The sequence below is a fragment of the Procambarus clarkii genome, chromosome 59, assembly GCF_040958095.1.
Source record: "Procambarus clarkii isolate CNS0578487 chromosome 59, FALCON_Pclarkii_2.0, whole genome shotgun sequence".
NCBI lineage: Eukaryota > Metazoa > Arthropoda > Malacostraca > Decapoda > Cambaridae > Procambarus > Procambarus clarkii.
Genome location: NC_091208.1, coordinates 22,386,514 through 22,447,461, shown reverse-complemented (window position 1 = coordinate 22,447,461; position 60,948 = coordinate 22,386,514). Strand labels below are relative to the sequence as shown.

The 60,948-nt window shown below is 38.4% G+C and overlaps 5 protein-coding genes and 1 long non-coding RNA gene across 18 annotated transcripts in view; 3 read left to right on the top strand and 3 right to left on the bottom strand.

The window, feature by feature from the left end:
- Positions 1–433: 433 nt before the first annotated feature.
- LOC123768167 (DNA excision repair protein ERCC-6) lies at positions 434–17,416 on the bottom strand. 3 transcript variants are annotated; one of them, XM_045758566.2, is made up of 14 exons: positions 17,331–17,416; positions 15,813–16,146; positions 15,020–15,149; positions 14,096–14,241; positions 13,352–13,695; positions 10,281–11,510; positions 9,389–9,564; positions 8,792–8,937; positions 8,175–8,291; positions 6,734–6,829; positions 6,247–6,348; positions 5,923–6,101; positions 5,011–5,232; positions 434–2,727 (listed from the first exon to the last, which is right to left on the bottom strand). In XM_045758566.2, the coding sequence occupies exons 2-14, from the start codon at positions 16,137–16,139 to the stop codon at positions 816–818; spliced, it is 5,127 nt and encodes a 1,708-aa protein (XP_045614522.2). In that variant the 5' UTR covers positions 16,140–16,146; positions 17,331–17,416; the 3' UTR covers positions 434–815. The 3 variants fall into 3 exon arrangements, with proteins under 3 accessions (XP_045614522.2, XP_045614523.2, XP_045614521.2); XM_045758567.2 differs by having other exon boundaries at positions 17,277–17,355; XM_045758565.2 differs by lacking the exon at positions 17,331–17,416 and adding an exon at positions 17,131–17,236.
- A 4,673-nt stretch (positions 17,417–22,089) lies between these two features.
- On the top strand, positions 22,090–27,554 carry LOC123768168 (meiosis-specific nuclear structural protein 1). The gene is made up of 10 exons (XM_045758568.2): positions 22,090–22,248; positions 22,627–22,750; positions 22,841–22,951; positions 23,289–23,407; positions 23,602–23,718; positions 24,369–24,495; positions 24,707–24,852; positions 25,790–25,847; positions 26,095–26,279; positions 26,573–27,554. The coding sequence occupies exons 1-10, from the start codon at positions 22,214–22,216 to the stop codon at positions 26,679–26,681; spliced, it is 1,131 nt and encodes a 376-aa protein (XP_045614524.2). The 5' UTR covers positions 22,090–22,213; the 3' UTR covers positions 26,682–27,554.
- On the bottom strand, positions 26,927–30,764 carry LOC123768169 (uncharacterized). Its single transcript, XM_045758569.2, has 4 exons — positions 30,523–30,764; positions 29,768–29,915; positions 29,323–29,381; positions 26,927–28,944 (listed from the first exon to the last, which is right to left on the bottom strand). Exons 1-4 carry the CDS (start codon positions 30,526–30,528, stop codon positions 28,726–28,728), a joined length of 432 nt encoding a protein of 143 aa, XP_045614525.1. The 5' UTR covers positions 30,529–30,764; the 3' UTR covers positions 26,927–28,725.
- A 6,515-nt stretch (positions 30,765–37,279) lies between these two features.
- LOC138353686 (uncharacterized) overlaps positions 37,280–60,948 on the bottom strand; it is a 26,903-nt gene continuing 3,234 nt past the window's right edge. For 4 of the 11 annotated variants that reach the window (XR_011223256.1, XR_011223255.1, XR_011223257.1 and 1 more), the window contains exons 3-8: positions 43,527–43,638; positions 43,285–43,355; positions 39,012–39,130; positions 38,353–38,461; positions 38,126–38,196; positions 37,280–37,660 (exon numbers count right to left, since the gene is read on the bottom strand). This is a non-coding gene — a long non-coding RNA (uncharacterized lncRNA). Of the gene's footprint in view, positions 37,661–38,125; positions 38,197–38,352; positions 38,462–39,011; positions 39,131–41,212; positions 41,362–43,284; positions 43,356–43,526; positions 43,639–53,495; positions 53,632–60,948 lie in introns of those variants that run through there. The other 7 variants (XR_011223261.1, XR_011223260.1, XR_011223254.1 and 4 more) reach the window with 7 other exon arrangements.
- Positions 46,950–48,454, top strand: LOC123768171 (uncharacterized). Its single transcript, XM_045758571.2, has 4 exons — positions 46,950–47,086; positions 47,515–47,650; positions 47,905–47,969; positions 48,221–48,454. Exons 1-4 carry the CDS (start codon positions 47,084–47,086, stop codon positions 48,314–48,316), a joined length of 300 nt encoding a protein of 99 aa, XP_045614527.1. The 5' UTR covers positions 46,950–47,083; the 3' UTR covers positions 48,317–48,454.
- Positions 53,541–56,989, top strand: LOC123768170 (uncharacterized). The gene is made up of 4 exons (XM_045758570.2): positions 53,541–53,670; positions 54,484–54,652; positions 56,065–56,123; positions 56,674–56,989. The coding sequence occupies exons 1-4, from the start codon at positions 53,668–53,670 to the stop codon at positions 56,773–56,775; spliced, it is 333 nt and encodes a 110-aa protein (XP_045614526.1). The 5' UTR covers positions 53,541–53,667; the 3' UTR covers positions 56,776–56,989.

Here is a 60,948-nt window from a genome sequence, read left to right as displayed (position 1 = left end):
AGCCTCCTGGTGCTTTGGAGCTCATTAAGTGTTTATTAATTGTAAATAAAGCCGCCAAAGATTAAGAAAAGATGTCCAGGTTCGTAAGTGCTTGCATAACTGCTTCGTGAATCTGGCCCCAGGCCAGCAAGAATACCACACCATGAGCTTCCAGTTAAACCTGCAACAGGGAAGCGAAGAGTTCTTGAGCAGCCAAATATCAGAAAACGTATACCAGTGGCATGTTGAAGAACTTTTCAGAAGTACTGGCAGCATGAAAAATGAGATAGATGATAATACTCTATACATATTACATTCAGTAAACAATGGGGTTATGATAATGCACTGGTCCTGTCATCAGGGGGGGGATGGGGGGGGGTGAGACTTGGGTTTATTTTTATTTAATTTAATAATACTGTATAAAAAAGGCATTGAGATTAAGAAAAATATACTGTTTATTAAAAAAATATACTTTATTTGTAATTGCATATTCACAACTTTTTAAAAGTGGTTTTTAATTACTTAAAAAATATATTAGGAAATAACTTTGATTTGTTTTTTCAGGATGCTCATCTGTATGAAGTTCCCATGAGAAAATGGTTGAAAGTTCATAATAGTAGAACTAAGCCAATTATTGTAAGTAGTATTGTACTGTATTTCATTTTACTGTACAATCTGCAAGACAAGAAAAACAAAAACAAGTTAATTAAAATTCTGATTTTGCACTTTTTTCATGGAATGGTCTCAATTTTCACTTTCTGGCCCAGGCATTAAGAATACTGGTAGTAACCAAAGTAAAATTTTCTTTATAAAATGGGGAAAAAATTATCAGTATGCTATCTAAATTCTCCTTTAAGAGACCAGATTCCTTTCCCAGATACTTCCCTATGAAAATCACATATTTGTGTCAAAAGAGCTTTGAAGAATGGCGTCTGTTGAGGAGGCAAGCGGTCTTTAAATCTGTTTATGATTTCTTGAGTCGAGGCTTTCCCATCAACTTCAGCCTGAAATGCCACAAAATTACGAATGTCTGTTAAAATGTCAATGTTATTTTGTATCTCCGGTTCTATGCTTTCAATACTGACTGTAGCCGTTGAAGGGTATTCAGGATCATAATCACTGTCATCATTATCACAGTCTGTGGAAATGCCCTTGTTTCTCTCACGCATGCGAGAGAGAAGCTGTGAAGACGACAACAAACCGCTTGATCCCTCGGCCTTACTTTTCAGCTTGCTAAATGAACCGAGTTCCTTGCCATCATTTGTGTTTGAAGTGTCATCATCGTCACTCTCGTCTATACATCCACTGAACATCGGCCTTTTCTTATCTTTCTTTCTTTCCTTCCCCTCACTTGTATCTTTATCCACATCCATAAACATTGTACTTTTCTTATTCCCAAATTTAGGTTTCCTTTTAAGTGACTGTGAAGAACCATCAGGAAGTTGAGGTCTGAAACACTGTGCCCGAGATGCTCTCACAGCTTTCACCGCTTCCTTGGCAACACGCTCTGCCTCCCCCTCCAGGAGCAAATAATCAGGGTCGTCGTTGCTCAAGATAGCGTCGTGACTCAGTGCTGTGTGAACACCTGATTTTCGGAATAATTTTTCCAACACGTATTGATCCTGTGACATTGCACTTTTCTTTTCTGCCTCTTCCTCCTCCTCCGTTTTACGGTAAGCTCTTTTCTTAACCAAGAATTCTATGCGTTCTCCTTCAAACTTTCGACCTTTCTTTTTAATATATTCTTTTTTTTCTCTTTCTCTGTGTTTGTCTTTTTTCTTATGCTTCTTTTTATGCTTCTCGGGTATTTCTGAGATTAACATACCCGAGTTGCTTGTACATTTAAGTCCACCTGGCTGACAGACATCCTTGCCTTTAATGTCACTGTTGATTACAGCTTTGTGCATTTTGTGACTATTATCTGAAAATGTACTTGCATTTTTGTTCATCTCTGTACTAAACTTTACAGAAGCATTGCTCAAATCCTCACTATCCTTGATGTCACAATTTAATGTAATACATGTATTCTCCAAATTACTTGTACTAACTTCACATGGATCTTTTGTAAATACTGGTGCTGCCTCCGTAGTTTTGGCCTGCATCATATTGTGCAATTCTGCCTTTTGCACATCTTCCCCTATGACTATTTGATTTTTTCCCTTAACACTATCCACATCGTTCACTGAACTGTCACTAGCGTTAGCTATTTCAGCTTTTGAATTTCCTTCTTGTTCCTCTGTTTTTTGTTTTTCCTGTTTTGGCAAAACTTTAACTCCAATTTTCTGGCTTAGGCGCTTTGCAAGTTCTCTCATTTGTTCCATCTTGGTATTTTGTGCAACACTACCCTGTTCTTTGTTCTTATCACTTGACCTTTCTTCGAATTTGATTTTCTTGTTTTCATATTCTATTTGATTATTATTAAGTTGTCTTGAAGGTGCTTTCTCGGTTCTGGCTTCCATTCTCTGATGACTTCCAGATTTATTATTAGACAGAGCTCCAGATGGTCGAGTCTGTACATTGCTTGTTTTTTCTTTGAGTTCCACTTTTATTTCCGAGCCAGTGCCAGCAAATATGGCGGAAGATTCTGTTTTCTCTTTATCGCCTTCATTTAAAGAGAACAGTTCATACAAGTCATTTGTCTTGAAGAACCGCTGCTGTTTGGGGTCCTTGAGAACACGGTTTGTTAGAAACTGCTTAAAAATTTGCCTGTGATAGATTTTCTCCTCAATTGTACCAGCTGTCACTAATCTGCAAATAGGATATGTGCATGAATAAACAGATTAAATCTATCTTTCAGGATCAAGAGACTACACTAGATGAGGTTTAGGGTTGTCAACTCTGGGTTGGTTGAAAATACACTTACCTGGGGTAGGGAAGCATTGTACAATACTCTTCAATCATATCTTGCAATGCCATCTTGAGGCAACATCCATTCTTTCATGATACATTCCACACTAAGGAAGGAGTCCTTTTTGGAAGAACATGTTAGTGTTTACTCAACTGTGTAAGGGAAAGACATTAGGAATTCCCACCAGTGCAGTGGCTAGTTCTGCACATGCGCAGTACATTGTCACAGTGTGAGGACGTTTCCCCTCTAAAAAAAAATATAAACATCAATTCAATAAAGGAATATAAATACTGTGGTCTCAAGTACATTCAGTGATTGGAAAATATGTATAAAAATCAGTGTTATATTTTGGAAACTAGTTTGGAACTCAATAAGAAAGAAATGAATACATTGGGGATACGATTTGAAAAGAAACTATTGGAATGCTGGTGGTTGGACAGAGAAGCGCACCGATGATTAAGATATATTTAAGTTGTTTTCACTTTGCTGGTAGTGGTAGAGAGGACTACTCGACATTAGGAGATGCTTGGTGGTTTTCAACAAAACTATAAGTGCAAAGATGTTGAAGTACCTGTGGTGCTCTTTATTTAAGAGTTATGTGTAGGATACTCATAACTAAGTTGTGGTTGGCTGGTTTTAAGTGTTTTGATTCTGCCCATCCCAAAGCAAGTACTGCTGAGTGCGTGTTTAAACTCCAGAAATCAACCTCATAAAGTAACTTTTAAGAACTAGAAATAAAATCCCTTGCAGAGATAAAAAGACCATCATTTCCCCTGTTTGTCCTATGGGTGAAAAGTGTCTGCCCAGGTACATTGATTATTAGATTACTGTTAGAATTAGCATAACACAGACCCTAGTGACCTTTTAATCTCTAAGCAGTAAGGATGGGTTTCAATAGCTTGTACTCTAGGATACAGCTTGGAAGCTCGTGCCCTTACAACACTTGTATTATTACAGAAAACTACTACAACCATACTAACATTACCTACAGTAATATATTTACCATTTTACTCGTCAAGTCCTCCATGTTATAATGTCACTCCTTCATGCCTCCTAATACGCTCCTTTCATTGTCACATTCGTTGTTTGCTGCTTGTGAATCTTTACATGCATACCTCGATCTTTCTCCACACACAATCTGGTTCTGCCTATTTTATTACCAGTTTCTTCAACTTTTTACATTCAAATACAAGCATGTTATCTATAGATGACATGAGTATTTGCTATAGAACAATAGAACACCAATTGAAATTGTCACTAAATGACCTCATTATGGCAAAACTGGTCTGAATAAACTGTACTGTACTCTGTATAGTACTGTTTGCCAATTTTACAAGTCTATACCATTGCAGTGTGCATACAGTACCTCAATTTGGCGAGTTGCTTTCACAGATAACTGGACATAGTACAGTACTGTATTTTGAAATTGTGAAAGGTATCCCTGGTCTTCTATGCTAGCATATCTCATGGTACTGTACAAACAATATTATTATTATATTATTTAAAATCAGTATTGTGATATACAATATTCTTATAAATATAGGTCAGATCCAGCTAATACTATATTGCAAACATGTAGGCCAACACTGTTGATAAACTCTTGGATAAATACTGTACCCCAAACATTATAATCTTTAGCACTTTCTTCCAACTAAACTAACATACTCCAGTACTGATAAAAATGTCTTTCAGAGGTTATACTGCCCAATATTAATAGGCAGCTCAAATTTTAATTTTAACCCCCCCCTTTCAAAAAAAAAGTGATGTGGCATTCTCAAAATATTACATAGAAACCTTGCATGGGGAAAAATAATAATTACAACCAATAACTATCCCTACTGGAAATACAGTACCTAAAAGAAATATATTTATAGAGTATATGCAACTGTAGGGATCCAATACAATATTAATGAAGCATTTTGTAATAATTACTGTTGCTTGTATTAGTTACTGCTATTTATAACTTTCAGGGGTATCTACAGAATTTTTAGAGTTTACACCTATAATTTTGCAGAGTAACTATATTAAAACAAATTAATAGCTGCCTCATGTAATGGATTATTACATGAGGCATATGGATTATCATCCATATACTTCTTATTTCAAAAGTAACTTTTAAGCTTCATAAAGTGATTATTAGTTAAAACAGAATCGAGTTATGGTACATAACTGCAGAGCCTTACCGATAGATGGTAACATGACGTAACTGTCCAATCCTCCAAGCACGTTCCCTAGCTTGAGAGTCTGTTGATGGATTCCAGTCTGGGTCAAATATTACAACTCTATCGGCTCCTGTCAGATTAATCCCAAGCCCACCCACACGAGTTGTCAAGAGAAATACGAAGTATGAAGGGTCATTGTTGAACTTCTCAATCAAAGGCTGGCGAGAGGACACAGATGTTGTTCTGAAAATAGTGATACTGTAACTATTGTGTTATAATCTGTAAATAATAAGACTATAATATATTTATATGTATATAATGTACAGAATTTGTAAAAGTTAAATGCACTATATAAACTGAAACAGTAATAATGTTGATTATGTATAAATTTGACGCTGAAATTGGGGCCGACACATGTAACGTCAACTATACAACACAGTAAGTGATGAACGAAATAGTGTTCGACATTATATGGCTGACAACTAAATCTCTCCCCTTAACAATGACTAAGATATATTTGGAACAAATTTACTATCCTAATAAAGCTAAGAAATAAATAATTCCCAGATGAAAAAAAAAAGAGAGAACATTTCTAGGCTAAATTCTGCAAATGTCTTTGGGACTTTCCACTGCGGAATCTTTGGAAATGTAAGTTGGGAACATATTAGAGATTTATTAAAAATTCAGTGAAATATTACTCTGCAATTAAAAGGTTGTACAGTAGAACTTCTGAAGTTTGTAGAATTTACACTGGTTAAAAATTCTATGTATAGCTACAGTACACTAATCACAAATAGTGAAGTTTTTGAAGTTTTGAAGACATTTTCAAGATCTATGGTTTGACATCATCAAAGTCACTTGTGAAACATCGTCCTGGGAATAGTGAAATTTACATTAGTACAATATTCACAAATTAGAATAATAGAATCTTACCCATCCATCTTCAAGTAGCAATAATGTTCATCCATAAGGAATTTCTCAAGAATGCACATCATCTGCCGTGACTGTGTGAAGAGCAGCACCCGATGACCTTGACGTAGCCATAAGTGCAGAACGGAGTGCAACACGTGCATCTTTCCAGACCGTGCCCACCAACCATATTTTAGCTCTGGCTGTTGGAGTAACGGGAGTATGGATAATTTTAACATTACGTAATAGTCCATTTATTAAATTGTACATTTGGTAAAAATTTACTTGTAATTTTTATCGACAAAAGAATTACTAGGTGAAGACTGAAGACAGCAAAGTTGTATTTACCTGAAGATTAAAATCATAATTGTCATCAAAGGTGTGTGGACCTCCTGTGTAAAGGTCTGGGTGGTTGCAAATTTTGCGAAGATTAATCAACCCAACAAAAACCTGAAATAATATACAACTTTCACTTCATATACACTATACCAAGATATCTGCCTAAATCTTCAACTGTATTAGAGTAATACAAAGTTTGAAGTAGTCAAGACGATGAGTCACAATAACGTGGCTTGAAGATAAGACAACTAAACCACAGACCAGAAGATATGAGATGACGGCATTTTCGGTCCGTCTAGGTCCATTATCACAATTGACTTGATATTAGTCCAGGACAGACAGAAACATTGTTGTCTTATCTTCTGATGTGTGGTTTAGCTCTCAAGACAAAACCTCAAATACCATTACCTAACAAATTCCCATATACAATAGCTCAGATGAACTGACACCCCACCATAACACTTGAACACATTTCAGAGGATTTTTACACTCTTACCTTCATTCTGCCACCCAGTATGCGTTTCACTTGATCCCCCTCAATGTACTCTCTGTATATTTTCCTCTGCTCCTCACTCAGTCCACAAAAGAGCACCTGTTAAGAACCAGATACAACATGGCATGTCTCAGTGCTTGCTGTACAACTCTATTTACCAATAAATATAATAGAATCTCCCTTCAAGAAAGCCCATCTAATGGATCTTTAAACAACACAGTTCAAAATACTCTGATTAGTTGACCAACAAACAAATCAATGGCATATACTGTTCAAGGAAGATAAGGTAATTATATGAGAACTGAAGAGAACCAAAAAATATTTTCAATAAAAAAATATTATATGTGGTAATTAAATTTTAAAGTAGGGAATATTGTATCTTTAAACAAATCTTAAAAAACTATCTTTCTGACATGAGAGTAGTGAAGAAACACCTGCAGCACAGCTGAGGTAAATTAATACTGTAATGTCTTATGACCTATTACACACAAATCACAATAGTGTTATGCATCAAATGAACAAATCCTTGTCATGGCCCTTGTGAATTTGTTCTTGTGACCTATCCTTCCACCCCCCCCCCCCAAGCTCCTCAGTTATTCCCTTAGACAAAATCCTACTATTTACTTATTTAGTTTATTTACAAGGTACAATGTGAGATTACATAATATTGGTATTATTACATTCTTGCAAAGTCACTAACACCGAGAGTGTTTTGGGCAGAAACGTGTACTTCAGGTTAGAATTTTGTGCAGTCAGTGCAAGTGAACATTCCACACTAGTACATCGGGGAACTTTTCAAACTGTATATGACAACTCACGAGGAGTACTGTACATCTAGTCTCAAAGTGGTGAGGCCCTGCTGCAAATAATTTTCTGGAGTATGATGGTGCATGGTTAGCCATGATGCTATGTATTGTAGAGGGTAGAACAATGATGAATGGACAAGAATAATTTTGTAGCATCCTTCACTTTCTGTATCATATACTGCTCCATAAACCAGGCTCATGCCTCTCTACCCTTATAGATGGGGAACGGGATACAGTAATAATACAGTGGTACCTCTAATAACGAATTTAATCCGTTCCGGCGCTGTCATCGTCATGTGAAATGGACGTCATACAAAATGAATGTCCCCATTGACATTAATGGTAATCAAATAGATCCGTTCTACCACCGAAAAACATAAATATGATTTTCAATGTTTTAAATAATGGAGCAGCCTACCTTACATACACTGAACAAACCTTTATTATAAAACCTTTGCTTCTTGTTTGTTATTATACCTATATAACAGTTCTCAACTTTAAAAAAGACCTCAAACACTCGGGTTTTCCTGTCTGCCAACAGCACAACTAAAGACAGTATAGCTGTCAGTAAACTTGGGTAAACTACTTGTCGTACTTAGTACAACCCCTTTAATTTTAATACAGAAGAAAATTTTTACCTGTTCATTTTTGTCTGGCAAGTTGAGATGGTTTCTAACGTCATTTTTCATCCTGCGAAGCAAATACGGGTTGATGGTGTCACGCAGCACAGAGGCACATTTAAATGCTGTCTGTACCTACAATGAACAATAATTACATTAAATACATTAAAATGAAACAAATTTGCCACTAGAATAGTTTTTATGCCTTATACAGTACTTCCGTGATCACTGAAAAATGTCAAATATATAACCTTCCCTGAACATTTATGTCTGTTCTAAACATCCCCAAAATGAAAAGTTGTGCACACTGGTCTAGCTCTTACTCAGACACAAAAGTTGTCTTCCTCCAAGAAATGTGAATTAATATGTAGGAAAACAAATATGTCCCTAACATTTAAGATAACCTAAAGGAAGGATTGGAAACGAGTACCCTGATATATAACGAATTACCAAGCATGAATGTAAACAATAGTTATTAAGTTCCTTGTTTATACTATGGAGGAGTTCTTCATAGGATACAAAAGATTTACTGTATTTATAGATTAATATGCTGTACATTGCAAACTTGTTATTATACAATACTAACATCAATATATTCATGGCAAAAATATACCAGATTATGAGGTAAAGTATACCTCTAGCTTGGAAGCATTAGCATAGCCTCCTTGGGTGATGGGTACTGCAAACTGCTGCAGGAATACTGGCAATGTTCCCAGCTTACCCGGAAATACGAAGTCAAATAGTGACCACAACTCCTTCAAGCTGTTTTGAATTGGTGAACCTGTGAAGTCATAACTCTAAATTAGGTAATACTCACAAATATAGCTTCTAATCAGATGTGCAGCACAGAGGCCTACCCCATCAAATATATATACAATACTGTAGTTTTCAGTGGCGGCTCGCCCATAGGAGCTGCTGAGCTGCAGTCCCCCCTGACACTCACTGCCAGGTTTATGACTCCCTCAAGCTCACACTAGAATAATAACAACTAACTAATGTGTCATAACAAAAAGTCTTTATATGATAGTGATGCATTCCCTCCATTCTATGTTGCTACGAGCCGCCACCGGTAGTTTCTATACTATTTGTGAGTAGTACACTGCTCATAATATTCGGTGCTAATCAAGTTTTCATATCTACAATTAATAGTCAATTAACTCGGGCCACCTAACAATTTTTGGTATTGTATCTGCCACGAAAATTACATCCTCAAAATGTCGTCCAATACATACCAGAGAGAATTAGCCTGTGAGGACATTGGAATCTTTTTAGAGCAACAGTAATCTGTGCTTCTGGGTTGCGAATCTTGTGTCCTTCATCAAGAATAATGTAATGCCAACTGTACTGTAGCATTGTCTCCAGCTGGTCCCGTGCCCCGGTGTAAGATGTCACTAGGATGCCTTCATACCTACAATCAATGGGAAATGAATACATTGCTACTACTAACTACTATTCTACTTTTGCAACCTTTTCTTAGGATTATAATATGTATTACAGATAGATATGAAAGCTTCTTATGTTAATACTTTGGGATTAGTATTACATTCAATGTAATGTGGCCCAGGACCTGGCTACCAATTTGGGTTTTTCATGTAAGTAACTATATTTGTCAAAATTTGTGTGGCTAGTGTGTTATATTTATAATTGAAGTCTGCTATAAGTTGTAATAAAGAGGAAAGTGCATTACATCAACATATTTTTGTCTATTCATTTTCCTTATCTATTCTGAAACAATTTAATTAATACAGTATATTTGATTCTTAATAATTCAGACTACCATATATGAGCAGGTTGTCAAAATTTGGTGAGTTTGGAGTTAACTTCATTGTTCCATTGAAATTATTCCTTTTTATGACTTAATTACATTCATGAACATTGGAGGATCAGTTTGTGATCCTATATACCTGTAATATCCTAAAAAAATTAATTTAGAATTTGTAATTATTAGCAGAAATACAAAATTATTTTAAATAGAAAATACAGTACAGGTACAGTATATATTCATATATATATATATATATACATATATACATACATACATATATATATATATATTGTACTCAACTGTTAATATGTATATATACATATACTATACTGTATATACATATACACCAAGCTACTAACCTATTAATATTATGTATAAGAGCAGACCTGGTTCCAATGAAAGTTCCCGACTCATGCAAAACCGCAACTCTGAATGGTGGCCACCACTTATGGAACTCCTTCACCCACTGGTGAAGCACTGTAGCTGGGCACACTATCAACACAGGACCCAGGCCCTTCCATGGTGCTTGACGGCTAGTCAAGCGGGAATAAGATAATCCAACCAAAAAGGCTATTATCTGGATAGTTTTGCCAAGTCCCATTTCATCCCCAAGGATCCCTCCGCAACTCTGCATGTGAAGTTCCCAAAGCCATTTCACACAAGTCCGCTGGTATTTGTAAAGTTTATTCCAAATTAGTAATGGAATTTTGAAACCCCCATCAAATTCCTCGTAACCTTCCTCCTCCTCCTCCTCTGAATCCAAATCCTCTCCTCGCAAAATCTTATCTTGTTTCCTTTTAAGTCTTTCTTCCTTCCAATTTTCTATTCTTCTAACATATTCATCTAAATTGCCATCATCTCTTGATTTGCAAACCTTTTGCCCTTTGCTTTTTGGAATGTCATCCTCTGACCATTCATCTTCATCTTTGTCAATTTTCTTTTTAAGTTTTTTAATTCTTTTACTCAATTTCTTTTTATGATGATTTTCTCTCTTGTCAATGTCAGCATTTTCAACATTAGACTTCTCATCCCATAAGTCACCATCTTCCTCAAGAATGTCCTGGTCTGATGGAACATATTCAGAGCCACTTCCACTTTCAACATCAAAGTCTTCCGACTCACTTCCTCCTAAACTGACCCTCTCGGATAGAATTTTACGAGGAGTTCTCTTGAGCTGATCAGATTCCAAATAACTGGTTATGCTCCCCGAGACTTTTTCAATCTTCTTCTTCTTTGGATGTAATATATGCATTTTAAGTGGATTTTTTTTCGCACTCTTTTTTGTTTTTTCTTCCAAATCTCGGATTTTATTGAGCTTTGATTCATAGCCTTCCTTAGCGCATTTCTTTATTGATGAGAGTGAAGTGCCATCATCCTCCTCCTCATCATCAACCTCCTCATTGTCAAAGTTTCCAATATATTCCTTAATTTTTCGTTTTCTCTTCTTTGGAACACCATATTTTGCGTCTCCTGAAGACTTTTTGGGTCTACTACCTTTGTTAGCTTGACTGTGTTGCTTTTGTCTATCAATCTGGTCTTTTAGGTATTTCTCAAAGTCACTAAAACCTCCTTGTAGTTTCTCTGGCGATCTGTATGGAAAGAAAAGGTGTTTTAATCTCTCAAATGTATTAGGACAGTGCAATGTTCACTCTTAATTCCTGCTTCCACACCATGTCTCAATCTTGTTCTAGACTTTCCACTCCTCCTTCCCTCAATTTCCCTCAATAGGGGGCCCAACGGCTGAGTGGATAGCGCTCGGGGTTCGTAATTCTAAGGGTCCAGGTTCAATCCCCAGTGGAGGCAGAAACAAATGGGCAGAGTTTCTTTCACCCTGATGCCCTGTTCACCTAGCAGTCAATAGGTACCTGGGAGTTAGACAGCTGCTACGGGTTGCTTCTTGGGGATGTGTGTGTGCGTGTGTGTGTGAAAATTAGGATTAAGGACTTGCCTAAAATGCTATGCATGCTAGTGGCTGTGCAAGAATGTAAGAACTCTTGTATATATAAATAAATAAATAAAAAAATTTGTTAACGACACACTTCACCATTCATCATCCATTCATTCAGTACTACCAAACTTGATATACTCTGCTTTCCATATGGCACTTCGCAAGTCTAGATGACATTTGTATTTCTTGCTCTGATTATCCTCCTAACACCACAAATGCACCTCTGAGTGTCCATTTCTACCACACAACATATCACTGCCATACATAAGGGCAAGGCACTACCACTCCATAGTTATTAATTACTTAAGTGTAGTTACAGGAAGAGAGTTACACTCGTAGTGTCCTTTCTTCCCAGTACTCTGTCATATAACGCCTTGAAACTACTCATGGCTTTGGTCTCTGGGGTCCTCTAGTTGCATATGCCAGCCTGTCCTCCAAATAAAGACCCAAAGTCCATTTCATGCACCCGCCAAACCCCCTGTTTATGAATGAAAACCGGTTTACACACCACTCAACTGATGACTTTCGCACACTTCCAGAAGAAGTGCTTCACTGACGAATTTGGTTTGAATAACAACGCTGTAAATGCTTCACCCACATACTACCAATACAAATAATCGCCAACAGAACCTAAACACCTAACCTAACCAGTGCTTAAATATGTACAATATGGTAATATTAAATAATATTAATTTATATTTGAGAAAATTCCTGTTTAGAATGAATAGCATGTTAAAATTTATGAGTGCATCTTTGGGGTCAACTGCTGGAAGGGATGGACTTGGTCTGAGGATGGGTTGCGAATGCTGTATTCCTATCTCCTGCCTAACCAGTTTTCATCCAGACAGCCACTTTCCTTCACCAATTTACACTTCTCTCAACTTCTTTGGCACAAACTCAATTTTGCCTATTATACAACCTAGGTATTGAATACAAACCCATTATTAGATTTCTCTGTTTATCTTTATTATTTATACAGAGTTTCCTCCCGTCTGGCACCACCATCATACAGTTTTAATCAACATTCACTTTTTTTAAAAGTGAATGGTCTTTGACATGTGTAAGGTCTCTTACACATGTCAATGGATGGATGGATAGATAGATAGATTATATATATATATCAATTGAACAATCGTGGAGAGATACAGCACAGCCCTGACTTGCTCATGAATTAATATCAAACCAATCACTTAATTCACCATGAACTCTTAAACATGCTCTATTTTTTGTAATAGCGTTTCTGCCCGAAACGCTATGCGTGTAAGTGGCTTTGCAAGAATGTAAAAATACCAATCTTATGTAATCTCACAAACCCATTGTACCTTCTTGTAAATAAAATTATTATTATAGTATTATAACAAAAGCTCTTCAGAGCAATGAATAACATTTCACAAACTGTAGAATATAATATTGTAAGAATACAGAGTTTATAGCATTGCATAACAAAACAAACTTTCATAAAAGGAAAAAGTAACCACAAACCTTATTGGAGTTTTAGCACTGTTGTTATTGGACATTTTGATAACAGTCCCAAATGGAGTCATTTCTCCAGAACTAATCAGTTCTGCTTTGGTTGGACCTTTTTTTATTGATTTCTCTTGAGAGGTTAACACTGTTCTACCCTCCTTCATTACTGCTTGGCCTGGCCTGACTGACACTGTTCTGCTGGCCCCAGAGGTCATTGTTGTCCCAAAGGGTGTCATCTGGCCTTCCCGAATTAGTCTCGCCCTTTCATTTCCAGACAACCTTGGTGCAATTTGACCCTCCCCAATGTCATCACAGTCATCATCACATATTTCACCATCTTCTAAGTCATAATCATCAAGCTGAAAAATATCATGATGAAATTACAAGTGATGTCAGAGATACACAGCTGAAAACCTATCTGTATATCTATATCTCAGCTACTTCAGATGATGGATTCACAAACATTGTTCAATTGTGGGCACACTTCTTCCACAATTTCTTACATTAATTCCTTACAAATGTATGGCACCCTTGTGCCATACATAAATTTTAAAATTAAAATTAAATTTTAAGTAAATTTTATAATTAATGTGGCAGCAACTTCACATTTCCATATTCAAACAAATCTGATGGTAATTTATATGAGTGACACTTACAAACTTAGCAAAACACTGAATGGGAAAATAATCAGAAACGCTTCCCTTTTTTTTTTGGTAATGTCACAGAAACAAGAAAGATTGTGTACGCTATTCTCCTTACCTCTTCCTCATTCACTTCAGCAGATGAAAGTTTCCGGCGAAGGTATATTTCTCGTGCCCTGAGGACTCCAAGATCCCGAGCTTTATCTTTAACTTCTTTTTCAACACCAATAGTCATCCGAGGATCCACAACACGCTGCCGCATTCCTAAATATCAAATATCTGAACTGGTAAAATACTGTCATGGATATACAGTATTGTATATATATACCCAGCATTGCCTGAGTCTGTCTGCCTCCCAGCTGTTCATCTAACTATCCATCTATCTATCTATCCATCCATCCATCTATTGTCTGTCTCTGTCTCGTTACTCGCCTAAATATACGCACCTGAGTGCCCTAAGTGCTGCCTAAGTCCTCTAACTACTGCCTGAGTGCCCTAAGTGTTCCCTGAGTGCCCTTAGTGTTCCCAGAGTGCCTTTAGTATTCCCTGAGTGCCCTAAGTGTTGCTCGAGCGATCTAAGTCCTCCCTGAGTGCCCTAAGTGCTGCCTGAGTGCCCTAAGTATTCCCTGTATGCCCTAGGTGCTCCCTGTGTGCCCTAGGTGCTCCATGTGTGCCCTAAATGCTCCCTGAGTGCCCTAAGTGCTGCCTGAGTGACTACTATTTGAATGCCCTGGATGTTACCTGGGCACCTTAGGTGCTACCCGAGAAATTATAAAGTTCATTTGGGCTAGTAAATGGCCAGCATATTAATTTGTTCTTACAGTAGGTGGGAAAAAACAGAACTCCAATCAAAAAGTGCTAGTAACTAACAGGTCTCAAGTGTGACCATATTGGATACAATGTAACTGCCTAATATATTGCACAACATAACTTGAGCAAAATCTATTTCTACTGCTCCAAGAATTTCAACTGTCAACGTTCATGAATTTTGTGGATATTGCAAAATCTATGAAGAAACCTATCAATAAAACAAAAAAAATACCTGCAAGTCTATTTTTTAATTCAAGTAACTTGTTGTCTGCCTGTTTGACATTCATATGAATGTCTTTGATTTCTTTCTTCAGTATTTGTAACCTCTGCTTACGAGTGTGTTTGGTAACCGCTTTGTCAACCTGCAAATACCAAATAAATAATTATTGCAACAGTACACAAAATTGTACTTTTTTTTGTAATGAAATGCTGCTCTGCTTAGTAGTGTGGTGCTGTTGACTCTTAATATACTGTTGAGTGTGGAAACCGTGGGAAAGAAGTTGTTGACCAGACCACACACTAGAAAGTGAAGGGATGATGATGTTTTGGTCCGTCCGGGACCATTCTCAAGTCGATTGAGAATGGTCCAGGACGGACCGAAACGTCGTCGTCCTTTCCCTTTCTAGTGTGGGGTTTGGTCAACATATTTCAGCCATGTTATTGTGACTCCTCGTCTACACATGGGAAAGAAAATGGTATTTTGAATATCATTTACTTTCCATGTTCGTCTTTTATTTTCTCTGCATAAATGTCTCCCTTTACCCCATGATAATATATATTATACCTATGTACAAAATGAATTACATAAAATAGTATTATGATAATGTAGCTTCTAGGCCATCCTGAGTATGTATGTATGTAAAGCTTGACCCTTTCAAGGAAGTTGTAAAACAAGATTATGCTGTATGCATATTAACAGTATATAATGCAATTCTTGTAAAGCTTGGTATAAAGCAAGGCATAGAAATAACTCACAATGACAACATTAGATAGCAAAGTGACCTCAACAACAGGACTGAACTTACTGCTGCTTCCACGTCACGTTCCAGTGACAGCTGATCCACAACCGAGATCCCAAGGGCTCTCAGCTCATCGTCCTGATCCTGAAGTTCCTGAGCTACTGAACTTTTATTACCGATTGCAGCCATGTTGTTACTTTCCCCTCCTCCACTTAGCAAGTTGCGAAGGATGTTATTAGATGGCATCAAGCTCATCTTCATTTCTGAAGCAGAATCCTGCTCTTCATTTGACTGCACATCTGAAATTGCCTGCACGCTTACAGCCCCATTTGTATTTCTGGTTTCAGAGGGCAAGTGTTCCCACTGAGAACATTCTGTCTCTTGGCTTCCCATGATGAATCTAGAAAGAAGTAAGATTTAATTAATAGATGACATTGTTTCCAGCTATTACATGTCTGAGAGGTGTTCTGTGCTACCTAGCCTATTATTACTAGTATGCCTCACCACAATTTTGTTGGATCATAATTCTCCCCTCCACATTACAGGACTGCTTACATTAAATACTCCCCACAACTACAAAAACAAAAAATGTCTGTAAATGTTAAGACAGGCTTGACAATATATATATACAGCATCATAGCACATAATAAACAATAAGCCCACACACACTAACAGACATAAGGGTGAAAACATTATGGCTCCTCTTGGACCTTTTTTTTTTTTCTTATATATACAAGAGTTCTTACATTCTTGTACAGCCACTAGAATGTGAAGCGTTTCAGGCAAATTCTTAATCCTATGTTCCCTGGAATACGACCCCATGAAAAATCATTTAACAACCAAGTACCCATTTTACTGTTGAGTTAAACAGAGGCTACAGTTAAGGATTTGCGCCCAGTAAATCCTCCCCGGCCAGGATACGAACCTCGCGAAAGGATGTTTTGGAAAGGGTGGAAATCATCAACACTCGGCTTTATAACGACCCATGGTGGAATGTAACCTTTAGGCATCTTAACTATATGTGAATTTAGTATATTTGTTCTACTCATATTATTGACATTTGTTTGATATACGGCACTAGATGTGGTACCCGGCTGTACCCGGGTCTCTTCCCCCCCCCCCTATTTTCTTCTTCTCTCGCCCCCCCCCCCCCCCCAACACATTCTCACTCTTCTCCCTTCTTATCTTAACCTAACAATAATATACACTTAATATTTTTAATGTACAGTATATATTTTCTGCCAGGTGTGTGACATCACGATGACATAATTGGGTTACCACTGGTTAATTATTGATACTGTTGGACACCAACCTTTTATTGTATTTATTTACTTATATATACAAGAGTTCTTACATTCTTGTACACATTCGTGTACTTACAAACCTGTATAATGTGTCCATTGCATCATAATGACGGTCATGTCATTGCAATGATGCAACCCTACTGACCTGTCACCCCAGCAGGGTTCACCCCTCTACTGCCTCCCCACCACTCGCCCCGTCAACCCCAGGCGTGGTCAACCCCATTACCTGCTCCTATGAAGCCATTACTAATGACAAACAACAACAAAACAAGGCACTAACCCCGCGCCCTGGGTCCTCTGGGGTCCCCTCGGAGGGTCAGGCAGCGAACGCTTCTGGCGATCATTCTCGCCACTCACTTCAACCCAATCACCCAATACTTATTAATTACTAATTGCTAGTTACTACTACTACTATTACTACTATTACTACTGCTACTACTACTACTAATAATAATAATGTTTGGTACTCATTTTTTTATTTATGTATATACAGTACATTGTTACATTCTTGTAAAGCAACTAGCCTGCATAGCGTTTCGGGCAGGTTCTTAATCTTAATTGTCTTTGGAATACCACCCGCCAAATCGTGCTGAATGAACACGATTCTTACAAGAAAGTAAGAACTCTTGTATATATAAATAAATAAAAAACAAAAAACAGAGGCGTATAGTTTGGGATTGGCGCCCAGTCAATCCTCCCCGTTACCACTGCGCCACGGGGATTGCATATAGTTGTACCTGCGAAGGTTGAGCTTCAGCTCTTTGGTCCCGTATTTCAACCTTCAATCTAGTTAAAGGCCTCATAACATGGTTTAACTAAAGCCTGCTCGTGTTGAACAAGTTTAGTCTCATTCATCATTTCATGTGTTTAATGGTGTTATTTACTCTCATTCTTTCCAGCATATTTCTAGCAGCAAATAACGAAAAGTATTATGACATTATATATACCTTGACTTTAGTAAAGCCTTTGATACTGTGCTTCACATAGAACTCGTTATAGCATTAGAAAGGTAAAGGTTAATGTTATCGATAATTAAGGACACCCCTTTGCTTTCTTTGTATTAATATTAAAACCCCAAAGTAAGACTATTAACAGTTAAAATCTTGTAGTTAACAGGCACATAGTTATTAAATGAAGTTGAGTGATGTGAGCTTCATAAGAACGTCGCCCGACAGTGTTTACACTTCGCATCTGAAGGCCACAAACATGATCGAACGCACAAAACACTTGACTGTGGCCAGTTTTTGGGTAGACTCCTATTACATTTGCTGTGTGATAGTTATACTTATATATAATAATATGTATTAAGAGTAAACGCTTAATATGTAATATTAATTAATAAAAACAAAGTCAGAAGATACACGCCTGTCTCTACATGTCTTATGTGTTAATTTTTGGCGCTCTTGTACTTGTGCGCTAGCTGGCGTTCACAACTGATCTCGCCTGCAATTACTAGATTTAGTCAATCATAATGATAATAATGTGCATATATTTAGGGGAATAAAGTTTTGGGCCCACTCAGAAATAATCGAAACATTATAATAATTAATTTTTGTTGTATTAAAAATATAAATAAAACCCATGGTTACTCTAAATATGAACATTAGAAAACCTTCAATACCACAGGGAAACTTCGCATCTACTGCAGATACATCGATAATATATACGTATGCGTGAAAAAACTCATATAATTGTCGCTATTAAAGGATCTACTTATCCGAGTTAACTTTACCCATGAACTATAGGCATCGATGGCACACTTCCTTTCCTCCATGTCTACGTGAGAACCTAAGACAACTCTTTCACCACAGAAGGTTATACTAAACCCAGCAACACTGGAATGTGTATGAATGGTCAGAGATAAGAATAGTGTAATAAACGCAATTATACTCAGAGCCCTTACTCATTGTGCTGACTGGTATAAAATCTACCAGGAACTGGAGAAAAGCCTTAAAGTATTAGGGACACAAATTGAGAAGTCAGCACCACTGTTTAATAAATATTTACATAGACAACTATTTACTCCTAAAAATATATTATTTTTGCAATGTTAAATGGGATTCTTGTACAGTGATTTGTGTATTTGTACTCACTTAATTTGTGAGTTCCTTGACGGACTCGAAGTAGAGGGGGAAGAAATAGCCTAAGCTACTCTATCCCTTTGAGATGTATTTTTTCTTGTCTCAATAAACATACTTGAACTTAAACTTGAGAAGTCAACACCCATATCAGAAGATATTTAGAAAAATTGTATAACTCCCTTTCCATAAAACTCTATTACAAAATCCACTATGAGCTCTTTTTAATGGCAAAATTTAGCCATTTTGTGTAACAACTATTATACTCTCATACTTTTAATAATCATAGTAATCGAAATATTCATATTTTTTATATATAAGAGATAAAACAGAAAGTCATAAGCTAGATCTGTGTGTCGCTCCTGAAGACGTCAGTAAGGAGACGGTCTCTTAGCAAATACCTTCCTGTGATTGGCTGTTGCTGGGAATGGCAACACTCTTTCTATAAATTATATACAAACTAAGAAATACGTCTTTTTGCACAACAATATCTTTATTTCAAACACAACCTCTTCGCTTTGTACATGCCAGAAATTTCCATGTAACTGAATAATCGAGTCCAATAAGAGAACGGAGCATTGTATCAACGATATTATTTGCGTAAGGCAACCCTCACTGAAGACGTCACAAGCTAGGTAGCCAGTCCATGTTTCTGTAACACTCGTTACATCCTGCAATATTTAATTATCACTTTATTAATGCTTTTAAATACTTAACCTTTCAATTTTTAGGTAGATTAAAGTTGAAACAGAATGTCATAAGCAAGGATGGTGTGCTGAATAAAGATGATTTATTAAGTGGATGGAGCCTTTAGCTGATCCCTTCCTGTGATTGGCTGTTGTGTGAATGTCAACAAAGAATACCTACCAATAATATGCCATTTATTATGCACCCCATACCATCTGTGGGCGGAGCTAGGAACCTCCTACCCGAGCACAACAACCCACCTTATGGGTTGCTGTTTGGCTATTTATAGTGCGTTGGAAAAAACAGAGATGGCGTTAGTTGTATTTTGTGGGGTAATTTGTTATAAGTGTAATTTGATGTCAACAGATGGCGTAAGCTGTATTTTATGGCCACTGTTGACCAGCCAATTGATAGTGTTCTCTTCTGCCGACAGATGGCATCAGCTGTATCATTATTACTTCCAAATTCCCTTTAAACACTGATCTACAAATCCCGTAGCTTATGATAAGCTTTTATACTATTCTGGTATTAGGTAACAATTAATTTTCTTTTATCTACTGTTGAGAATATCATTATATAACGTCTGGTTAGGATGTATTGTTCTTTGTTGAGATGGCCGTAATATTATTAAAACAACAAATGATACATAAAATAACAGCATTTCTCACTCAACATACTTGAATATATTGAAATTTGGTAGTAAATTCCAATCTAGGAATCTCCTATGACGAAACTGTACTTTGTTCGCTTTAGCCGGGTATAGTGTATATAATAGTTAATAATAAATCATTGTATAGGGGGACAGGCAGCCAGTGTATATATACAAGTTAGGTTTATACCGGTCCCACAAAGGTGGAACTATGGAGTAAGACTGGGTGCTGCCGGGGCTGAACTTTATCACCCTTACAAACACAATTTGTTGTTAAATCTTCACAAGGAAGAACAACTGTAAATGTTGGAATAGTTTATTACAACATACAAGCTAAAGAAACCAGTTCAGAAACTGAGGAAATAAAGCTGCCAAAAAGAAACATTACAAAGTCCACTCATGCAGAGTGGAAGACATTCTGACCAGAACAGGAATTTTACACTGATCTTAATGCTGATATGTTGATGTGATTATCATAATATAAAGATGTTAAGGCAGGTTGGTTTAGTTCATTTATTATGCAACCCATACCCATCTTGTGGGTTGTAGTGGAAAGGGTTACAGAGGCACATAATGGGCTCAGGGACTGAGCCCAACAATTTATTTAGCTAATTAAGCAAGTTACAGTCTTGATGAGCTAGTTACAAAACTCAATAGACATTGTCACATTAGGAAAGCATCTTTATTCATTAAATTGTATAAGGACAAATTAAAAGAACCTAACTTAATTTGAGTTGATCATGTGGCCCCCAAAAATGAGGTGATTTGATAAAATATCTATGCCCAAGATTACCATCATAGTGTCGTCGGGATGATGGGGAAATAGCCTCGGCTACCATCATCTTTTGTACGGTCGTGATGGTTGAGTGGTTAAGGTCTCCTGTACACCAGTTGCATAGTGCTCCTGGCAATATGGGTTCGAGTTACTTAAGGGGTGAACAAATGGGGTGTGAGTTTTCAATTGCATATATGCCTGGGGACCATTCAGGCTTGTTCGCATATATATATACTGTATATATATATATATATATATATATATATATATATATATATATATATATATATATATATATATATATATATATATATATATATATATGTCAATACTTACTTAATCATTGCTTTATCGTACAACATTGTATATTGTATGTACTAGCCCTATTTATAAATCCATCATTCTTTGTAAAATTTCTTGTATGTACCTTACCTAAATAAACATTTCTTTATTTATTTATTTGTTTATTTATTTATCCTTGCTAGTATTGCGTAGGGATATATAAATGTATCAATCACAATAAATAATACCAGTTGCATACTTTTTTATATTTCTTTTAAACTACACTACTTAAAAGAAGTACAGCATTTGAGAATCTCTCCCACGAGTTAGGTCCCTTTAATTCTGTCGGTGATTTGTTTTCTAAGCGACGTAAACAAAACCTAATTTGCAAAATTTTAAGTCAATCGTTCAGTATTATATATTTGTAAAATGTATAAACAATTGCAGTTTGCGTTTGTTAAATTTACTAAAACTTTTAATTTATTAAGTATAATTTATCAAGTTTTTAATGTTAATTACTAAATTCAAATAAAATTATAATAGAAGTTATTTTAGTAACTTTATTATATAATCCATACTTAAGGACTCCGCGCGTCAACACAAAATTCCGATAAAAATAAGCTGTCTTTGTTAGAAGAGATAAAGAAGAGACTGAGAAAGAGTTTATATTACTTTTAAAGCAGTTTATAAGTATGGAAGTAAACCACTGGAATGCAGGTGTATTAAGGTAACATATTTATTCTATAATCCAGCCGTGTAAAGTCGCGGCTCTCCCATTGCTTTCAGTGCAGAGTAATGTGAAGTATTCTCATAGTACCTCCAACCAAATATAATGAACTAATATAAACTTAATTTTTCTATCCCAGTCTGATCTAAATACTGGATATATACAAGTAACCTATTTACTGCTAGGTGAACAGAGTTGCTAGGTGAAAGGAAACATGCCCAATCTTTTCTGTCCTGCCGCAGATCGAATAATTTGAATACCGTTGGAAACTTAAAATTGCGATATTTTATTGATGCTTAACCTTCATTTTGTAAGTTATTAAATATAATTGAATAAAACTCTTATAGTGATATGTAACTTACATAGTCATATTTCCAGGCGGCAGATCATGTCCTCAAGCCCAGAGTTACGGGCACTGGAATCCAAACTTCACGCTTGTGCTCTCTCACGTGACAACAATGCAGCTATCACTCAAAAGAAGGCAGAGCAGAAACTAATGAATGTAAGATCCGCTTTTCTTTTATAATGCACATTAATTTAACTTCATTTGCCAGATTTACCTTCCACTGATATAATTCCTATACTTTTCCAGGTTAAAGACAAGCAATACACAAAACTACTTGAGAAGCTGGACTCTGAAGAAAAGTTGTCTATTGCCATCACCTGTGCTGAAAAGCATGCAAAGAGACTAGAGACACAAAGAGCAAGTTATTCACTGTATACTTGATTTGTTTCATCATTTAATGGCAAAGATAGCCATTGCCAGATAGCCTAGCCAAAGATAGCCTATGCCAGTGTCTTAGCAATGGCATAGGGTGATCTTACTTTAGGAGCAGCTGACTGATTCTGCTTAAAGCTTAATTCTTGTTTTAAATGTTAAAAATAGTAATAATTTGTGTATGATCATACTATAATTTGAATTCTTGTGTTTGTTTTGAACATGTTATTCACCATTTATTTTTTATAGGGTATTAGTTAATAATGAAACTGCATTGTGAGTGGCATAGGTAGACAATGGTTCTAGCTTTTATGTTTCTTAGGTTCTGAAGGATCAAATAGCTGAGAAGGCTGCAAACAAAGCTAAAGCTGAAGCTGAGAAAACCCTGGAAATGTTGTCTGAGGTGGATGAGGACAAGTTGATGAGGAAAGACATGGAAGAGTATGTGTTATGTGTGGATATTTTTATGACCCACATTTATTATACATTTTTAGTATTGTGTGAATTGTAACAATGAATTATTGATAATTTTTAACAACTGTTGAATTGAGAATGACTTGTAATGATTTCATTTATTGACTTTTTCTAGTACAGTAATAGTTTACCAAATTTATGAATTATGTAATTATTTTAAGGCAATTAAAAAAGAAGCAAGAATCTCAGAAACTCAATCATCAGATGCTACTGAAGCAGAGTCAGCTTAAACAGCTTCATCAAGAGGAACAAAAACTGCAAGACAGACATTTAGCAAGGTATGGTATAGACAATATATATGATAACATTATCTCCTCCTCCACTCTACACAATATTCTATTGCCAAAATGTTTCTTGCAGTTTAGATATACAATGACATGCTAGTCTCAATTAAAGAATATAAAAATTAAATGAATTTTAGTTTCTGCTTGAGAAATAGATCCTACTCTTATCATTTTAATTGCCATTTTTTCATAAATCTGTCTTAGTTAAACCTTATCTTTCCTTGGATTTGAAAGATTTCTGTTTATCAAGAAAATCTATTTATGCATGATCAAGACAGTAACTAAAGATGAAACTGATATAGAAAATAAAACATGTGGAAGAGAATATATACCACAGGTTAACTACTTGTAATATATTGTACAGTATTCTCTTTTTATCTGGTCAGATTACTGACCCAACCCAGGATGCAACCCTACAACAAGCTGACTAACTCCTGAGTACCTCCTTACTGCTATGTGAATAGGTGCAATAGGTGAAAGGAAATGTGCTAAATCATTTCTGTCCCATCCGGGATTCGAACCCGAAATTCTGGATTGTGTGTTGTGAATGAACCCGACTGTACTAATGGGACTTAGTACAGCTTAGAGCTTAGTAATAAGTAAAAAATAGTTACAATTCATTCAGTTAATATTTGATATTCTAGATCAGCAGAGGAGTATAATTTGATAGTGGATCTACAGAAGGAGTACAAGAGACAAGAGGAAGAATTGCAGAGATTACAGCAGAATCACAGAGAGCTGGAATTGGTAAAGAAGCTCGAGGCAGAACAGGTGTGTAAAAATCATAACAGTACTAGTGACCGTAACTGAAAAATGTCGTACATCTATAACGGTAAAGATGTAATTAACTAATTGCACGCAAACACTTGCACAACAGAAAACATTTTTGATGTGAAAGTATTGACCCAGTAGAAAATTTAATTAGAACAAAAATACTACAGTACTTTATATATGAGCTTTCATTTATAAATTTATCCATTAGCATGTGCGAGATGTTTGTTGTGATATGCGTCTGGAGCTAGAAGTATTGGAGAAGCAGGCCAAGGAGAGGAAATGTGCAGAAGAAAAACAGCAAAGGGAAGAAGCAGCAAAGATTAATCTGAAAGAGGGATGGGACAGTCAACTACGGTAAGGTTAAATAAGAATGTTATATTTATATATTTTTTCAATAGCACTTTGATTCCCACATCATATAAGCAAAATGAAATGAAGCATAAAAGATGACATAGCATATTACTAAACACTGCATTAAGTATATTTTGTGGTGGTGATTCTATGAGATTCTCTCATAGGTTTACATGAACATATACATTAGATGAGTATAATTATAAACAAAACTGCTAGATAACAGAGTAGTGTAACTTCCATAAAGCTGTGATTGAGTTCAGATAACATTACATTATATTGTCGAGTCTCTCGAATCTGACTTCCTCGGGGACAAACAATTGTTGAATTTTTGGTACTGATGAATTTTGAAATATATATTTCTTGAGGAGTATGGAAGAGGACTGGAGTATTGCTCAAAGAATCCCCCCTTCCTTTTCCAAGTTTAGATTTGTTTACCTGATATGGTTTTCATACTTACAAATATACACATACATATACATTTATGTTATTTATTTCCCTGTACTGTATTTGCTTTCAAAGTGTGGAGTGTAGATTTGGGTACTGTAGTGGGTAAGGAATACTAAAACAATAGTGTTAAAGACTAGTAACATGACCATCATGAATTAAAATTTTGTAAACATTGCTAAAGTGAGCCTCATAAATCATACTAATTTGTTTTATGTTGCCTAAGTTTAGAATGCAAGATTTGAGAGATGGGACAGTATTTTTGCTTAGTAGAGTAGATCCTTTTAAAAGAATAGAACAAGTTATGATCACCCTCAGTATTATGTACTTTCTACTAAATTATAACATTTTCTTTTTCAATAATATAGGTATATAATTGTTTAATTAAGAGGGGCAGTTTAATTTTGTTTAGGAAATAAGGCTTATTTCTCAGTAGTTGTAAATGCCGGAATATGATTATATTCAAAGACTTTAAGATACTTGTTAATTTCAGGTACAAGCAAGAACAAACTGCTAAGGAGAAAGAGAAAGAAGCAGAGTATAGGAAGCTGGTAAATGATGCGCTACTCTCTCTCTTACTAATATCCATTATGTTTTGTCTCTTCAGTCAGTATATATATATACAGTATTATAAAAGAAAGAAATTGGTTATTTTTCATGAGTAATCTTATTTCTAGTTTTTGCTTTCAGAATCCAAAAATAGTTATTGGTCATTGAATTCCTTCTAAGTTTTGTCTTTGACAAATACTAAAGAAGATTTAGGAATTATTTGTAATTTTTGTCAATTGGCTTTACTAGCTCCTCGAGGTGCTGGCTGAGGAGGCACATCTTGACCAGCTGGTAACAGAAGCACGAAAGCGGCGGCAGCTGGACCACAAGTTCCTTGTGGATCGACTGCTGGAAGAAAGACGAGCCATGAGGGCCACAATCATGAGGCAGCACCAGGAAGAGGAGGAGTATGCATTCCATTATGAACAGCTCAGGTATGTAAATTTTCAGTATATTCTGTGATGACTAAACCACACATCAGCAGATGAAGAAAGGACAACATTTTGGTTCGTCCTGGACCATTATCAAGTTGTGTGTTGGACTTGATATGACTTGATAATAGTCCAGGGCATACCGAAATATCATCTTTCTTCATCTTCTGATGTGGGGGTTTGGTCATCATATCTTTGGCTACATTATTGTGACTTATCTTTTTCAATATATCATATTTGGATAGACTCATAATTTCTCTGAACAACCCCATGTATTGCTCATTCTTTATTAACAGGAAGAGTATCTTAGAGGAAGAAGAGAAGCAGCTGCTACTGAGACATGCTCCTCAATTGATTGCACATTTCACACCGCAGCTGCTCATGCGACTTAGGCAACTGATGTGACGATGACAAGATGGAACTTGCATTGTGGAAAATTGTCAAGAAAAAAAAGTCTGTTAATGTTGTTATCGTGGAATCAGAGAAACGGTATATACTGTAAAGTGCACTTAAATACAATAAAGTTAGTACTGTAATACTAATACAGCACAGTATTTTTGTTCTTGATGGTGTTTCAGAAGATTGGCGAGTGCAATCACAAAGTCTTTTCAAGCAATTTTTTCATTTCTAGAAGGGGGATGTATCAAAAGTTTTATTATATGATGTATGCTTTATATCTTTATGAATGGTTTAGTACATTAGAAGAGTATGAGGATGGAATAATTACAAATATAATTCAACTGGTATGTCCAAAATTAAAATACTGTATAGTAAAGTGGACTTTCGCTCAAAAGTAACTTTGTCTACTGGAATCTAGTGCAACGGAAAGATTCTGTTCTGGTAATATGATCAGTTGTAATGGTAAAATAATGAAAGTTCTGGTGGAGAAACAAAATATTTAACAATATATTTTTTCAAAGTGATTCCGAGATCAAAATTTGCATTTGTGTTATGCCAGTTGCTTTATTAAAAACATAATTATGACTGACATAAAAAAGTGAAAAATAAGAAGCTTCAACTTGTTGAGAGGGGCCCAGTACAAATCTCTGTTCAAGCAGGCATACACTGTATAGTTCAGTGCTGCAAGCACTAATTATGTATACAATATTTGATGATTTGTTAGTCAATTTATGCTGTGAGTTAATGGAATTGTAATTTTGTAATTGTGCAAATGGGTATCAATGAATTAATTTCAGAGACAAATTTTGTACTAGAATGAACAAGGCTTAAAATTTATAGGTTTTATTTTAAAATAAATTTAAAATAAATTAGATTAAAGTCTTTTTCTAAGATATTCCACATTGATGGTCATTAAGGCAAGTTATTTGTTGATACCATGATACCATTGGACAGTATCATGCTAGTCAGGTGAGGGTGATATTATGCAAAGAGATCTCTTGAAATGTCTTTAATGGGTAAAGTGTAAGGTGATAGGGAGGTACTCCAGCCTGGAGCAACCTCAGAAGGCTCATCCATAAACACTGTCTTTAAAGCTCTGCTTGGCATCAGTGAACTGCCAAGTAGCACTCTTGCTAACCACCAGCTGGCTAACTTGGATGTTGCCTCCGAATGATGCCAGATGGTAGCATCCACACCAACATCATGTTGGAATCACAGGATTCCTGTGTAGTTGCTTCATCGATTACAATGGCAAGAAACCCAGTGCTGGTGAAGAAGCTGTCACTTAGAGGTTAATGAGAGTGCTACTTGGCAGTCCTTGTGATGCCAAGTAGGGTTTAGCAGATTCTTTTGTGCGAGTGAACTTTCTGAAGTTCTGGAGTGAACTTTCCTTCAGTGTTGACCAGACCACACACTAGAAGGTGAAGGGACGACGACGTTTCGGTCCGTCCTGGACCATTGTCAAGTCAATCGGTCTGGTCAACATACTTTAGCCACGTTATTGTGACTCATCTTTCCTTCAGTGCTTCCCTAGCACTAGTATGACTCAAAAGGGATGGAAGAGGGAGGGGGGGGTGAAAATTGATGTGCCATTGGAGAAGGTCGCCTTACCCTGACTGGTATGATCCTTCCCAAAGGGACCAAAGAGGATCTAGCCTGAGGGAGCATCTGAGTATACTGCTCTGAAAGGATCTGTTCATATTTACTAAAAGCTCAATCTGTTTTTAAATTTATAGTGTACATATGTTTAGTAAATAAAAGAAAGTTACAGTTTTAAAAGTACCACGAGAAATAACAGTAAGTTTTGTATAAGACCAGGGAAAAGATAAGCCTGTATGGAAGCACTTTCAAAATGAAATGTTCTACAAACATATTTTGAACAGGCAAAGTTGTCTGAGACACTTTACAAATTTGTGTAAACTAAAACAGGAACAACAAGTACAATTCATATTGTTGTTTAAAAATGAATTTTTGGTTAAATGCACATGGTAGAATTAGAAACTGATATTTCTCTTTGTATACTGTTACATCACCCATTGAATTGAGCCTCTTATGGCTTGGCAGTCTTATTAAAAGCACTGGTATTGATCCGAGCATGCTGGGACACGTCGGGGAATTTTTGTTCTTGTGCCTTTGGTGGCACAGGCACTTTAGGAACGCTAGGAAGCTCCACAGGAAGTTGATGAATGGGCTTACAAGTGTGGAGCTCAAGACAGGTGTCCCAGCAACATTTCTGTTTTTGTGGGCAGGCACCATCGTGGGGACATACCTGTACAAATGATCGAAAGGGTTGATATTGGAAAAAATGACAAAATGTATATTATAGTAAAATTTTAATTTGGTAGAAATGAGGTTAGAATACTGAAAAATATTTTTTTAAATACAGTTCAGATCAGGACTAAATATAGTAGACATGATAAAATTCAAAGAAACTATTCCAAAATACAGAACTTTAGGTAAAACGTTAAGATGAATGGTGTGACCATAATAAAAATTTGTCATACTAATCAACATCTGTGAAACTGAAGACAACTGACTTTAAATGTCAAATTAATGCAATATAAAGCATTTGATAAAATGCCTAATACTGTATAGTAATACAGGAATTTCCTTGACAAAGAACTATCTAGATCCTATGATTACTTACCTCAGGAATTTGGCTCCTGGGACATTCCTTGCGGGCTGGAGGACAGCTACCTGGACGCACTGGTGGAAAAATTACGTTAACTTCAAAATAGGAAATCTTAACAATATATTGTGCTACTGAACATCTTCACAGTCTCCTCGGCTTGGTGCCTTCTTTTGATAATTGCTAACTTAACAAAATACAGTAAATATTATTTATAATTGTTTTTTATTTACAAGAGGTTTTTTAGTTTTAATCATTTCAGTTGTATGTACAGTACTTTAGAAATATTAAGAGTCCCTTCTTATCTACTTTAATGCTTTGTAGTAATAGTAATACAGTATAAGACAAATTGTCTAGAGAGAGTTCAATTAATGCAAATCAGCACACTATGAAGCTCAAGCAATATATATTTATATATACAGTACAGCAAATCACAGTAAGTAAAACAACCTAACATACTAACATTGAGGTTCAGGGTAAACGCGATCTGCCAGACTACAGCAGTAGACTGCGTTCAGTGGGGGCGGGGTCTTGCACCAGTACTGGCAGGAGCCACTTGTCATTACCACCACAGTTGCTGCCAACACCAACACTTGCATCACCTCTTGTTGCTGTCATCCAAGAAATGCTTGCCATTATTTTGTGTAGAAACATTGGGGATTTTAAGAGTTTCAAACAGTCAATGAGATTAATAAAGTACTTTCCTTCTATGTTTTCAAGACCGGGCTTACAAGAAAATGCACGTTTTTTATAAGGCCATGATAAATTGTAAATATTTATTGTCCATACAAAGGATACACTCAGTACGGTGTAAATATATTCACCTGTATACTGTTAACTTAGGACATACTGTACGTAGAAATGATTAACAGGATTGGTATTGTAAATATAAAACCCAGTATTGAATATAATGCAGTGCCTCTTTCCGGTAGAGCCCCGGTGGCTCCCTGTAGCTATCTTGCCGAGATTGTTCTAATCTACATGTCTACATCCATTTCGATGTATATATACTGTTCACTGAAAGTCTACTTTAGTCATGGACTATGCTCAGGGCTAGAGTATACTTGCTATAGTCTGTAAGTTATCATAATGTTCTTAATAACCCTCCAGAGGTTGACAGGCTATAAGTCCACCTCTGGTACAATTTACACCACGTGTGCCACAGCGACGGGCTACAGCAAGAACTACAGAAATACACTAAAATTATGGTGTACTCACCATCATGCTGAGACAGTTGCAAGTAGGTAGAGTGAGAGAAAATGAGCTTCACGTGCAAGATTAGTGAGGGAGAGAGACAGCTTCACGTGCAGGATGAGGGAGGGAGAGAGCTTCACGTGCAGGATGAGTGGTGGAGAGAGAGAGAGTCAGCTTCACGTGGATGGAGGGATACACAGACACTGTTCTGGGCGAGGCGAGGACTGAGCCTCGACCCTCGACCCGTCTCATCCCGGGGTTGCTGGAAGGGACGGGAATTTGGAACAGGTTCTTGTACTTAGTGGTGTGTGTGTGTCTCATCACCAACACCATGTAATGTGCACGTGGCTCATTACTGATGTTATTGCTGTAATTAGCGAGGTGTATCTCTCATCGACGACTCGATTGTTCTGAAAGATATAATCGCTTTGGATAAGGCTGGGACGAGGACCATAAGAGGCCGGGACGAGGACCACAAGAGGCCGGGATGAGGACCATTAGAGGCCGGGATGAGGACCATAAGAGGCCGGGATGAGGACCATAAGAGGCTGGAACGAGGACCATAAGAGGCCGGGACGAGGACCATAAGAGGCCAGGGACGAGGACCATAAGAGGCCGGGACGAGGACCATAAGAGGCTGGGATGAGGACCATAAGAGGCTGGGATGAGGACCATAAGAGACCGGGACGAGGACCATAAGAGACCGGGACGAGGACCATAAGAGGCCAGGGACGAGGACCATAAGAGGCCGGGATGAGGACCATAAGAGGCCAGGGACGAGGACCATAAGAGGCCGGGACGAGGACCATAAGAGGCCGGGACGAGGACCATAAGAGACCGGGACGAGGACCGTAAGAGACCGGGACGAGGGCCATAAGAGACCGGGACGAGGACCATAAGAGACCGGGACGAGGACCATAAGAGACCGGGACGAGGACCATAAGAGACCGGGACGAGGACCATAAGAGACCGGGACGAGGACCATAAGAGACCGGAACGAGGGCCATAAGAGACCGGGACGAGGACCATAAGAGACCGGGACGAGGACCATAAGAGACCGGGACGAGGGCCATAAGAGACCGGGACGAGGACCATAAGAGACCGGGACGAGGACCATAAGAGACCGGGACGAGGACCATAAGAGACCGGGACGAGGACCATAAGAGACCGGGACGAGGACCATAAGAGACCGGGACGAGGACCATAAGAGGCCAAAAAATTATATAACACGCTTTCAATAAAACTATTACAAAATCCACTATGATCTCTTTTTAATGACAAACTTTAGCTATTTTGTGTAACAACTGCTATATCTCATTCCTTTAATAATCATAGTAATCGAAATATTCATATTTTTTATATACAAGAGATGAAGCAGAAAGTCATAAGCTAGATCTGTGTGTCGCTCCTGAAGACGTCAGTAAGGAGACGGACTCTTGGCAAATACCTTCCTGTGATTGGCTGTTGCTGGGAATGGCAACACTCTTTCTATAAATTATATGCAAACTAAGAAATACGTCTTTTTGCACAACAATATCTTTATTCCAAACACAACCTCTTCGTTTTGTACAAGACAGAAATTTCTATCTAACTGAATAATCGAGTCCAATAAGAGAATGGAGCATTGTATCATCGATATTATTTGCGTAAGGCAACCCTCACTGATGACGTCACAAGCTAGTAGCCAGCCCATGTTTCTGTAACACTCGTTACATCCTGCAGTATTTAATTATCACTTTATTAATGCTTTTAAATACTTAACCTTTCAATTTTTTGATAGATTAAAGTTGAAACAGAATGCCATAAGCAAGGATGGTGTGCTGAATAAAGATGATTTATTAAGTGGATAGCACCTATAGCTGATCCCTTCCTGTGATTGGCTGTTGTGTGAATGTCAACAAAGAATATCTACCAATGATATGCCATTCATTATGCACCCCAGACCATCTGTGGGCGGAGCTTGGAAGTATTTAATTATCACTTTATTAATGCTTTTAAATACTTAACCTTTCAATTTTTTGATAGATTAAAGTTGAAACAGAATGCCATAAGCAAGGATGGTGTGCTGAATAAAGATGATTTATTAAGTGGATAGCACCTATAGCTGATCCTATACCCGAGCACAGCAACCCGCCTTATGGGTTGCTGTTTGGCTATTTATAGTGCGTTGGAAAAAAACTAGATGGCGTTAGTTGTATTTTGTGGGGTAATTTGTTATAAGTGTAATTTGATGTCAACAGATGGCGTAAGCTGTATCTTATGGCCATTATTGACCAGCCAGTTGATAGTGTTCTCTTGTGCCGACAGATGGCATCAGCTGTATCATTATTACTTCCAAATTCCCTTTAAACACTGATCTACAAATCCCGTAGTTTATGATAAGCTTTTATACTATTCTGGTATTAGGTAACAATTAATTTTCTTTTATCTACTGTTGAGAATATCTTTATATAACGTCTGGTTAGGATGTATTGTTCTTTGTTGAGTGTTTAGTTTAGTTCATTTATTATGCACCCCATACCCATCTTGTGGACGGTAGTGGAAAGGGTTACAGAGGCACATAATGGGCTCAGGGACTGAACCCAACAATTTATTTAGCTAAGCAAGTTACAATCTTGATGAGCTAGTTACAAAATTCGAAGTTACAAATATACGAAAGGGCTCCTGTATAAACAAATTGTACGTGAACGCACTTTATTGTGTACCGAACCAACGTTATCTGAAACGGTTATGTACGAATCGACCAGTCCCACTTCAGAGATCATTCGATTTTTATGCTAAATTTTGTTAAATGTTAAATGATAAAATTAAGTATTACAAGGACATTTATATATAAAAAATATATATACTTTCTAATTCATCTTGACTTGCACAATTTTCTTGCTTCTTATTTATTTATTCTTCCTATAATAAGGGCTGATTGCCCTCAATTGTTGCATGGTTTACCTCGGGCGTCCTGATTATTGTGGTGGTGGTGGACCCTTCTCAGTCCACCCCCAGTTCAGCTCGTTCTGAAGAGAGAGAGAGAGGGGGGGGGGCCTCTCTCTCTTTCTCTGAGAAAGTGTGTGTGTAATTACCTAAGTGTAGTTACAGGATGAGAGCTACGCTCGTGGTGTCCCGTCTTCCCAGCACTCTTTGTCATATAACGCTTTGAAACTACTGACGGTCTTGGCCTCCACCATCTTCTCACCTAACTTGTTCAGGATCAAACACGTGACAAACACGAGATCAAACACGTGACTCTTACTTGGACTGACTATTGGATCAAACAATGTGGTTTGGTCGTCAGCGATGAGGGCGAGATCTCTGTCCCTGAATCTCTAACAAAAGGCAGGTGAGTCCCGTTCGTATCCCCCCCCCCTCTCTCACCCATATATATGAATCCACTGCTTGTCTTATACTTAATCCTGGTAGCTAGCAGCTCATTCTACAACTATTTCTCAACCGGGTTCTGTTGGCCACGTGGGACCTCGCCAGCGCTGGTTACAGCTGAAGATGATATTTCATGCTTTCGTTGCTGATGCTTGTTATTATAAATCCTAGCATCTTCATTAATTTATTGCGTGCATTGATGCATTGCTCTCAGACTCAAGTCGCTGATAACCCTGACTTACAAATCTCCCAGTTTAATCCCTCTATGACTATACATAGTATTGATATAATTAGAAGTAAAGTATATTAAAAGTAAAATATATCTGACTTACAAATCTCCCAATTTAATCTCTCTATGACTATACATAGTATTGATATAATTAGAAGTAAAGTATATTTGCTGGTTGTTGTGTTGATTTAGGGGCGACGAGATATTTGCTGGTTGGTCAGTACGCTGTGGTGGCCAAAACAATAACAAATCCAGTAAATAGGTTTTGCATAACTGAGGCTTTTCCTAGAGTTTGACGTCACACCTCACCTTCTTATAGCGTTTGATTACCTAACTTTTGTTACCTAACTCTTAACAGAAGCTGAAGTTTTCTTCCTACTTACAAAACGCTGTTCCCGGAAGCGTCCATCACCAGCCTCGACTTGCATCATCATTTGGTCCGATGTCTCGTCGACATGGAAGAAATTATTCTCGTCACAAACGCTTTTCCTGGATTTATTTTGAAGCTATTCTCACACACTTTGTACCAGCCTTATCGATATACCGAGTTGCGTAATTCAGGACCATGTTTTCGCTAGAGCATCATTGGCCATTTTTTTTTAGATCCAGGTCCCCTATTTCAGCCCGTCCTCGCGATTGTTCCCAACGTCAAGAAATTGTCTTACTAAAATGTCCTAACCTAGCTTACCATTGAACTCACGAACAGAAAACGAGGCATTATGTCAATTTAGCGAGCCATTACCATTTGCTTATACATCAGTTTTTGGCCTAAGTATACGTCAAAATGCGACGTTCTATAGAGTTAACAGGATGTCTTATTATCCCTGGGTGTACAGGTGTACAGGGGGCAACTATAATTAGGGAACTGCCCAATCATCCTAGAACCATTGTTGTTTGCGAGACGGAGTGGGTGAGGGGCCCTTTCAATCTAGGAAGCTGACTTGCATTTATTGTGAAGTTACATAATAATCTGACATTTATGGAAGCCTATCTTAGCTGCCACGTGATATCAAACATTATAAAATATTTGTGGAACAAGAATCAATTTGAAAACAAATGACTATAAATTTGGAAATGTTTTTTTCTTCTTAAAAAGTAAGTCAACATATTTGAATGCGCTCTCACACAAGAACACCTTCCGGGGTCTTTGACTGTAGGAAACACAGACTGTAGGAGACAAGTTTTCCTAGTGTGAGGACCCGCTGCACTGTGAGGGTGGTGTGGGGAAAAAAACTTGACTAATATCAGGAAGGTCCAAGGGTACCCCAGTGCCCTTAACCTTCACCAGCCTTTGTTACTTTGTTACTCACTTAACCTGTACTCGCTCAATATGTATATATATTACTGTTTAAATAGGGGAAGCTATGGATTGCTTGATGCGGAAAGGTCAAAGAAAACATCCGAATAAATGCTTGACCTTTAAAATTACTTACTTTTGATGTTGCTTATACTAGAGGTGGGGCACAGGGAGTGGAGAAGATAGTGAGAGGGGGTTCAAGGTGTGTACATCTTATTCTGGAAACTCCTATCATTCTCAAGTGTAAACAGGGCAGGTGGAGGTGTCCAGAGCAGCGATCTTGTCAACAGGAAATCTGATTAGGTGTCAACACCTGGCTCCTGCAGGATGCGGACTATTCCTGTCACATCCCAGACACACGTATATCACACCTGTCTCGTTGACACCTAACACCTGTGTACACCTGGCAGGCCTGTGTCTACACCAGGAAGTTCTATGGGTATATTTGGCAGGCCTTTTTGTACACCTGTGTGTACATCTGCAGATGGTAGCCTACGTAATACCTGTTATTTTACGCAACATTGAAATATATATTTTCTATATAATTTCACTATATATCTTCCTTGACATCTGTGGCTTCAGTTCTCCAGAGAAATATGAAAATATTTCCTTTTTACTTTTCCAGTTGGCCAAGTATTACTAGATGGCCAACACTCCCTGGCCAGGTATTACAGGCTGACCAACGCGGTCCCTGAAGTTGAAGATCGCTTGGAGGGCACCAGGTCGTCGCTCTTGTACCTGTGTTTTGTGTTACCTGAGGCGCAGAGAGAGAGAGAGAGAGAGAGAGAGAGAGAGAGAGAGAGAGAGAGAGAGAGAGAGAGAGAGAGAGAGAGAGAGAGAGAGAGAGAGAGAGAGAGAGAGAGAGAGAGAGAGAGAGAGAGAGAGAGAGAGAGAGAGAGAGAGAGAGAGAGAGCGAGAGCGAACGAGCACTTAAGTCATATCAGGTGCTGCGTTATAAGATGGACTGTCATTACTTCTCAAGCGTGTAATTGTGGTGAGAACAGGATTATTATACGGGCGAGGTGAAGAATGAATGGTCTTGGATGATGTGAGGAGCATGAGAACGGTCCAACCACAGTGTAGGTGCAGCAGCCGTTCTCCACAAAGAATACTTGAACTCCAGCGACTCACAAGATAAACAATAACACATTCCCACAAAACTCACAAGAGATCAAAAGCAAATTTTTATATAATTTTTGTTATTAAATTATATATGAGAAATGCAAACATACTTGAGATTATTTAAACAATTATTTGAGGCTGGTGGGAAGCCTCATTCAATAGTTACAGATAATGCTCAATATGTTACAAAGAAAATGACAATATGTATATCGATGGAATCTTCATTACTTGCAGCTGATACAGTGAGGATTTTTAAGTAGTTTCCCCAGTTCTTGTCTGATACTGATTCCGATGATTTGGGGCCGCTGGCATGCTGTATGTGGTCATCGCATTTGTGGCGTACTGGGAGGGAATGGGCGTGCTTTATTATGGGGGGGGGGGGAATGTTGAAATGGATAATGGGTGACGGGATGCCTGTGGTGGTCGGCATGACTAAGCTTGGCTGTAAGGTCTATTGGGAGATTAGCGTAGTTGTTATAATACGGATGCATTTCGTTGTGGGAAGAATGTGAGCGCATTTGTTCATGAGTCCAGGATTATGTCTCATGGGTGGACTGGGAGCAACTTATATGACTTAGAACCCAACAGTAACTGGGAACCTGGATATAATACGTTAGTTGAGTCGTGTTAGAGGGTAAACGTGACGCTGAATAGGCTAGCTGGTTCCAGTACTGACTACATGACAATATCCTGAAATAAAAATACAAAACTACCTATTACTAAACACATTCATTTATCCATAAGGAAATATAATTAAACTAGCCAGTATTTTGTTTATTTATGAAGATGTGGTCAAGAGGCGAATCTTAAATGTTGAAAGATCCCGACACTGTTTAATAACACCAAATAAATATACATGCAATGTTTGAACAAGTGAACAGAGCCTAGGCTTAAGGCCCAAGAGACTGTGAACAGCCTAGTGCTAAACATTCAGTTTCTTAATAAAAGTGTAGAATATATATATTGTCTTGTATCATGTGATCTTGATTTTGCTTCCAGTACGATCATTTGTTCTTCAGGTGATCTTGACTTTCCCTCCAGTTCAATCAGGAATGTACACTTGGCTTGCAGGTCTTGTAGCGAAGACATATGTCATCACAACACTTTTGAGATAGTGGACATTCGTAGTCCCAATGGCATCGCTGTAAGAACAAGTAATAAGTATTAAGGTGACCAAGACAGTCTTTACATTACATTCCAGTCACTGAGCAACTACAGATGTGTGACTGGAAAATTAGAACCCTCTGTGACTGGTGCAGTGAACGCTTGTGCTTCACAAACTGGTCTCAGATGACCAGGAGAAAACCAATTATATAGTCGACCACAGCCATTAATCTGGTGTTGTGATGAACAGTATACTACACTCCCCAACATCATACGACTCCTCTGACATACAAGAACTCGAATCTCGAACATTCCTCACATAAACAAATCCTATATCCCCCCCCCATATGACACTGTATATCCCCACTTAATTCACAGATACGCTCGATAACATTCATCCCTCATACATCATACAAGCACTCCACGAAAAAAACATCATGAACTAATGTATCTTGGCATTCGAAACAGCGCTTGACAAAGACACTTAAAATCACATGACTTACTCTTGGAAAAGAGCTGCCGCTGCTTGCTTGTGGACAATGTGTCCGTGGGGGTGGACAACTTCCAGGGTGGGCTGTTGGGAGACCAGAGATCACTCTCACACCACCATCTCAATATCTACTCCCATACTATCATATTCAGCAGTGTAACCTAACTTTCAATATTTTATGCTCATTTTTCGTTGATATATTGTGGAGTTTGGTGGATTGGAAGATCAGCTACAACTTACAATCACAGCAGACGAAGAATCCAGATCCACGGATCGGATCAGGGCAGAAGTTCACACATTGTCCACACACAAGAGCAACGCAAGCCGCCAGTACCAACACACGCAGACTCTGTCAGAGAAGGTAGGAGTGGAAGTGAGAAGCCTGATTCTCGGTAGATGCTCTTCCGATTTATAGAGATTCTATTTTCTAACTGCATTACGTCAATATGTGTATGATGGCCCATATCGTTACCATAAGTACTATCAAAACAGGAGTATGGGCTGTTGTTGGTGGGAAAGAGGTAGTGAGAAGCATATTGACTCACGGTAGATGGGAAAGGTTCAGTGGGAAGCCTGACTCACGGTAGATGGGAGAGATTCAGTGGGAAGCCTCACTCAGGGTAGATGGGAGAGATTCAGTGGGAAGCCTCACTCACTGTATATGGGAGAGATTCAGTGGGAAGCCTGACTCACTGTAAATGCGAGAGATTCAGTGGGAAGCCTGACTCACTGTAAATGCGAGAGATTCAGTGGGAAGCCTGACTCACGGTAGATGAGAGATATTCAGTGGGAAGCCTGACTCACTGTAGATGGGAGAGATTCAGAGGGAAGCCCGACAGTTGGTGGGAGAGAGGAAGTGAGATCAGCCATGTAAGACAGTACACAAGGAGTCTGCTCACCATGTTTGAAGTTCGTTTGGAGAAGTGTATTGTGAGAGGAAGTTATAGTGTGTCTGGTGCCTGAATCTTCACCGCGTCCTCTTTATACTCCCTCGACCACACTCATTTCTGTGACCTTCCTGCAAAACATAAAAGGCACAGTGAAAGCGTATATGCATGGTGAGTGCATGTGCTTATATATATGACTCGCAATGTGTCGAGATGTGCCTGAGGTATACATAAGTGCACATGTATATTCTGGGTGTATGTATAGTAGCGTCAACATATCTAAACATTATAAATATCGAACACTATACGGTGTATGAGGATAGTATCTCCCAACTCTCGCTATATTACTATATCATATATGTTACGGTACTACTTCTATATTAAGCATCTATAAGAAAATTCATAATGGCCTTAAAATAAAAGTTTAGTCATATAGATCTGTGTGTACATCTCTGTATATTTGTGAGTTCTTTTATTTTATAAGTTTGAAATAGGTGGTATGTATGTATGTATGTATTATGAGCACTTACAGGAATGTGATTATATATAGAGGATTTATATGTATCTGGGAAGTTTGTTTATGTATATTAAGTATATTTGGGAAGTATGTTTATGTATATTAAGTATATTTGGGAAGTATGTTTGGTAGGCCGGATATGTGTCGGAATTAAGGCCTATCAAACTCAGGGTGGTGAATGAGGCTTCTACAATACCTTACTGACCAACAAGCTTACTATACTGCCCAACCAGCTTGTTTTACTTAACTCATCATTCCTTTAGTATATTTTACTGATGAACTGCAGTTAGCATACCTTAGTGACCAAGTAGCTAATATGTTTTACTGACTAACCAGCTTACTGACCTTATTGCCCAACCAGCTAGTTTTACTTTACTGATCAACACGTTAGCATTACTTACTCTCCAACAAGCTCAGTATACCTAACTGACCAACCAGTTTAGTAACTAGATGTAATTAAACTTAATGTGGGGGATCGAGTTCGGTATCGTTTGATCACGATACGAACTGGGGTACATTCCAAGCAGTCATTATATTCTCTCTGATGATTTAACCACCCTTTCCACGATACGAACTGAGGTGGTTAAATCATCAGAGAATATAATGACTGCTTGGAATGTACTAGTTACTAAAGAGGTTCTCGTAATGTCTGCATAATTGCACATACTGGCCTGACTTGAGAATTTGTTTTCTCTTTATTAAATAATAAACAGAATAAATGGTATATATACATTAATTTACACAGGAAATACTACATTACATATAGTTTATATAATTCTCAGTAAAGCAATATTTCATATCATTACAGAGCATGAGGCGTAAACCTGAAATACTTGACCCTGTCTTGCAAAAACTTCAGTATTTTGTCTACGAAGTAACCCTCTTTCCTAAAGTTTTGATCATCTATGATGTAGATCTACATTCCCTAAAGTGATGAATTATTTATTCGCAGCCAAATTCATTAGAAATCTGTTGTTAGGATCAATAGTAAGGATTCACATATAGTCGCAAGTTAATAACGTGTCAGGTTCACACTTGAAACCTTTGTGTTCACCTTAAAGTTCATACTCAAACCTTAATTGTCTAGAAGAAAGTGTCCAGGTGTTTCACATGGCGTGAACATCTTTCTGTAAGAATGACTCTATAGTAGGTTCGTGGTTTGATCCAAGGTATACATGGGACATAGTAACATATATGTCTAGTTGTTGCTGGCACAAAGTTTTCGAATGATTACCATAGTTATCAAAGAATATATCTAATATTTAGCTTTTAAGTTAGAAAAATATTTGAAAACATCTAACCTTACAGCGATGTGAAATTTCAATGGAACCAAAACATCAGCAAAGTGTATAAAACACAAACACGAATTGGTGTTATTGTTCAATGTTGCCTTGAGTCCTCAGTAAACTCCTTCAATGACCAGGCATCACTCCAATTTAATCTTGGAGACTCTAATTTCTTTATAAGATTATTAAAAGAATTATGATTATTATAAAAAGCAACCATTATAGTCCAGTCAAAATAAACAAAATGAAACAATTCACATGCCAAGAATAGTAATAATGGAGTCAATATTAATTAGTCCAGATGGTGGCAGGACAGAGATAAATTGCACAAGCACATTAAAAGACACGGTATAAGGCACTTCAGACTACCATAATATAGATAAATAACCTTATACTTCACAGATATTCACCGGTCCTTATATTAGAGAAACAATAAATGGCCGAATATCAGGCTACCTGGTGATGGGTAAACTAAGGTTTACCTGTAACATCACCTGTAAAGCAGCGCCGTCCTCACCCACTACTGCAGGGATGGCAGATTGGGCTACTTGTAGCCCAATTCGGTTACCAATTAAGATAATTGTATTCAATCAAAAAGCCATCTATGTATGTCGCTACTTACTACTTTTTCGGCTACAGTTAAAATAAGTTGGGCTGTTTATTCTAAAAAGCGAATCAATCGGGGAAAAAATATTTGGCTACTTTTATTGTAAAGTTTGTGACATTTAGTTCTTCAGCTCGCGACTTTCAGCAACTCAAATCTGGCACCCATGCCCAGTAGTGTACCCACAATGTGTGGCCACGTCTGTGGTAGAAAATAATAATAATAATAATAAAATGTACCCACACACGCCGGAACTGCACCAAGCAGAGTCTCCTTCACAAGGTCAATGCTCTCATATTTTTCTAGCGCCTAACAATACTTCTTACATGCAAGGACCAGTGAAATAGGAACTAAACTGAATGTTACATTATTTCAGGACAGCATATATTAATGATAAAATCAGTGGGAGCTATGAGGAGAACCCCAGCCTATGTTATGGGTACTCGCAAGCACATACCCGGAGCGTGTGTTCGAGTCCCCCCTCCTCACAGCCCCCTACTGATTTTCTCATTGATACATCACGTTAATGTATTAGTTTCTGTATAAATTAAATTGGTATAGTTATTATAATACGGATACACTCAGTAGTTGGAAGACTGTGAGCGCATTTGTTGATGTGTCCAGGCGTATGTCTCGTGGGTGTACTGGGAGTTGTTGTTATAGATTCATCTACTCGGAACAAGTTCCAAGTAGCACGGGCTATGGTGAGTCTGTAGTGAACTTACCTGGCACAGGAGCGGTGCTGGCCTATAAATGTACTGGGAGCATTTGGGTATGTAGGAGACCTAGGGACATTGGAAGTGTCCCTACAGATCAGCGCACAAGGTAACCCCCATGATGCTGTGACATGGGCATTGTAATCATAGTCACGTGTTGTTTCTAGGACGTGTAGAGATGAGAGTTCAGTCCCACCTATTACCGTAATATGTTCTCATGACATGACTTAGAACCCAACAGTAACTGGGAACCTGGGTATAATAAATACGCTTAGTTGGGTTCTGATCTACGGTACTGGAACCAGCCTAGCAGTACCTGACCTCAGGCCTAATAACCTAACCGGTTCAAGTACCGACCTCAGGCCAATATCCTAAAATAAAAACAAATACAAAACTACCCATTACTAAACACATTCATTTATCCATAAGGAAATATAATTAAACTAGCCAGTATTTTGCTTATTTATGAAGATATGGTCAAGAGGCGAATCTTAAATGTTGAAAGATCCCGACACTGTTTAATAACACCAAATAAATATACATGCAATGTTTGGACAAGTGAACAGAGCCTAGTCTTAAGGCCCAAGAGACTGTGAACAGCCTAGTGCTAAACATTCAGTTTCTTAATAAAAGTGTAGAATATATGTCTTGTCTTGTATCATGTGATCTTGACTTTGCTTCCAGTACGATCCTTTGTTCTTCAGGTGATCTTGACTTTCCCTCCAGTTCAATCAGGAATGTACACTTGGCTTGCAGGTCTTGTAGCCGAGACATATGTCATCACAACACTTTTGAGATAATCGACATTCGTAGTCCTTATGGCATTGCTGTAAGAACAGGTAATAAGTATTAAGGTGACCAAGACAGTCTTTACATTACATTCCAGTCACTGAGCAACTAACCATTAATCTGGTGTTGTGATGAACAGTCTACTACACCCCTAATATCATACAAGAACCTCTCAAATCTTGTACATCCCTCCAAAAAAATTATACATATACCCCTATGACATAGTATATTCCTCCACTTACAGTATACGCTCCACAACATCATTCACCCCCTCATATACCATTCAAGCACCCCACAAAAAAATCATGAACTAATGCATCTTGTCATTCGAAGCAGCGACTGACAAAGACACAGTTGAAAACATATGACTTACTCTACGGAAAGATGTAATGTTGCTTCTATGAGGACATTCTGTTCTTATCCGTGGACATCTCCCAGGGTGGGCTGTTGGGAGACCAGAGATTACTCTCACACAACCATTTCAATAGCTTCCTCCCATATCATCATTTTGTGCATTGTAACCTAACTTTCAATAGTTTATGCTTAAGAGAAAATTTGTTAATTTTGCGTTGATATATTGTTGTTTGGTGGATTGGAAGTTCGGCTACAACTTACGATCACAGCACACGAAGAATCCAGGTCCACGGATCGGGTCAGGACAGAAGTTGTGACATTGTCCACACACAAGAGCAACGCAAGCCGCCAGCACCAACACACGCAGACTCTGCTGTTGAGGGTGAGTGGCAGTGAGAAGCCTGACCCATGTAGGTGGGAGAGAGATAGTGAAAAGCCTGACCCACGTAGGTGGGAGCGAGACAGTGGGAAGCCTGACCCACGTAGGCGGGAGAAAGACAGTGGGAAGCCTAACCCACAGTAGGTGGGAGAGAATAACTGAGATCAATCATGTAAGACACAGTATACAAGTAGTCTGCTCACCATGTTTGAAATTCGTTAGAAGAAGTGTATTGTGAGAGGAAGCTCGAGTGTCTGGTGCCTGAAGCTTTACTATCTTCTCTTTATACTCCCTCGACCACACTCTCACTCCTGCGACCTTCTTGCAATCAGAGTCACAATTTGTTTAAGCATGTATCCATGTTGTATGCTTGTGCTAACGTGGAGCGTGTCAGTGTATGCATGAAGTATACACATGTGCATATGTATGTTTTGGGCATATGTTTGGTAGTGTCAACATTAGAGATATCGAACACTATACAGTGTATTTCGACAATATCTCTCAAATCTCTCTGTATTAATTTATCGTATATGTTGTGGAACTTCAGCTAACCTATATTAAGCATCTACAAGAAAAGTGATGACGGCCATAAAAGTAAAGTTTATAATCCACATAGATTTGTGTATATCTTTGTAAAGTAGTGTGTGCTTTTTTAAGTATGAAATATGTATATATTTGGCGTGAGTATTGGGACTATGTTACGAGAATTTTGGTATGTTTGGGAAGTATGTGTGTGTGTTGATGACGGTGGAGTGTATGTAGTTTGGTTTGTTGAACTTAAAACCATTCTGCCTTATACGGATTATCGAGGCCTCCATAATAAGGTAAGGTAATTATGAGGAGAAAGCATTAAGCCAGTATGAATATAAATAAGGCCTCCATAATAACTTACTGATCAACCATCTCAGTATTCCTAACTGACCAACCAACTCAGTATACCTTAGTTCCTAATATAGTTCCAACCTATAACCTAAGAATCTGAGGAAGAAGCCTAGTGGGTACAATATCCAAGAGTAACATAATTCGACGTTGAATCAATGTCATTAACCTTAATTAAACGTTATTATCGCTGAATATTATTATCCGGCAGCCGGTCGGAGCTCATCGGTCGTCGTCGCTCCTCAATCAACAATAACAATGTAATTCTTCATATAAAATGTGAATAATTCATACATGACGCAAGTTACTAACTAAACAAACAATAGTGAAAGCAAAAGTCTGACACCTGTGGTCACCTCGCTGTGATATTTAGACTAAACCTCAAAACTTGGCGGCCGGAATTACCCGACGTAGTTGAGTAATTAGATAAGGAAAAGTAATTAGATTCTGAAAACATTGTTATTGCAACATTACTGCTCATATGAATAACTATAAATATAAATATGAATAACAAATCCAAAACACGATGTAGTGAATACTAATTTAAAGAACTAATATATTAAACATTATTAACTAAAAAATGGCCAGACTTCATGATTAAATAAAATACTAATAATCTGACGAATTTTGTTCGAACCACAACGCTGTAAATGCTTCACCCACTTACAACAAATACAAATAATCGCCAGCAGAGCCTAAACACCTAACCTATGTCTATATATGCAAAATTTGCTAATTTATATTTGAGAAAATTCCTGTTTTGAATGAACAGCATGTAAACAATTATGAATGCGTCTGAGGGGTCGACCGCTGGATGGAATGGACTTGAGTCGAAGACGGGTTGCATCAACAATGGCCAAATGCTCGTTAATCAAGCCGCCAACCCCCCCTGTTTATGTATGAAAAACACTTTACATACGACTCACAATGGATGTCGTACATTCCTTTCTCCAGCAGTGCTTTGTTGACATGCTCTGCGCGAATTGAACCACTATAAACATACCGTCCTCATCAACAAAGGCTAAATGTTCGTTAATCCAGCCGCCAAATTCCATGTTTGTAAATGACAACGGTTTACACACGACTCCCAATTGACGACGTTAGAAATGTTTCTAACCATTCTTCTTCGAATAAATCTTCGCGAACGACCTCTGTTCGAATCGCAACGCTGTAAGTACTTCACCCACGTACTTCAAATAATCGCCAACAAACCTAAACACCTAACCAAATCTAACATAACCTAACCTAATCTAACTTATGCTTGACTATATGTAGAACATAAATATATAATAATATTAATATATTAATGAGAACAAACTTACTTTTAATACAAAATATGTTAAAATTGATGAATGCGTCTTGGGAAAAGTGGGGGAGGGGGGAGACGTAGCCTCAATAATTCATGCCTAAGGACAATACATACGCACTCCCCATACATATGCACTCCCTATACATATCGACTTCCAATACATACGCACTCCAATACGTACACATATACACCTGTATAGCTTTTTAACGTGGGTACATCAGCAGATATACTCCCCCACATCTTAAGCCTCACACTACAAGTTCCTAAATAACAAGATGCGCCAGTCGTCTTACAACCATGTTCCCAATTACTGCTGGGTGAACAGGGGCGTACAGTTAAGATTGGGTGGCCAGTTGTGCCTCCGTGCCCAGGGTTCAAACCTGGCTCTAATCGCTCGAGAGGCATGAAATTACCGCGCTGACACTGACCCTCATAGCTCAAGTTGCCTGTACACGGCAATACAAATGTGACCCCAGAATAATATTGCAGAACGTACGTAAGACAGATTCTCGAGTGTGCAGCGTCGACCTGGAATACGCAGAAAACATCGGATATGAGAGAACACATCCTCACAATGTTGGAGGAGGAAGGAAGCGGAGACATTGGAACGACGTGCAAGATATCAAGGGAATTTGGCAGTGAACAGTCTTTAACAAGATAAGATGGAGTCAAATTGGGCAGATGTCAACATGATCATCTTCCATATTAGTTACAAGCAACATTAGTCACAAACAACGTTAGTTACAAGCAACATTAGTCACAAACAACGTTAGTTACAAGCAACATTAGTCACAAACAACGTTAGCTACAAGCAACATTAGTCACAAACAACGTTAGTTACAAGCAACATTAGCCACAAACAACGTTAGTTACAAGCAACATTAGCCACAAACAACGTTAGTTACAAGCAACATTAGCCACAAACACAAGGAATACTTTACAAGAGGAACTTTTAAACTTGAATACAATTATCAGCTTCAAGAGTGATGACAATGAGAACGACGAAGAATGAAACACCGTATTAACTGAACAATAGCAAGAATGGCGGGGGCTTGGGAGCTAATATCCAATCGTGCAAGCCCATGAATACAAGGAAGGGTGGAGGCAGGAGGTGTGAGTGCAAGACACACACACGCGCACGCACGCGAGTGAGGGCGAGGGGGGTATAAAGAAGTCCCTCGCTGTATGCCACACACCAGACCTGCCCACGACACCTAACAGCATACACCTCGACCACACTAATCCTCCAACATGGTGAGCCGTGTATACTATACACTGAGACGTGTATTAAGTGTATTACCCCATTTATCATCGTGTATATGCTGAGTTTATTGTCTCGGACTTACTGAATATAGTCTTGGACTATATTCAGTAAGCTTTAAGGTTAGGAATATGCTATACTGAATATTGACTTGGACTATACTCAGTAAACTGTTGTGGTGGCATGAAAGACCCCCTTAACCTTAAAGAGCGTCTTGGCTTCTCGACTTCAGACGTCAGATCTCTCATTTATCGTTCCATTTTGATAATTGTATCATATTTACAGATTTCGTTTTATCAGTACTGTTTTTAAAGTTACACTGGCGGGAGTACTGTCTCTTTTTCCCTATTATTTTTTCCTCAGTGTCTCTCTCTCTCAGCTTTTCTAAGTCACCTTTCCTCACGTGGTTCTCCTCTGACAGAGTCTGCGTGTGTTGATGCTGGCAGCGTGTGTGGCTGTCACACTAGGCTCAATCCTCCCACCTAAACCTAATGCTTCCTGCACCAACTACTGCCCTGACCCAATCAAAGGTCATGGATTCTTCGTCTGCTGTGATCGTAAGTTCCAGTCTAACCTTATAATCCTCCTTAAAAACACAAAATTACAGTAAAAATGCTAGGATTCCTTTAAAATTAAGGTCAAAAGGGGTCTGCGTGTGTGTGTGAGTGTTGTATATATTTTTTTACGGGCTCACTATATAGGCAGTGTTATATGGACATTTCGTTCTGAAATGTCCATGTAGATGGGATCAAACATCACCTGAAATGGGATCTAAATCTAAAATAACAACTGAGTGTTGTTTATCCCACAGCTCATCCTGGGTTCTGTCCACCAAAGAGGTTCGTCTGTCCGTTCGCCAAGTTCCCGTCTCCACCAGTAAGTTTTGTTCATGTTTCCTTGTATATGTTTGTCAAGTACTAAGAGGTGTGTCATTACAACACCAGGCTGACGGGGTGTGTGTGGACATCAAATATATATTGTTACCCTGTATCTAGTATCAGCTTGTGAAGTAGAAATGTCCGACCATTTTTCCTCTGGTTAGTCGAAGCCTGATATCTTCGGCGATTCAGTAACCGTTTTGTTAATAATATTTTGGTTATCTTAATACGTGTTGTCTGTCCTTACAGAAGTGTGTGACGGACTTCAACTGTCCCAAGACCAGCAAGTGTTGTGAAGACGCCTGTCTTAACTTCAAGACCTGCAAGCCGGCTGTGTATTCTTAAACCCACTCTGATGAGATCCAACCCCACCTGAGATGGGATTCCACCCCACATGAAGATGACGAAGCCTAAGGTCTCGATTTTATATTTCCTCATTGATGTTATTGTTGAATATCATTTTGATTAAAAAGATAACATAAACTGGTCTCATAAAATATTTCCTTACGGATGAATCAGATATTTTAATATATTTATTATAATGATTCACAATAGAGAATAAAATATTTATATTATAAATGAGACACGAGAGAGAGAGAGAGAGAGAGAGAGAGAGAGAGAGAGAGAGAGAGAGAGAGAGAGAGAGAGAGAGAGAGAGAGAGAGAGAGAGAGAGAGAGAGAGAGAGAGAGAGAGAGAGAGAGAGACTGCTGAATACACCCTCATAGAGAGCTGAAATTAAATATACCTGTATATTGGTTCACAATAATAGGTCACAAATCTCCTTAAGTAGCAGATTAATATGAAATTTAATTATATCAGTAAAAGAGACGGTCAATAAGCACATATACACAGCCGATGAGACACAATAACGTGGCTGAGGATATGATGACCAACCACACACCAGAAGATGAGACGACGACGTTTCGGTCCGTCATCAACCATTATCATGTCGATTATCAACTCATCTTTTGGTGTGTGGTCTGGAAGATCTTATAAATCTTCCAGAGGGTAAGTTAATGATCTTCCAGAGGTTATAAACTCGTTCCTCTCAATGTTTACTGATGAAGCTAAAATTTTGGGAAGGATTAAATCAGAGGACAACATGAGGCTACAAGAAGATCTGGACAAACTGAAGGAATGGTCTAACAAGTGGCTATTAGAGTTTAACCCGAGTAAATGTAGATTAATGAAGATAGGTGTAGAACGCAGGATGCCAGATACAAGGCATCATCTGGGAAATGAAATCCTTCAAGAATGAAGGAGATAGAAAAACCTGGGGGTTGATATCACGCCAGACCTGTCCTCTGAATCCCACATCAAGAGGATATCATCAACAGCATATGCCAGGTTAGCCAACATAAGAACTACCTTTAGAAACTTGTGAAAGGTATCATTCAGAATCTTGTATACCACATATGTCAGACCAATCCTGGAGTATGCAGGATTCCTGGAGAATGACAAAAACATGATTGAGATAAGTCTCAAGCATGATATGACTTATCCTGTCCTTGTGTATACTTAAGTGAGCTATGATAATGAGGATATATAAAAATGTATATGTGTATTCAGGCTTGCCCTGTATATATGTATATATATATATATATATATATATATATATATATATCGTACCTAGTAGCCAGAATGCACTTCTCAGCCTACTATGCAAGGCCCGATTTGCCTAATAAGCCAAGTTTCATGAATTAATATATTTTCTCTATTTTTTTTCTTATGATATGATAAAGCTACCCATTTCATTATGTATGAGGTCAATTTTTTTTAATTGCAGTTAAAATTAACGTAGATATATGACCAAACCTAACCAACCCTACCTAACCTAACCTAACCTATCTTTATAGGTTAGGTTAGGTTAGGTGGCCGAAAAAGTTAGGTTAGGTTAGGTAGTCGAAAAACAATTAATTCATGAAAACTTGGCTTATTTGGCAAATCGGGACTTGCATAGTAGGCTGAGAAGTGCGTTCTGGCTACTAGGTACGACATATATATATATATATATATATATATATATATATATATATATATATATATATATATATATATATATATATATATATATATATATATATATATACAACTTTAGAACACTTTCCCACCAGGAGACTCGAACCCTAGCCAGCACAGAAGCCTTCCAGCAACTGGCACAACAGGTACGCCTTAACCCGCTCCACCACCCACAAAGGTGCAGGTGGTGGAGCGGGTTAAGGCGTACCTGTTATGCCAGTTGCTGGAAGGCTTCTGTGCTGGCTAGGGTTCGAGTCTCCTGGTGGGAAAGTGTTCTAAAGTTGTATACTTCACTCTCGTGTTTAGGAGAGTTGTGCCATATATATATATATATATATATATATATATATATATATATATATATATATATATATATATACATATATATATATATATATATATATATATATATATATATATATATATATATATATATATGTACTGTATGTAAGTGTATAAAGTATATGTGGAAGCTGGTCAGAACAGCATTTCACCTTTGTAAATGCACATTAGTGACACTATGTAAAAGACACATCGAACACTTCATTTATTGCAAACGTAACTCTGCGTATTAATGTATTTATGTCTGAAGGTTAGATTAGCATTTTAAAAGCACTACAATCACCTTCTGTGGTTGCTCTCACCCTGTCCATGGAGGACAGAAGAAAATGTACATATGCTGGTTAGCATTGTAAATGTGTGGCCACGTCTGTGGTAGAAAATAATAATAATAATAAAATATGTACTCACCTAGATGTACTCGTCTAGGTGTACTAATCCTAAGTATTCACCTAGTTGTGATTGCGAGGGTTGGGCGATGCTCTTTTGGCCCGCCTCTCAACTGTCAATCAATCAACTGTTACTACTAACAAATTTTTTTTTTACACACATACACCAATAAATGGACAAAAGGCATGCATTAGGAAGTTGTTGATAAATGGAATGCATTAGGAAGTGATGTGGTGGAGGCTGACTCCATACACAGTTTCAAGTGTAAATATGATAGAGCCCAGTAGGCTCAGGAACCTGTACACCAGTTGATTGACAGTTGAGAGGCGGGACCAAAGAGCCAGAGCTCAACCCCCGCAGGCACAAATAAGCGAGTACACACACCCAGGAAGCAGCCCGTAACAGCTGTCTAACTCCCAGGTACCTATTACGGACTATTAATAGTGTACTCAGAAAGATGTACTCACCTAGGTGAGTACATCAAGTACGGACCTAAGAATGTACACATGGACAAGTGAACACATAATGCACACACATGAAGTACACACACAAGGAGGAAGAGAAAAGGTCTTATGCAAGATATATGTAATAAGACACTTTTCCACTATTGTGTTAATACCTGGAACTGGAGCGCCAGGCATTGTCCCGAAGGTATGGAGGGATGGGACGGATACCTATACCATAATCACCAGGAACCCAATGACCCGACCAGGGTTCGAGCCTGCAATACTAGGGCTCATCCCCACTGGCGTACAGGATACTGTTGCAACTTCACTGTGTACGTCAGTGATCGAGCCCCTGGTAATGCTACCTCCCCCCCTCACACCTCAACCCTCACATCTCAAACAAAAGAGCCGAAACACTGTCGGGGAACACACTAGGAAAGAATAACAAAGCCCTTCCAAGAACTGGTTCACGTGGAGGGAAAAACTCGTCTTTCGCAGTGGAAACTAACTCCTCGACCACCGTCAACTGGTCACTTGAAGGTCAACCTTCACCGTCAACTGGTCACTTGAAGGTCAACCTTCACCGTCAACTGGTCACTTGAAGGTCAACCTTCACCGTCAACTGGTCAATTGAATGTCAACCTTCACCGTCAACTGGTCACTTGAAGGTCAACCTCCACCTTCAAGTACAACACTGGTTAGGGTGGGTCAAACAAACCTATAAAGCAAGATAATTAAAGGTGACAGATAGCCTGAGACACATCATGACAGATAGCCTGGGAGACATCATGACAGATAGCCTGAGAGACATCATGACAGATAACCTGAGACACATCATGACAAATAACCTGAGACACATCGTGACAGATAACCTGGGAGACATCATGACAGATAACCTGAGACACATCATGACAGATAACCTGGGAGACATCATGACAGATAACCTGAGACACATCATGACAGATAACCTGGGAGACATCATGACAGATAACCTGGAGGAGATAAAGATGTCTAAAAGAAATTATCAGCATCTTTGGTGTTATAAGTGGGGAATATCATCTGTAAATCCCTGTCAGAAGACCACCTGTGTTTACCTGTGGATTCCCCCGCCCTCTCTCTGTCTCTCTCTCTTCCTCCCTCCCCCTCTCTCCTCTTCTCATTCTCTCTCTCTTTCCCTTTCTCACTCTCTCCCTCGCCTTCCTCTCACTCACCTGATGCATCTGTTCGCCTAGCAGTGCAGAACAGAGGTACCTATAGGAGTTAAACAACTGTTGTGGGTTGCATCCTGAGAGTGGTCAGTAGTTGGTCTGGTAGATATGATAGAAACAATAGGTTTGCATCACATTACACAACCGTTGGATAGAAAGCTGGGGTCCAAGAGCTAAAAACTTGATCTTGCAGGCACAAAAAAGGTGAATACACACACACACACACACACACACACACACACACACACACACACACACACACACACACACACACACACACACACACACAAATGGAATGCGTTAAGTAGTGATGTGGTGGAGGCTGACTCCATACACAGTTTCAAATATAGATATGATAGAGCCCAGTAGGCTCAGGAATCTGTACACCAGTTGATTGACAGTTGAGAGGCGGGACCAAAGAACCAGAGCTCAACCCCCGCAAACACAACTGGGTGAGTACACACACACACACTCGTAGTTCTAAGGGCCCCGGTTCGATTCCCGGTCGAGGCAGAAACAAATGGGTAAAGGTTTTTCACCTGATGCCCCTGGTCACCTAATAGTAAATAGGTGCCTGGGAGTTAGACAGCTGCTACGGGCTGCTTCCTGGGAATGTGTGTGTGCGTGTGTGTGTGTGTGTGTGTGTGTGTGTGTGTGTGTGTGTGTGTGTGTGTGTGTGTGTGTGTGTGTGTGTGTGTGTGTGTGTGTGTGTGTGTGTGTGTGTGTGTGTTAGAGAAATATATGTAGTATACATAATAAGATGAATAAATATATAGGTTAGAAAGGCGGGCTCCAGGAGCTTATAGCTCGATTCTACAAGCATAAATAGTAAATACACACGTATGTGAGCCCAGTACTCTAGCATGCAGCTCCAACTTGGAAGACCCTCTTAAGCACAAAAAAGTTGTTTGAGATAAAAAAAAAATAATGCAACGAAGGAGAATAGAAGACATACACAATATTTTCATGAATCGACACAGAGAGACAACTATGAACAAGAATTCAAACATAAATGCCACAAAAATCAAATTAATAGGAGAGACATTACACAAGGGAGCTCTAACGACTAGGAACATTTCCGTAAGTTCAAATATTAAGTGCACGCTGAAGCACTCACGTACCCAGGTGTGGGATTCAGGGGTGGTGGGGGGAAGCCAGGTGTGGACTTCAGGGGTGAGCGGGGGGGGTCAAGACAGTATATTAGGAGCTGCAGGAGACCAGGAGAACACACACATCCTGAGGACCTCGTCGCCTCGCCTGCTCTTCCACCACCACCACCTCCTCTCAGTAAACATGGTGGGTAAACACTCAACTCCAACTTCTCTAAATTTTATCATCAAAACATCTAAACCAAACCTTTAGAAATATTAAAGTTTTACATATATAATTAAGACAAATCCCCACATATATGATAACAACATTTAAATTTTTAAATTTTAAATTTTTAAATTTTGCCCCGAGGGGCGAGTTTATTGGGCAGCCCCACTCATCCTGTGAGTGGACACACCGCCATAGCAGCATGTACAACACTCCCCAACAGGAAGAAAACCCGCTGGGTTGTTCATCCTGTCACTTGTACCCAGACATAGCTGGGACTTGCTTAACTGTCTCAAGTGAACAGCTCCTCAAACAAGAAGATTAACATCTATCAACCCTTAAAAGCTTATGTTATCTTGCGGGTGCAAAATGGGGAAATCTTTTAAGAACAGTATCAATATTTGACAAATAGTGTTTTCCTAACTCAAACAATGTAGGGTTTATTATTCTACACATACTTCTGATGTCTCTCAGGTGTTCACATTCACGTAGATAGTGGTCAAGGCGGATCAGCACAAACGAAGATATATGTCCTGAATTATGTATGTGTGAATGTAACTAGATGAGGCTTGCCCACAGCTGAAAATGAAATAAGTTTATTGAGGTAAAATACACACAAAGGGATGAGATAGCTCAAGCTATCCTCAAGCTATCTCAAGGATAGCTTGAGATAACTCACGCTATCCTCACCCCGTTCAGTAAAACGTGTTCATACATAGACACACACATCACAAACAATAAACATATTACCGCACATTCTGAGAGATAAACATATATACATTTCTCCCACAGCTGCGCGTGCTGGTGTTGTCCATGCTGGTGGTGGCGGCCCTCGGCCACCTTCCCCGACCCAAGCCCCCACAGCCGGGCTGTAACTACTACTGCACCAAGCCCGAGGGCCCAAACAAGGGCGCCAAGTACTGCTGCGGTCCCCAGTTCCTTCCCCTAATTAGGGAAGAAAGTAAGTATTGATATCATTAGCATCGTGCATCAAATATTCCTCAGTGTAGTAACTGGCTCTCTCCTCAGTGTTGACAGTGTAGTAACTGGCTCTCTCCTCAGTGTTGACAGTGTAGTAACTGGCTCTCTCCTCAGTGTTGACAGTGTAGTAACTGGCTCTCTCCTCAGTGTTGACAGTGTAGTAACTGGCTCTCTCCTCAGTGTTGACAGTGTAGTAACTGGCTCTCTCCTCAGTGTTGACAGTGTAGTAACTGGCTCTATCCTCAATGTTGACAGTGTAGTAACTGGCTCTCTCCTCAGTGTTGACAGTGTAGTAACTGGCTCTATCCTCAATGTTGACAGTGTAGTAACTGGCTCTCTCCTCAGTGTTGACAGTGTAGTAACTGGCTCTCTCCTCAATGTTGACAGTGTAGTAACTGGCTCTCTCCTCAGTGTTGACAGTGTAGTAACCATCCCTCATCAGTGTTGACAGTGTAGTAACCATCCCTCTCCACAGTGTTGACAGTGTAGTAACCATCCCTTATCAGTGTTGACAGTGTAGTAACCATCCCTCTCCTCAGTGTTGACAGTGTAGTAACTGGCTCTCTCCTCAGTGTTGACAGTGTAGTAACCATCCCTCTCCACAGTGTTGACAGTGTAGTAACCATCCCTTATCAGTGTTGACAGTGTAGTAACCATCCCTCTCCTCAGTGTTGACAGTGTAGTAACTGGCTCTCTCCTCAGTGTTGACAGTGTAGTAACCATCCCTCTCCTCAGTGTTGACAGTGTAGTAACCATCTCTCTCTCCTCAGTGTTGACAGTGTAGTAACCATCCCTCTCCTCAGTGTTGACAGTGTAGTAACCATCCCTCTCCACAGTGTTGACAGTGTAGTAACCATCCCTCTCCTCAGTGTTGACAGTGTAGTAACCATCCCTTATCAGTGTTGACAGTGTACTAACCATCCCTCTCCTCAGTGTTGACAGTGTAATAACCATCCCTCTCCTCAGTGTTGACAGTGTAGTAACCATCCCTCTCCTCAGTGTTGACAGTGTAGTAACCATCCCTTATCAGTGTTGACAGTGTACTAACCATCCCTCTCCTCAGTGTTGACAGTGTAGTAACTATCCCTCTCCACAGTGTTGACAGTGTAGTAACCATCCCTCTCCTCAGTGTTGACAGTGTAGTAACCATCCCTCTCCTCAGTGTTGACAGTGTAGTAACCATCCCTTATCAGTGTTGACAGTGTACTAACCATCCCTCTCCTCAGTGTTGACAGTGTAGTAACTATCCCTCTCCACAGTGTTGACAGTGTACTAACCATCCCTCTCCTCAGTGTTGACAGTGTAGTAACTATCCCTCTCCTCAGTGTTGAGTGTAGTAACCATCCCTCTCCTCAGTGTTGACAGTGTAGTAACTATCCCTCTCCTCCACAGAGCACAATGGTTTCTGTCCTCCTCCTCTCAAGGACTGCACAAGAATCCTACCACCTCAGGTAAGGCCTGGTAAATCATTTGTGGTAGTAGAGGTAATACCCAAGATACAGGTATTTCCACTTACCTTACCTTGAGGTTACCTTGAGGTGATTTCGAGGCTCAGCGACCCCGCGGCCCGGTCGTCGACCAGGCCTCCTCGTTTCTGGATAAATCATTTGTGTTAAATATAATAAATATTATATTCATCAAATCATCATAAATACCTTGGACACAGGTATATTTCACACTAACTCCTCTTCTATGGGGAATGTTGAGTATAACTGGAATCGTTCCTCTGGACCCAATTTTATCATTTCTGAATTATCATGGACCTGCCCCTCCTTCGTTCGAGTCCTGCGATTTTTAGTACACCAATATTTGGTCTGTGGGGATTTAGTCGTCAATTGCGATGTACTACTGGAGAGGATTGGGTGCATGGGCGGTTTAGTCGTCAAATAGGAGCTAAATTCCATGGATCGATTCTGCAGTTTCCCATATTTTTGTCTTTAGGCTATTACATAAACTTGTTTAAAACATCAATTTTATACGGAATGTGTATTTCTTCCACAGGTGTGCCCCCATGACGGACATTGTCCCATAAACCAGAAGTGTTGCTTTGACACCTGTCTCGACCTCCATACCTGCAAGCCTGCACACTTTTACATCAATTAGCTTGAGAGGAATAGCGTAGTCGCCGCTCCTCTGTGTGGCACTTCAAGATGGATCTAAGTCAATGATGATTCCCTGAGCTGAACTACAACAATGCTGTGCTTATAGGTTGTTGGCTCGCTTGTTCACTTTGTATTGTTTGGTGTTTATTTTAAAGGAATATATGTTTCATGTATAAATGAGAGGAGTTTTGTCTATTAAATAAAAATACTTTTCATATTATGTCTTAATACTACATATTTACAATAATGATTGAAGAGAAGAAAACAGAGAAGAAAGATGAAGGGAAGATGTTTCTCATGAGAGTTGTCATGGGTCTACTCCTTGGCATGTACTAAATATATTTTTGAATGCAAAATAAAAATATATAAATTTTGGGTACGAAATGGCGACAAATCTTGAGCGTATTGAGTTGCGCGCATTAAGTGTGAGAACAGGTTGACTATAGACGCTATATGTAATAAGGAACTTAAAATTAAGTTGACAGCGTTGTTAAATACAACAAAATGGTAAATAATTCAAATGCAGATAAACCACAAATGTCCTGTGAACATTATCTTTACTTGAAAATAAGAGTCGTGTTGAATCAGCAAGCCTAACTCACTGCTTCAGCACGTCATTTTGTTATTAACATATTTAAGTACATCTGCATTTATGCAGCTATCCCTAGACTATATATAGGGTGTCAAAAAACTAGGTCCGTGATGTTAAAAATCCCCATCACACAGGATGGTTAGTCATTAATTGATCAGAGGCATGTGATCAGTATTCTGCACTGACAAACTCTTGGTGCATAATGAGGATATCATCATCAACACAAGAGTAAGTTGACCAATCCACATACTAGAAAATGAAGGAACGACGACATTTCGGTCCGTCCTCGACCATTCTCAATCGTCTTGAGAATGATCCAGGACGGACCGAAACGTCGTCGTCCCTTCATCTTCTAGTGTGTGGACTGGTCAACATACATCAGCCACGTTATTGTGACTCCTAGCCTGCAACACAAGAGTAAAGAAGGTATCAGTGATACTAAAAGTCTCCATCTAGGACATCCCGTCAATTTCGCGAGCCGCTACCATTTGTAGAACATCAGATTATTGGTCTTAGGTAAAGTATACGTCAAAATGCAATATATATATACTATTAGGAGAACAGGTTGCTTGTTCATGGGTTCACGGAGTCCTCGGTTATTAGAGGTAATTTATTTAGAAATGTGTGTCATCATTACGGTGGTGCGCGTCCTCCTTGACTCTAACCACAGTGTAAACATCTGCAATTGTTAACGTTGATAAAGCCACCTGTCCTCAGGCTAGGCTCCGCCAGACGCCGGCTTATTGACCAATTTCACGGCCTATATGAAAGGCTATTTCATATACTATACTTCTTGAGGTTATCTTGAGAATAATAACTTCAATACCAATAATTAACCTCAATATACTATACTTCTTGAGGTTATCTTGAGAATAATAACTTCAATTCCTATAATACTTCAATACCAATTAATAACCTCAATACCAATAATACTTCAATACCTCTACCTGAACGTTCTGCACATTCAAAATTTATATTTTCTCAAATATAAGGTTTAAAGATGTGGCCGTCTCCCAAGGAGCATTAATCAATTTTAACGTACTGTATATTAAAAATAGGTTTGTTCTAATTTATATAAGTTAGTACCGTGGTTTAGTTTGCACGCTGTTTACCTATGTTGGAGTCTTTTTGTATGTCACAAATTCTTGTTTGAAGCAACTTTGAAACAAAACACATCGAGAAAAATACCATTACAATCTTCAATGATGGTCATTTTTTTATTTTAACAAATTTGCGTTAGCGAGATTGAAAATTGAAAATCTTGCTAACGTTATGTATAAATTAAAATTATGTACAAACTAATAAAGAACGAACTAGCAACTAGCGCATGGTATTAGAAGATTTATCATTAATTTTGTTATTTCCTAAGTAAGTAATTATTAAAAGAAGACACCAAACCAGGAAGGTTATGTAATTGTTATTTCATAAGAAACGGAAAATAAATTCGCATCTTGGAATAAGCACTGTACAACAATAAGCCTATTAGTAGGCTGACTGACACAAAGTACTTTCGCACCATATATAGTTTTCACTCATATTGCCTTTCTTGTCAAATCATTGAAACTTGCCAAGATTTTTGTTTCAATACCTCTATGCTTAAGTGTTTGTTCCACTTGTCTACAACTCTATTTCCTTCCCAGTGTATACATGTATCCTTTTAAAATATAGATGTTTTACAGTTTAATGTTAATTTTTTAATACAGTATTGATTTTATGTTAACACATCTTTGTATTTATTTGTCTTTCATTCGCTTGTTTTCTTCATTTAATATTGCCAACCACTTGGGCTGGATGGTATTTCTCTCTCACACAGCAAAGCTGTACATTAGTATTTAAATTGCTAAAGCTTTTATATAAAAAAAAATTTGTTTTCCTTAATGTGTACATTAGTATCTATTACTGTTGTCTTGGCTTTAGGTCTTTACTAATCATTAATCTCAGATCCCCCTTTTAAAAGGATTTGTCGATATTAACTTTATGGAAGTATATTTTGTGTTACATTTCCCACTATGTCAGAAACAAACAATTTTCAACATCGAAAGGCATTACCCACTACTGAGAATTTTAATGTAATACACTTTTTTCCTGTATCGTCTGAAAAATTGCATTATTTAGCTGTTCATCCCAGTATCAAGCTCAGTAATGTATGTCGTGAATAACAGAGGGCCAAAGGCAGAACCCTGAGGCACTTCACTTGTGATTGTTCTCTATTCAGACTTCATACTCTTAAGCTCACTTCTGTGTTTTATTTATTAATACTGCCCTAATCCAGTTCAGTGTTTGTCCTCCAAATGCATCTTCTTCGGCAATTTTCACTCGTGTTTATTGCTAATGAAGTAATGTTATCCGTCGAAAGTATTTGTTTACAGAGCGGAAGGGCAAGTGAGCGGGTTAGCAATGTATATAAAGGCTGAGAGTTGCTGACTGCCACACACTCACATCCAGACTTCGTCTGCTCACTCCTTTACCTTCCGAGCTACAATAATCATGGTCACTTTACACCGAATTCGTCGTCCAAGAATGCTATTATATTGTACTAAACATCGTAGGATATTGACAACAACAAAAAATGCCTGATGCTAGGTTTCAACATTTATCAACTTGATGATACCTCTCACATATTAAGACTCAATTACAGTTAATTAATATTTCCAATGTATTTTTGTCAGCAGCTGCGAATTGTGGTAGTGACGTTGCTGGTGGTAGCAGTGACTGGTCAGATTAATAGGACACCACCACCACGTCCAGATGGTTGTAACTACTACTGTATTAAGCCAGCAGGAGCTAACAGAGGGGCAGCCTACTGCTGTGGCCCCGCAAACCTTCCTGTGAGACCTGAAGAAAGTGAGTATGCATTTTTGGGTGACCTTTTAGCGCTGTAGACTCACAACTACCTGGTCCTGGGTTCGATTCCTAAGGCAAGTGAGGTGTGTTGGCACGATTCCCCAACCCCGATACCTATGTTCACCTAACTTTAAACAGGTAGCTGCAAGTTAGTCAGCTATTATGGGTTGTATGCAGCAAAAAAATTGCCTATTTTTGACCTACTGAGATTTCGATAAGCCTAACAGGCGTCCTGTTCCTGCCAATGGGAAACTATTTTAATGACAAAATAGCTAATTAAAATGTGTCTCATATTGACAGTCGTGTAACTTCCCGTCTCCTCCGCAGGGCACCCTGGACGGTGTCCTCCTCCTCTGTCAGTGTGCACTAGCTTCGCCTTTGCAATACCGCAGGTTAGTTCTAGTTAATGTGCAGACGTTTTGTATTTTGGTCCCTACTGGTAGAATAATTGTGTAATTTGTCTATTTTTATATCCGCAGTTAAACTGCAGTAAATAGCATTAAAAATTATACTAAATTAATCTATACTAAAAATATAATCCATGTTACTCATTTAAATTAATTTTATTAGACTAGTGATAGCAGTATTTTCATAGAACATGTCTTCCACGCAGTATTTTCATAGAACATGTCTTCCACGTAGGTGTGTCCACATGATGGCCATTGTCCCCGTAACCAGAAGTGCTGCTTTGACACCTGTCTCGATTTACACACCTGTAAACCTGCCCAGTAATTATAA

Excerpts from the sequence above, each read along its gene's own strand:
- LOC123768168 (XM_045758568.2), top strand. The coding sequence starts at position 22,214 with ATGGAAGTAAACCACTGGAATGCAGGTGTATTAAG. Across the intron at positions 22,249-22,626 it reads TGGAATGCAGGTGTATTAAG|GCGGCAGATCATGTCCTCAA; the intron begins GTAACATATTTA and ends TCATATTTCCAG. Across the intron at positions 25,848-26,094 it reads AAGCAGAGTATAGGAAGCTG|CTCCTCGAGGTGCTGGCTGA; the intron begins GTAAATGATGCG and ends TGGCTTTACTAG.
- LOC123768170 (XM_045758570.2), top strand. Across the intron at positions 54,653-56,064 it reads TCCCCTAATTAGGGAAGAAA|AGCACAATGGTTTCTGTCCT; the intron begins GTAAGTATTGAT and ends TCTCCTCCACAG. Across the intron at positions 56,124-56,673 it reads CAAGAATCCTACCACCTCAG|GTGTGCCCCCATGACGGACA; the intron begins GTAAGGCCTGGT and ends TTTCTTCCACAG.
- LOC123768169 (XM_045758569.2), bottom strand. Across the intron at positions 29,382-29,767 it reads CGTTTACCCTGAACCTCAAT|TGCGTCCAGGTAGCTGTCCT; the intron begins GTTAGTATGTTA and ends TTTTTCCACCAG. Across the intron at positions 28,945-29,322 it reads CCAGGAGCCAAATTCCTGAG|GTATGTCCCCACGATGGTGC; the intron begins GTAAGTAATCAT and ends TCATTTGTACAG.
- LOC123768171 (XM_045758571.2), top strand. Across the intron at positions 47,651-47,904 it reads ATTCTTCGTCTGCTGTGATC|CTCATCCTGGGTTCTGTCCA; the intron begins GTAAGTTCCAGT and ends TTTATCCCACAG. Across the intron at positions 47,970-48,220 it reads CCAAGTTCCCGTCTCCACCA|AAGTGTGTGACGGACTTCAA; the intron begins GTAAGTTTTGTT and ends CTGTCCTTACAG.
- LOC123768167 (XM_045758565.2), bottom strand. Across the intron at positions 8,292-8,791 it reads CTAATGCTTCCAAGCTAGAG|GTACAGACAGCATTTAAATG; the intron begins GTATACTTTACC and ends TGTTCATTGTAG. Across the intron at positions 6,102-6,246 it reads ATTATGATTTTAATCTTCAG|CCAGAGCTAAAATATGGTTG; the intron begins GTAAATACAACT and ends TTACTCCAACAG.